General features: G+C 42.7%; 3 protein-coding genes across 6 annotated transcripts; 2 read left to right on the top strand and 1 right to left on the bottom strand.

The window, feature by feature from the left end:
* The first annotated feature begins 1,539 nt into the window (after positions 1 to 1,539).
* LOC118771374 (NFX1-type zinc finger-containing protein 1-like) lies at positions 1,540 to 18,004 on the top strand. The gene is made up of 20 exons (XM_036519350.1): positions 1,540 to 1,825; positions 2,180 to 2,249; positions 3,313 to 3,375; positions 3,536 to 3,784; positions 4,308 to 4,472; positions 5,043 to 6,710; positions 6,984 to 7,112; positions 7,642 to 7,796; positions 8,536 to 8,679; positions 8,800 to 8,899; positions 9,534 to 9,641; positions 9,900 to 9,965; positions 10,610 to 10,732; positions 11,283 to 11,518; positions 11,613 to 11,752; positions 12,089 to 12,243; positions 13,316 to 13,461; positions 13,996 to 14,106; positions 14,964 to 15,059; positions 15,546 to 18,004. The coding sequence occupies exons 2-20, from the start codon at positions 2,225 to 2,227 to the stop codon at positions 17,853 to 17,855; spliced, it is 6,189 nt and encodes a 2,062-aa protein (XP_036375243.1). The 5' UTR covers positions 1,540 to 1,825; positions 2,180 to 2,224; the 3' UTR covers positions 17,856 to 18,004.
* Positions 18,005 to 18,703: 699 nt separating this feature from the next.
* On the top strand, positions 18,704 to 32,725 carry LOC118771397 (extensin-like). Of its 4 annotated transcripts, none has more exons than XM_036519381.1 (6): positions 18,704 to 18,743; positions 23,818 to 23,970; positions 25,158 to 25,226; positions 26,245 to 26,404; positions 28,434 to 28,563; positions 31,051 to 32,725. In XM_036519381.1, the coding sequence occupies exons 3-6, from the start codon at positions 25,207 to 25,209 to the stop codon at positions 31,224 to 31,226; spliced, it is 486 nt and encodes a 161-aa protein (XP_036375274.1). In that variant the 5' UTR covers positions 18,704 to 18,743; positions 23,818 to 23,970; positions 25,158 to 25,206; the 3' UTR covers positions 31,227 to 32,725. The 4 variants fall into 4 exon arrangements, with proteins under 4 accessions (XP_036375274.1, XP_036375271.1, XP_036375272.1 ...); XM_036519378.1 differs by having other exon boundaries at positions 31,048 to 32,725; XM_036519379.1 differs by lacking the exon at positions 23,818 to 23,970 and having other exon boundaries at positions 18,706 to 18,743; positions 31,048 to 32,725.
* A 9,746-nt stretch (positions 32,726 to 42,471) lies between these two features.
* On the bottom strand, positions 42,472 to 52,691 carry LOC118771589 (V-set and transmembrane domain-containing protein 2A-like). The gene is made up of 5 exons (XM_036519596.1): positions 52,613 to 52,691; positions 51,488 to 51,654; positions 46,455 to 46,505; positions 45,750 to 46,089; positions 42,472 to 42,599 (listed from the first exon to the last, which is right to left on the bottom strand). The coding sequence occupies exons 1-5, from the start codon at positions 52,689 to 52,691 to the stop codon at positions 42,472 to 42,474; spliced, it is 765 nt and encodes a 254-aa protein (XP_036375489.1).
* Positions 52,692 to 58,440: the final 5,749 nt, after the last annotated feature.

Genomic DNA, 58,440 nt, shown 5'->3' with positions numbered 1-58,440 from the left:
GCTAAGACAAATCCTGTCAGGACTGTATGTAAATAAAAATGTCATTGAACTGGATGGTCCAAAATGTAATGGTTGTATTTGCATTGTATTTTCCCTTGGCAGACATTTCCTTTGGGACAAGACAAAGGGCTGCCCCAGGTTACCCGTGGGAAGACAGCACACTAGCACAAAGATGATATACAACAATTAATCTTACAGTAATCTTGCTGCATGGCACCTACAGTAGCACTAGAATTAGTAGTAGCCTGCTGTATAATATTAATCTTAACTTGCACAATCTGAGTTTGTGGTTGATCTGAACAAACCTGGGAAAGAATATACATTTGAAAACGAATCAGTCAAAGATGTTCAGCTGGACATGAGTACACACCAAGTCACACACCAAATCAATGCAGTCTCCAGGGTTGAGTCATGAACATGTTGCGCATCCAGCTGAGCAATTTCCCTGAGTACCACTGGAGTGCCTTCCAACTTCCCACACTGGTAATGGCAACCTCAGCTTGTCCAAGTGATTTCCTGGAGGTGACGTGACAGCAGGAGACATGGGGTCAAATTTGAGGCGAAGGAGGTAATAAGTCTTAAAATATCGGATGGACATCCTAATAGTTACCTCATAGATTGAATTAAGAAAAGTAGATAAGGATTAATATTATATAATTAATAACAATGGTGTTAACGACATGATGCTGGGCATGGTTATCAAATGCCAAAAATTCCCAAAGACTGTGTTGTGGGAACTATGATGAGGACCTCCAGAAACCACCTACCTCCTGTAATGCTCACTGTTTTTTCAAATGGGAGTGAAGGCGTTTGGTGCTGATATTTGTTACATTTTTTACAACTATAATACTTCATGGTTATGTTGATTGTGTGTCATTAAAGGGTCTGGTTTATTAAGTTATTAAATGGCTTTCTATGGCATACATACATACATTTTTTTGGTCTCAGTCTCCAGTTGTGATCAGATGTGCTTATTACAACATCTGTCCATCCATCTAAATGGGCTTCTTCATGAAGTGACCGTTGTCAATGTGTATTCCTGTGCACACGTGTCCACCCTACGCATAGGCAGTTATCAGGTTTGCAGTTATGCCATTTTCTATACTTCTACCAGCAGGCGCGCAGTTCACGGTTCTGTATACCTCACAGAATGCTATGAAGCGAGTCGTACATTTGGAGCATCTTGTTCGTCAATTTTCGTTCCTGCAGTTTGTCTTTATAGAACACTATAAAGACATGCATATCTCTCCTTTTTACGTACAGTGTGCACGTCTGGCAATTAACAGACAAACTATTAAATGACCAGGAACTTTATTATTATTGCATGCGATAACAGCTCTACAGCAGGTATTGCATGTTGCATTAGTTCATTGCCGTGTTGTTGGATGTCAAAAGGTTTATCTTCTCCACGTGTGTAATAAATGTGTCTGTTGCTGTGGAGTAATGGGTGGAGCTGTTGTTTGGTAAACCGATACCGTGTTCGCAGCCACAAGGATTAAGCAGCTATTCAACATTTTTATGACGCAAGGATACCAAAATATCACGTCTTGTTGTGATTCACTCTTATTGTGTAAAAAAAATAAAGCATTGAAAGCAAGCGCTAATGCAGGACTTGAACTAACACCGCATCGTAGGCCTATTTTGATTCGCAATGTGGTTACAGATCATAACAGATGTCACCCCACGGAAGCAGTTTTGATTTCCCCGACCAAGCCGGCTGTAAGGCAGTTGCTTTCGCTTTGGCATAATCGAAACTTACGACCCATTGAAAAAGAGACTGCGCTCGCAGCTCTCAGACCTTTGAGAGATAGCTAGAGGAGAGGCGGTGAGTCGAGAAGCCGTTTTTATTATAACTATTTCTTCATTTAGGAAATGAATGCCAATATTTGTCTATATGTTTAAGGTACATGGAGTAAATATATGTATGGCTTTAAATATGCCTTTCCGTTTTAACTTTCCGTTGTAGCCTAATTATTGCAGTTTCCGTGTACTAAATCAAATGACAATCCACTGTGAAGCCCTGCGTGACTTAAACAATTGTCACAAAGTTATTTTTGACTGTCGTGTTGTAATAATATCTAGATACAATGAGTGAGTGGGCAAAAAACACCGTATCACGGTTCGGCACCTGTACGTCAAGTTTATTAACTATGTCGTTATCCCTGTGTATTTCATTAAGGTACGATTTAACGGCGCATGGAAACTGAACTGCGTCTATACTGACATGTCTGGAAGAGGAAGCCAGCACCGTAAGTGTTCCTTAATTTCCAGGCGAATGACATCTGGCAGCGGCCATTTCGAGTCAAATCTGACGCAGGGCGGGTGTTCATTATCTTATGATATGATATGATCTCGTGACACAGAGGAGGCTACTGTGTTTTTTTTTTTTTTTTTCGTGCAAGCGGTGCAAGCTAAGATGATATAGGGATGACGCTGCATAATACTGAGGAGTAAAGTGACTGGTAGCAAACAGGTTTGATGTCCTTGCATACAATAACCTTTCCTTGAGTATCAACGTTTACTGTTGACACATCTGCGTTTCGCCTTTGCGCTTTTGCTTTTCTTGTTTTGGTGATCATGAATTTATGATCGAGGAGGTAACGGGATGAACATAAAAGTGCACTAGTCCTCTTAGTGTGTTGAATAAAATTAAAGTATTAAAAAGTAAAAGTAAATACAGTAATAAGTAAATACAGTAATGCTACAGTAATGATGACACTTTAATTTGAATGTGTGTGCGAGACCTGCTTGATATTGTTGTAAAAGTGGTGAGTCACCACTGAGAGCGCTGTGGAGTAATATTGTCGAGGAAATGGGGGTTGCGGGGAATTAATTTTGCTGAGCTGAGCCTGTAATTTACACGGAATTCTGTTGTTGCGCCATTGCGGTATTTATCGAAACGCACATAGCCTAAATGGATCATTGTTTGAATTTAAAGTACAATTTTACCTGGATAGGGACGACTGGAAAGCAAATATCACCAAATACATTAAACGTGGGGGAGGAATAGATATTGTGTCACTCTACCTAAGTAAATACTTTAATTTGCTTAGGTGGAGTGACACAGTATCTACACCTGCTACGAGTAGATTGCGACAAGCAGCTTACAACTGCTAAGCAGATATCACCAAATGCATTAAAACATGGGAGAGGAGTAGATAGATGTTGTGTCACTCCAACTGTTGGCCATTTACAGTGAGCAATTATGTCACTATCAGCTATGCCAAATGTACAGATACAAAAAGTTACAAAATGATGTAAGCCTTTTGCTTACAGCAGTGAAGGAAACATGTTTTCTTACTTCTGATATAGGGGTCAGGCCACCCCAACAGCAGGGTCGCGGCAGACCAGCAAGGAGAGAGTCGCAAGGGACAGGTGAGTAGCAGCCGAGGGTAACAGTACTGAGGGAATAGCTACAGTACTTATGGAATCGCTGCAGTACTGATGGAAAGACATGTTCACAGACATCCTCCTTTAACCACTGCCTTAAGCTGTGTCAGTGCACTGCTGTTCTCATGCATGCATTTCTTTGCAGGTGAACGTGTGGGGAACAGCGCCCCTGGTGGCCACTCTCACAACAGAAGGGGGGGCGACGGGTCCCAGCCCCACGGCAGGGAGGCGGAGGCCGGCGGGAGGCCGCCGCGGAGACGCGCAGGAAGAGCTCCTTTTCAGTACTGTCCCCCCCTTCTCTCGGTCGCTCCAACAACACTGGATCTGACCAGCTCTTTCAGCCCGGGTGGAGGTCCCCTCCAAAACCGTGAGAGAGGAAGGCAGGATAGACCAGGTAAAGCACTGAACACTTCATAAGTATGTTAAAATATTCGGTAACACTTGAATTACACTTCATAATGCCTGCATAACACTGTAACTAGAATAGCATGACTCAAGACATAGCATGTCGTGACAGATTATATCAGCTGTCATAAAACCTGACAGAAAAAACTTTATGTCATAATAGCTGAAACCAGACAAAAGAACATCTGTCTGACAGAAAGGTGGACATACTTGTCTACTGTCATGGTCCTTAATGCCTGTACTCTGCTTTTTATCCTTGGATTTACTGAACATGGATATGTCCTGTTTACCTGCCATATGAAGGGGTTTATGACAGATTTATGATCTGATATTGCAGCTTATGTTAGGCTTACATCATTGTTATGATGGTGTTATGCAAGGATTACATCTAATTAAAGTGACGCGTTACCAAGTATTCTGTCATCATCAAACATACTGTAAATGCAGAGTACCTGTATTTGCAAACACCATTTCACCATTTGAAATTGAATCTAAATTCTGATCCATTACAGTGAATGCACCCACCCAGAACAGCTGCAGGAGAGGCAACCAGCACAGTTCCCAGGGACGCATCCCAAGGCACTCTCTCCACACAACTGGCGACTCTGCTGCAGGAACACAGAGACCCCCCGTAAATCGCAGACCCCCGAGTCGCACTGGAAACCACAATACGAATGGTGAGAATGCCCTGGGCCTATTTCATTTAGGGATGGAGCCAGGATTGTACTAAAGTAACGTGGCTGTTGTTTTAGCCACTGCCAGAGGTACTATTTGTAACATGTTCCATGTATTAGTAATCTGACCTATTGTATATATAGGTGTTATTGGAAGTATTTAATTAATGTGGCCAGCATTTTAGTTAACTATGTCAGTAATCTAGTCACTGTATATGGTCAGTATTTTGGTGTGGGCATGGTATTTTACATAGATTGTTATTGTTAGTTTTATGTTCTATGCTCAGTTGCACTACCAGTATTTCAGTAAAGTGGACAGTACTTAGCAATGTGCTATGTTACACAGTCACTATTCCAGTAAAGTAACTACAGTAAGCATAATATGATTCATATAGACTAAATGATCGCATTAATATTTTGTTAATGTGTTCAGTGTTTTGGTTATGTGGTCAGTGTTGTAGTTGTATGAGCATTATGTTAGTCACAATGCAAGTAGTTTAGTCATGGAGAAGGATCAGTGTCACATGGATGATACTGCAACTCATGTCTGTGCTTCATTCTGAACGCTTCCAGAACATGGCTCACAGGGAAGTCAGCTGCGTCCCTCACACAGGACGCTAAGTCAGCCGAACCTGTCAGACCTGGGCCGTCATTCCCAGGACCACCACCGGAGGGCCAGGAACAGCCAGGAATCCCAGGACCCCATGTCCAAGGCGAGTCACCGGCTGGACTTCCGCTCGCTGGAGAAGATCCTGCAGATGGAGCCGTCGGAGGTGGTCATGAAGCTGGCAGCGCCGGGCAGTGGCCTGCAGGAGTTCCTGGACAGGAAAGAGATGACGGACAACCTCACCTCCCTCACGCTGGACGTCCTCAGCAAGGCCTGCAGCAGCCGCACCAACAGGCAGAACCTGCAGCACCTCCTGGCGGTGGTCAAAGACTCCCAGTTCCTGAAAGGTACCATCCCCATGTTCCTGATGACGTTGGGCACGAAAGTGGACCGTGAATCGAGGCAGCAGAGCCTGGCGAAACTCGGGCAGATCGTCGACCTGTACGTGTCCTTGATGAGCGTGTTCCCGTCCAGCACCGTCATTGACGTGTCCCTCGCCGTGGTCCTCCTGGAGCGGGAGTTCACCAACCTGCAAGCGGCAGGTGTCGGCGGCCTGGGGGAGGTGCAGGAGAGCCTGGAGAGGCTCCAGAGGATGGTCTCCCACCTGCAGGAGAAGAAACGCGAGGGCACCCTCCGCTCGGACGCCTACTCCTTCCTGCTGGGCGTCCAGGACGAGTCGGACGTGGAGAGCTTCAGGCGCATGTCCGTCTTTCCGACGTACGAGGATATACATGCGACCGAGCGGCCCTTTCTGAGGCCCAACATTATCGGCGAGAGCTTCAGGGACTGCGACACCTACCTGGACACACACTTCCGCCTGCTGCGGGAGGACTTCATCAAGCCCCTTCGTGACGGGATCTCCCACCTCCTCCGTTTTGATGGCAAGGACCTGCGCCGCGGCCGCTTCGATGACATCCGCATCTATTTCGACGCCCACATCGTCGCTCCGCTGTGCACACCCAAAGGGATCCTCTACAGGGTCCAGTTCGACAACAAGAATCTGAAAATGGTAAACTGGGAGAGCTCCAAGCGACTGCTGTATGGGGCTCTGGTGTGCCTGTCCATGGACAACTTCGAGACAATGATCTTTGCCACCGTGGCGAACCGCGACGTGAAGGAGCTCAAGGAGGGCGTCACGACACTATTTTTCACCGAGGAGAACAGGATGAAGCTGGCGGACGTGTCTGAGAGCAACACCTTCCTCATGGTGGAGACCACCGCGTTTTTCGAAGCTTACCGCCACGTCCTGGAAGGCCTGCAGGAGATGAGGGCCAAAGACCTGCCCATGCAGAAGTACATCGTCAGCTGCGATGACAATATCTCACCTCCCGGCTACCTGCTGGCCCACCAGCATGAGTACAGCCTCCAGGCCCTGATGAACGATAAGCCACTGAAGGTTGACGAAACCAGTGGGGAGACGTTGCGTCACAGGCTGCGCAGAATGCAGCTGCACTACATAATGGGCAGGGATTCAGATCCCGAGGGCACCGAGGCCAAGGAGACTGTGGGCGACATTCTAAACTTCAATGACTGGCCAAGCAAAGAACGGCTCAATCTGGATGAGTCACAGATGAAGGCTGTGCAGTTAGCCCTCACCAAGGAGCTAGCTATCATACAAGGCCCGCCAGGAACAGGTGATCGTTCATGAATTAGCTGTTGTTGTTACGAGAAAGACAGACAAAGTCATCATCTTTTCTAAACTAAGCTGTATTTCAGCAAATAAAGCCATAGATGCTAGCAAGTAAACATAAGTAAGGACCAAGGCTACTTTTTGATATGACCTGTGGAGGTGACTGCATGTATACATAGAAATTTACAGTATATTATGTATGAATGATTAAACCAATTTTAGAGAGTTATGTAAGCCTCCAGAATCTGATAGTTATTCCCATACCATGTCCTTCAAGGAAAGACATTTGTTGGTCTGAAAATCGTCAAGGCCCTCCTGGACAATGCCCACATATGGCAGTCAGGAGGAAGCTCTCCCATCCTGGTGGTCTGTTACACAAACCATGCGCTGGATCAGTTCCTGGAAGGTAATACATTTGTTCCTTTTCACTTTTACTCCTAGCTAGTTACATTTAATCATTTTAAGTGTTATAGTCTTTCCCTTTGACTTTGAGGCATTCTATCGGGTTATATGGTGACTCTCCAGTATGGATGAAAGGGAAACTATCCTAACTTGTGGCATCCCTGATTGTTTTGACATGAATTTATTTATCTTTTTCTTTATTTTAAATCAATTAACGTATTGATTTATAAACTGGATGTACACTTGTGAGTGTGGGATGTGAGTTTTTGTATATATAGTCATATATCCATAGGTGGAATGTATATTTTATTTATTAGTTTGAGTCTATTATTTTCAGCATGCCTTATAATAATAACTGTTATTATTTGTTTACTATTTTGTGTATTACTTATTTCAGCATAATGTATTTATTTATGCTTATTTTTATGTTTACAATAGTATTGTTTAAGATTGATGTGGTTTTACAAAACTAGAAATACATTGTCATGCCACTGAAGCCTGCTGAACTTAGCTGCTCTCTTGCTTCTGTGAAGGCATCCTAAAGTTTATGAAGAAGTCCTCCGGTCTGGTTCGAGTCGGGGGGCGGAGCTCCAGCGAGAAACTGAAGGAGCTATCCCTGAGCAGCCGGAGGAGAGCGAGCAACTTCAGGCAGAACCTGGCGGGTTACCTGCGGGCCATGTTCGCCCAGGTAAGCTGTGGGCGACTCACCCCCCCCCCCCCCCCCCCCCCCAGCATGCCGTCTGTCCACGGAGTTCGCCTCACATTGAGCGATTCAGACGCAGTAAAAAATGCACTCCAAAAATTTATCCGCAAAGTCATCACTTGCAGCTTTGCTGTTATCTTGTTTTGTCCAAAGCATCATTTCATTTCGTTGTATCATTTTTTTATGATCTTCTTGCGATCAAGTTTTTATTATATTTTAGACATGACATAACAAAAGGTTACAGAAACAGATATTCATTTTACATGACGTTAATGATTCTGTGTGATGCATGTGAGGTTGTATGCTGTTGTGCCTAAATTAAACCAGAAGATGGGTAGCTAGCCATATCTATCAATTAGTTTCCTGGTTGTTGAAGTGTCAACTGTACTTTTGTTTTGTTGACCACACCTCTGAGAAATTAGAGAGTAAATATCAGGAAAAACAAGAATAGGTGTAGAGCCGACAGCTCAATGTTCTTTAGAATAGTAATAATGATAAATATCTGGGATCCTTTTGGATATTCCCCTGTTGTAAGTGGCATAGAACAGGATTGATATCTACTTTGTGTGAAGAGTTTCAGCAGAGCTCCATGTGTGTTTTAGATCAATCAAGGGTGAACAGCCTAGGCCAGTTCCAGTCTCAATTGTTAAGTCGTATGTAGATTCCTTCATATAACAGGGCCTCACCACATGAGCACTTGCGTGAAACTGTGCTCCGTTCTTAGCTCAATGATGCCAGAAAGGCCATGGAGGAAGGCATCGGGAAGCGGGCGGCCCTGTTTGAAAGCTCCGCTCAGGGTATTCTTCACGAGAATGTGCTGGAACAGTACATCCAGGCTCTCCACGGGACCACGCTGGAAGAAGGACTGGTCAGTGCTACTATGTTTATTTTGAAGCTTATCTTCTCTTGCAGTCTCCTGTAGCTTTTTTTTTACATGTTTACACAACCGGATGCTGATCCTTAATGCGATTTTATCGTTTCCCCTCAGCCCACCGGGTTTGGCGGTTACCACCACAGGAAGAGAGGCCGGTCTGTGATGATGGAGTGGCTCGGGGTTTCCATGCTGAGCCATGCCTCCAGGCAAATGGGTGAGCGAGAATGGACTCTCGTCTGTCACATTCAAAATGGTCCCAGGGATCGCTGACACGTTGTATGAGAATATGCAATGTGGGAATTTGATCTGAACAAATTAGGGACGGTGTGGGAATAACAGCAAACAGAATTCAGACACAATAAAAGGCAGTTTTACTGATACAGGCAGCTGGAGTCAAGCAGAGTCAGATCTTAACCAAAATGGTGGCATTGCAGCAGACATCTTACAGCCCTCTTCGTGTACATAAACACAGTAGGTACACAGTATGCTTTGAACAGTGTTTCTCTTTGTATGAATGCTAAAGATAACAGGGGAACAAGGAAGTCCTTGACTCTTATCACTCTAGTAACTGAAATTATTTATAAATTATTATAAAGAGTTTCATGTCCCTGGGCTTTCTGTGAGTTTACGAAAGTGTTTGTGTGTGTGTGTGTGTGTGTGTGTGTGTGTGTCTATGTCTGTGTCTGTGTGCCTGTGTGCCTGTGTGTGTGTGTGTGTGTGTGTGTGTGTGTGTGTGTGTGTCTGTGTGTGTGTGTGTGTGTGTGTGTATGTGTGTCTGTGTGTGTGTGTGTGTGTCTGTGTGCCTCTGTGTTTGTGTGTGTATGTCTGTTTCCTGCTTTCGGTTGCAGAGATCATTGTTGACACAGAGGAGGACAGGGAGTACTGGATGAGTGTGGCGTCTGATGTAATGAGAGATCCTGAGGAGGACCTGGAGCGGCTCACACCAGATACCACAGGTACCAGCTGGAGAGAGGGCGGGACATACATAAGTCAGGGTAATATTACACCATTTATGACTGGCTCTAAAGAATTTTAATTACCATACCTACCACCTGATAAAGGCCATAGAACACTGGCAAAAGAATAAGCCATTAATGTGTGTGCTGATGTGGCAGTGAAGCCTTGGTAGTGTTGAACCCTGTGAACTTCTTACATGAGAACGTTCTTGTGTTTATCAGTGACTTGATCATTGACGTGAAGAATTTCCATTTCAGGGCATGAAGATTTTGGTGATTTTGATCTGTACCAGTCTGAGGATGAGGAGGTGGAGCATAACAGTGGTGAGTTAGACTGACTGCTAGAACAACAGTGGCCCCTACTGTTTTGAGTCTTTGATTGCATTGTTATATAGTCTTCTGTTTATTTTTGGCTACAGCTAAGCAGGCCTAGAAACATAAGTGTCCCTCCCTCTCCCATTGATGAACTGACAGAGTAAACAGAGTCCCTTTAAGTAATGACGTACCTTTGTTCGACCAGTAGATGGCGATCTTGTACATAAACAGTAAACAGTAATGGGAGAGTGAGGCTTCATGAGCCCCAGAATGAGTGAATTCATATATTATATTATATTATTGTCATTTAGCAGACACTTTTATCCAGAGCAACTTACATCCAGTAGGTGACAATTTTATCCAGTTATACAGATTGTAATATCAGCCAGTTTGAGCCAGTCATAGTGTCATTTTGTTACAGAGGGCAGAGTCTTTTGTGAGGTTCATGTGAGTCAGTGATTGACAGAATATGACAGATCCACCCATGATTATAGGGTTTTCCATTACTACTAAAAAGGGGATCCGCCAAAATGCAGCCTTCACAGAGCACCTATTGTTTCAGTTACGATTTATTGTTTGTCATAATCTGCTTACGTGATAAACAGCAAATGTATAAGTCTACCGTTCCCTAAATGACTTTGTATGAATCTCAGGTGATGTTGCTGAAGATCTTGGTGACCACACCAGCAGTGACGGCGACGATGACTTGACCTCCACCGATGTCCTCGCAAGAGCGACAGAAGTCCTCTCATTGGCTGAGCACCAGCGGGATGAAGGTACACTGCTCACAACATGGGTGGACAGCAAAATTAAGCCTAGAATGATTCCTCACGTTACACAGGAATGTAATGAGGAGTAGGGGGACTCTGGGGAGAAATGGCTGATGGGAAATTGAGTTTGTCATTGTTCCATTGCTCCTTGTTTATGAGCCTTTATATGTTACATATCGTTTCATACAGTAATTTCAAGATTCCTCAGAGCCAAACTTGTTTGATGCAGATGTATTTCATTTAAGAGAGCTGTGTCAATTGCACTGTGGGCAGCAGTGTGGTGTAGTGGTAAGGAGCAGGGCTAGCAACCAAAAGGTTACTGGGTCGATTACGTGCTGGGGCACTGCTGTTGTACCCTTGGGCAAGGTACTTTATCCAGAACTGCCTCAGTAAATATCCAGCTTGTATAACTGTATAAAATTTCAACCTATGTAGGTCTCTCTGGATAAGAGTGTCTGCTGAACGACAATAAGGCACATTGCAGCTGATTGGCTGACTGCCTTGGTGGTCAGCTGGTCAGTTTGAGTGATCGATCTTGTAACGACCCGACTGGCAGACTCCGCGAGCGAGGTGGCCAGCGTGACCACGGACGGGGACGGGGACACGGACGGGGACACGCTGCAGGTGGCGGAGGAGGCGGAGCTGGCGCAGGCCGAGCGGATGATGGAGGGGGACGACGTGCAGAAGCACATCCAGAGCGCCCGCCGGCGGCTGGCGCAGACGCAGAGGGTGGTGCTCGCCTACGTGCCGGAGGAGGAGGAGAGGGAGGACCCCCACGGTGAGGGCTGGGAGGTAAGCCTGCCAGGCAGATCATCTCTGGCGGTCTAGAGACCAAAATCCAAAATCCGACCCCTCCGTACACACAAAATCGTTTTTTCCTTCCCAGATAACAAGAGACATGAAGAAGAAGCTGAAGCATGTGGTGAGGCAGGAGCTTAAGAAAACTGACCACATGCAGGAGGAGGATGCAGAGCAGATTTCCGAGCTCTGGGCTCTGCCATACAAAGAGCGCTGGCGTCTCTACAGGTGAGCGTTCTGCAGCTTTCTGCAGTTCCCTTTTACACACAGTCACTGGTGTGCAGGGCTGAATATCCTGTTCTCTTTGGCGCCATCTGCTGCTCAGTTAATATGTGTTTTGACTGGCTGTTTCTACCCACTGATTCCTGTTTTGGCTGTGTGTCTTGTGAAATCATATGTAACAGTGCAGCTTTTTGTAAAAACTGCTGGTGAAAGCTATAGTTGTAATAAGAAATTAGCTTAAAATAACCTGCTCCTGACGTGGTGCTGACATTTTTTCATCTAAAATAAGTATCGTTGTAAAAGATTGCACAAAGGTGTATGCATGATCTCTCTGTGCCTCAGGCTTTGGCTCTCCAAGTATCGCAGTGATATCAGGACCACAATTTTGGAGTATGAGAACGAGTACCAAGCAATTGTTAACCGCATCGAGGAGCTGAGAAACATTGAGGACCAGACGGTCCTCAAGGAAGCTAGCGTCATTGGGATGACCACCACATGTAAGTCAACACCAGGGGGAACCAAAGTTCAACCTCGGTTCTGTCAAGACAGCGTCTGTAGGGACACTTGATTAGTAAACACTAACATACTGCATATTACCTAGCTGCATGATTTGTCATCTCTATTAAATCTTTTATTACCTATCAATAAGTATGCAACTGCACAAAATGCATAAGTTGTGAATGCATTTCTGCCTCATAATTGACCATTACTACATTAGCCAGGCTAGCTAGCTAGCGATACCCAACAGAATTTTGTTCTCATAAATACTATTACCAAGTTAACTTAAGCAACTGTACATCAAATGACCTGTATTTGCTTAATAACTGAAGCAGTAGTGCTTGTTTCTAACTAGTGTGATATTTTAAAAAGAGTTGCTTGTCTTGTAGCTGCTTACTGTTGTATGACCACAGACAGACTCAAGACTGCCCAGATTCTTAGCTCTACTGAAAAACTCCTGTTCCTCGTTTGCAATGAATTCTGGGATGTAAAATGTGAAACGCTTCCTAAATAGTGTGCAGCCCTCTTATTACAGTGTTGTAGTATGACACCCGGGTGCTTTGAAGCATAATACACTATCCGGATTGTCACGCGTGAATGTACTTGACAGCTGCATACACACCAAGAGTACACCGTGTGCCTGTGCATGGGCTTGAACAAGGCCAGTAATGTGTGGCATTCTCCCGGCTCTAGTTGGCCCCAGCATTGCCCGCACAAAAATGATAACGGAGAGAGTTTTCTTGTCAGAACCTTCTTTAGGTTTTTCTATGTGATTATTATATATCCGGACAATCAGTTCGGTGCATTCCACGTTGTAAATTCTATCTCTGCCATAGTCAAAGCTGCAAGCATTCTGATTTGTTGGCTCGTTGTGCACATTCTTGAAGGAATGTGATCTGAAAACAGAGCATCTGTAGGAATTCACAGGAATGCAGATGGCCCTGATACCTTTTCTTCAACAGGACATGCTGAACATAAGAGGGGATGCTGGAGTTGAATATCTGGTCATAATAGAACTTATTATTATTATTATTATTATTATTATTATTAATAAGTGTGAATGTCCTGCAGGTGCGGCCCGGTATAGGAGGGTTCTGCAGGACATTCGGCCCAGGATAGTGGTGGTGGAAGAGGCAGCAGAGGTTCTGGAGTCCCACATCATCACCACGCTGACCCCTGCCTGCCAGCACCTCATCCTGATTGGGGACCACCAGCAGGTATGCGGCTCTCATTTCTCCTCTCTGTCCAATGCTGCAAAATAGGTCCTTTTTATTTTATTCATTTGAATAATAAGCAAAGCCACCCATTTTTGGAACAGCATAAATCAAAAGTAGCGGTACTGGTAGAAGACAGGGCATTCATGACCCCTGCTGCTGGAGCGACAGAGGTTTCTGTAAGCTTTTTTTTAGCAATAGGAGAGGGAGGCTCCAGGAACCCCATGTTGAGTAGTGCTGCCAGGCACTGCAATTACAGGCTTGTATGAGCCAATGAAAAGTCTCTGCTCTTCATACCAAAAAAGCTATTATTGGTTCAAATCAGGGAGTCGTAGATACCACATGACTCTCCTGTCAGGCCATTACACTAGTTGCCTTCATCCACTCCTGTCTTAGTGGAACCAACTGAGATTCCCTTCCTTGCTCAAAACTTCTTTGGTGGATTAATTAACAGTGTTTGGTTGGTTTTGAATCTTCACAAAAGTTGATTTGGATTCATCCAGAATCCTCTCTGTCCACTCTGTCCGTGTCCCGCAGCTTCGGCCAAGCGCTACGGTGTACGAGCTCGCCAGGAACTTCAACCTGGAGGTGTCCCTGTTTGAGCGGCTGATTCGCATGGACGTCCCGTACGTCAGGCTGGACTACCAGGTACGGCGAGGGGCCAGGTCCGGTTCGTCAGAGTCCGTTCCCCCCAGTACAGAGCTCTCGCCCAGGGCTCCCCCTTCCTGTTTGCATAGCCGAGCCGTTTACACGTGCCCGACAGCTCACAGATGCCCACTGCACCGTGTGAACTCGCAGGACATCCTCACATCCGACGCAGAGCTTAAATACAGGTTTTATGCATTGTAATCAGGGTCTGTGTGTGCACACAGGTCAACCAGTAGTTTTCAAAAGGATGATATAAAAAAAGATGCTCATGTGAAATTTCACAGGTGCACGGTAAAAGCAGAAAATAGCAATAAAGGAAAAATCCTAGCACTCTGATTTATGTCATACACGTACACACATGCGTACATATGTACATACATACATACATACACACATACACAATGATACAGAATGCTTACATACGTGTCCAATTAAATGGTCCCTTGGGTTGTTTACTTAAATAAATAAACAGAAATTTCTTTGAAAAGCTGCACACATGCAAGAGCTATACACAATGTACATATCAATGTCTCATAAGATTTCAACAAATCAGATTTGCATGTCTTTTCCGTCTATCGTAATACTTTTGCTTGGACAGGAAGAGTCAGAGGAGCCTCAGGAAGTTGGGGCAGTCACAAACTTCACCATGGCCACATAAATTCTGCATTTTTCAGATACCATACTAAAACACTACAAAACTGGTGCATATCCTATTTCACTATACAGTACTTCTGTTAGAAGTTACAAGTGAAACAGCAGTATCTTCTTAAAAGTATGAGAAAACCTGGAGTCCTGCCATTGGGGGGTTATGAGAACCATTCTGGGTCTTCTTTAAAATCAGTCTTATTGTTCCTCAGCATCGTATGCGCCCAGAGATTGCCCGCCTGCTAACACCACACATCTACGACAGACTGGAGAACCACGCCTCAGTCACACTGTACGAGAACATTAAGGTAATAATAAGTGCACTGGAACCACATCAATAACAGAACTATATTCTCTTACACAAAACTGACACTGGACAGTAGGTGAGATTTCATTTTTGCACACACCACAGTGGAGAGATCATTTCTAAGAAGGGAGCAAAATGAATACCAAGGAAACAATCCTCATTTGTTGGCATTATAAGCAGCCAGAGCATAAAGTATCCACATTTTGATAAATATATGATTTTTTGTGTTACGAAGTATGTAGTATGTTGTCTGGCCATTAGTCATTAGTCTGTGTATCACTACATTTAACCAATACTCATTTCAAAATGTGAAAAAACAACACACCCTGTAGTTAAATTGCAGGATATCAGAACATATGAATGACATCATCGAACTATTTGCTCCATTCGTTGTAATGTCAGCTACCTTGCATGATACATGCAGTGAAAATGCATAAGGAGAATGTGTTTAAAGTGTATGCAATAACGTATGGAAACACTCTTTCAGGGGGTGACGACTAATGTTTTCTTTGTGGAGCACAAGCACCTGGAAGAAAGCATCCATGAGGGCCGTAGCCACCAGAACATGCACGAGGCCACCTTTGTGAAAGCCCTCTGTTACTACCTAATGTGCCAGGGCTACCAGCCCTCCCAGATCACCGTGCTCACCACCTACACCGGCCAGCTGTTCTGCCTGAAGAAGATCATGCCCAAGAGCATGTTCCAGGGCGTGAACCTGTGCGTGGTGGACAGGTACCAAGGCGAGGAGAACGACATCGTCATCCTCTCCCTGGTCCGGAGCAACATGGAGGGGAAGACGGGCTTCCTGAAAATCCCCAACCGGGTCTGCGTGGCCCTGTCGAGGGCGAAGAAGGCGCTCTTCTGCATCGGGAACATGTCCATGCTGTCCACCGTCCCGCTGTGGAGCAAAATCTCGGGCGTGCTGAGCTACCACGGGCAGCTGGGGGAGGCCCTGACGCTGCGCTGCGAGAATCACCCGGCCACCGTCATCGCGGCAACCGAGGCGGAGGACTTCCTCAAGGCGCCCCTGGGCGGCTGCCTGCTGCCCTGCGACTTCCGGCTGGCGTGCGGCCATGTCTGCACCCGCCTCTGCCACCCCAGCGACGCCGAGCACAAGGAGTTCAAGTGCGCCAAGCCGTGCGCCAAGACCCTGTGTGAGCCTGGCCACCAGTGTCCCAAAAAGTGCTCGGAGGAGTGCGGCGATTGCCAGGTGCTCATCGCCAAGACGATCCCCAAGTGCGGACACGAGCAGGAGGTCCCATGCTCGGTCGACCCGAAGAACTTCCTCTGCCGCGTCCCCTGCAACAAGACGCTGCCCTGCGGGCACATGTGCGTCCGCGCCTGCGGCGAGACCTGCACGCGCAACTGCCCCCAGAAGGTGACGGTGGACCTCGGCTGCAGCCACCAGAGGGTCATGCTGTGCCACGTGAAGCAGGACGCCGACGCGAGGGGGGAGAAGATCAGGTGCTGGAAGAAGTGTGGAGTCGAGCTGGACTGCGGCCACACCTGCGCCGGGACCTGCTATGACTGTGCCGCGGGCGCCACCCACCTCCCCTGCCGCTCGCCCTGCGGTGCCCGGCTGATCTGCTCGCACCTGTGCCGGGGGAGGTGCGGGACGCTGTGCGCGCCCTGCCAGCAGCCCTGCGAGAGCATGTGCTACCATGCCAAGTGCCAGCGGCTCTGCTCCGAGGCCTGCCTCCCCTGTGCCATACCCTGCGGCTGGCGCTGCAAGCACCACAGCTGCTCCCGCCTCTGCCACGAGCCCTGCGACCGGCCGCCCTGCAGCGCCCCCTGCCGCAAGAAGCTGAAGCACTGTGGCCACAGCTGCGTGGGCATGTGCGGCGAGCCGTGCCCGAAGAAGTGCCGCGTCTGCCACGCCGACGAGGTGCAGGAGCTCTTCTTCGGCAACGAGGCTGAGCCCGAGGCCCGCTTCGTCCAGCTGGCGGACTGCGGGCACATGTTCGAGGTGTCCGGCTTCGACGCCTGGATGGCGGAGCCCGAGGCGGATGGGGCTGTCCGGCCCAAGTCCTGCCCCAAGTGCAGCGTGCCCATCCGGAGGAGCGTGCGCTACAACAACATCGTCAAGCGCATACGTGCGGACATGGAGGTGGCGAAGAGCAAGGCGGCGGCCATGTGGACGGAGAGCGTGCAGAGGGCAGTGAAGGAGAGGGAGGAGAAAGGGATACGGTCTTCCGAAATCCCGTCCCTTGTCTCTGAGCTGTCGGGCTCCGACTTCGACGTGAGGAAAGCAATGTTCATCTACAGGCAGATTGAACTCCTCTCCAAGCTGGCAGAGATAAACCACAATGCCAAGCTCACCCTGCCATTGGTACATCAGTTGCAGATCAAACAAGCGGTAGACCTTTGCAGTAAAAAGATAGTGACACCAGAAAGCAAAGGGAGTTCCATGTCCAAGCATAAGAGGGAAGCTGAAAGGCTTTTGTATTTAGCTGAAGCGCTGGTGTTATCTGAGATCTGTAAGAAATATCGAAACGCTGAGAATCTTCCTTTTCTGATCCAGCTTTCAATGCTGCAAGCCATCATTATTAAATTGAAGAACAGTGAGCTGGCCCTGAACGATCAGGAAGTGCAAAACATCCAGAAAAGTCTGCATGACATTGCAAAAGAGGTTAAACCGTCCACCAGGTGGAAGATGGTGGAGGAATCCAATGGTCTTGTAATTGACTGTGATTTTCTGAAACTGAATCACTGGCGCAAGTGCATCGTGGGACATATATACTACAGACTGGGCGCTCACATCGACACCAAAAATGACTGCTGTCCTGAGTGTTCCTGAGTGACCAGTTACATGCAGCAGAGTGATCTCACGGCTGTCAGAAATATGCTTCTCCAACTGCGGATGGAAACTTAAAGAGCGCCATGCCAACACCGCAGAGGGAAAAAATCTTGAGAGGATCAAAAGTGACTAAAAAAAGACATTTATTAGCTAATAGACTGTATATAAAGTAGATCACTGGTTTTATGAGAAAGATTAGTACTGTTGACACATGGTGTCACAAGCAAGAAATACAGTAGCATACTGTAACTTGGGATGTCCATTCTTTCTACTTAAAAGTTTTCTGATTTTCTGATTCGCTGCGCTCACATCAGCCTCACATATTCACTGATCAGCTGTCTGGTGAGGACTGAATGGGTAAGATGTTATTGGTGCATAACATGCCTGTCCTCAACGTGTTTCTGTCACTTGTCCGGCCCGTCATCACCTGACGTTGTGGGAATAGCTGCATGCTAAAAATAAGCAGGCTACGGTAGTAACGCTAGTCAACAAACTGAAACAACAGAATAACATTGCTCTGCTTTTTAAATCGTAATCTCCGTACCAGTAGGAGCAGCGCTCATGTTTTATTCCGTTTATGTTGTGGGTGCGCCTTTTTTAGTTTTATCGGAGATCTCTTATCGCAGAGCTAGATTGTGAGTCTCTTTGCATTTCAACATCCAACGCGTGTTTTTGTAAGCAGATGCGTTTACAGGAACGCTTGAATTCCGGGGTAGGCTGGAGGAAGGAAGGCGAGGAAATGACTTTGTTGGAAGTGATTTGTCAACGTTTGCTCTTGACCGGGAGCGCAGAAAGGGAAACGGTACAACGGGAGCAGTTTACCAGCTGCTAGCTAGTTAGATCGGCTAGTTTCTGTGGGGACTAAATTCACTTGCGGAACAAAATCAGGTAAGTTAGCTACCTAGCTAATTTTCAACATAGATGGTGGACGCTTTAACAGTTACCATCTGGATTACGCTGTTCTGGTTAGTAACCTAACTGTGATTGTCTGCTTTTGCAAATAGCTACTTGGCTAGAACAACTTTAGAGAACTTGGCACTAGGTAGTAACAGCCAGCAATCTATTAAGCGTTAGCTTGTTGTCTTATTAGCTTGTCGTTATGGTATCATTAGCTATCTAGCTAGGAAACAAATCGGCTTACTACTTTGCTGTTACCGTTTTGTTTCATTTCGCTTATGTGTACTAGACGTTAACGACGTTAGCTATTTCGTTACCACAGAAATATGTTAGTCTTCTAGTTAAATAAATGTAAAATCATATTTATTTCTAACTGTAGATAGGGAATTGAATTAAAACGTGAGGATAGGGCAGGGTACGGTGGTGTTAGCTAAGTAAATATAATTAGCTACATTGTCGCAGCGATAATTCTTAAATTGTCATAATCTGAAGGATATGACGTGATAAGTAAGAATGAATTACGGAAACTTTTAATCAGTTTGCCTCTTGTCTCTTGCTGAACCGGCTGGGGTTATGTGTGCTAAGTAGCTAACTAGTAAAATTAACTTTATACATGTAAATAGCTGGGTATGTGAACTTTAATCTTACAGCTCCGATGTCGTGTTGTGTCACACAGTACTTCTGTAAAGTTAAGTCTTTGTATTGTCTTCCTTTTCTACTCTGGAAGCCATGGAGCTTGAAAAATAAATATATGTAAACAAACAGATTTCTTGTAGTACAGACAGAAGGTCAGCTGCCAGTACGGAGAATGGTTAGAAATATTATGGAAGATGGCGATTATGTCTTGCCATGACCGTGGTCTTAACCTTGATTGTATCATTAACCACCTTAGGGGACAGCTGCAAATGGTGTCATAACGATTTGACTTAGATTACAATATATTTCAATATGGTAAAACCGTATCTTGTTTGTTTTAATGGTCTGATTTTGGCTGCAGACCTAGTGTTAGTTCTGTTATGCTGATGCTGTTAATGAACAGCATGTCATGTTGGCCTATGCAGCAATTTCCACTTACACTATAGTGACACCAACAGAAGGCTTGTTATCAGATGTTTATTTTTTCCAAAAAGGTCATTCACTGCTGTTGACATTACGAAGCATACTTATGCATCAAAACTACTTTATAGCAATTTTACATTTCACACATGTCTTTGTAAAATAAGGAGAAGATAGCGAGCCCCAGGGAGCGCCTAAATAGGTCCTGTCGCCAGGTATGACTGCCCTAACACAAGAACACGGCATTGTTTTCATGTTAATCTTAAAGCCAGATCAAAAATCCCCAAATCATTAGGTTTCCTTTATACTTTTTTAATCTTCATGGGACCCATACACGAGTAACCCGGTTATTTACGCGCAATGTATATGGAAGAATCGCAGTAAATTAGTTACGCATTTAAGAATTGTAAATGCTTCTACAAATCATATATTTTTGTCTTGTGATACATCATCCACTTTTGTTTTTTTGCATCTTGAAAGTGAAAATACATTTGGCGCATTAAAGGAAAAAAAGTGACCAGTTACAAAATAATGAAATGTCTGATAGAAAAGCCAAGAAGCAACAAAACCTGAATATGAACACTTGTTTCAGTCTTACTGGCTTTTAGAAAGCAATGTTGTGTTTAGATAACTTTGAATGAAACATACAATGAGTATATACTTAAAAACTGGCATTACAGAACAGATTTTTGTGATTTATGGAGTATACTTCTAGTAACAATATTGTTCATTTTTAAACTAGCTAGTCACAAGGAAGCACTGTGTACTCTGGTCTTCTAGATCTGCTTGGCCATAATATGTAAATACTGGAAGACTTAAGTTTTAAAATGTATAATTTTATTTTTATTATTACAAGGTTGTTTGCAAGAAATGCAATTACATAGGCATTTAATTAACATCAGCCAGTATCATCAGCATTAGCAGGGATGCCATGCAGTGTAACCAGTCGTGGTGAAACAGTGTAACCAATTAAGCAGGTTTTAAATGTGTTCGTTCACAGTGCTGCTGCTGTTTTTCATCACAAGTAAAACAAAAAACTCATCTACATGGACTGACTTTTGTGACTTTTTTCCTTGATATAGAAATTCGTTGTGTATATTATTTTGATTTTTTTAGCTGTGTGCATTTTAACCACTAGACATAAATGTGTTTAGTTTGTGGTAAAGCCATATAAAATTGATTATTTTGGTTGTGGTTACCCCACATGACATTTTGTCACCTTTTTTCAGAATTGCATTCATGTACAATCAAATATGAATACATAGAGAAGACTCAAGAATAGGTTTTAACACAGCTGATTCAAATGATCAACTCGTTATGAACGCCTGAAGCTGCTTAATAACAGACTGATCATTTAAATGAATTGTGGTGGAGCAGGGAGGGATCTAAAACATGCAGGACAAGGGGTCCTCCAGGTGAGGTTTGGGAAACACTGATGTAAGTTTTAAAAAAAAAACCTACATTGCTTCCAAATGGTCTGAGTGTGAACTTGAACTTGTCTGCAACGTGTGATCTGAGGCTGTGATTTGTGTGAGGCTGCTATTGGTTCATCTCAGAGGGAGTTGTTTGGATCCATCTTTATAACCTTGATTGCTTAAACCTCCTTTGTTCAATTACAACAGTTGAAGAGGTCTAATGCCGGTCCTTAACCCCTGTGCACCATGTGAAAAGATTATCTGAGTCATTCTGTGTAACAGAGTCAAGGGTCAGTTCCATTTCAATTCATTCAGTTCGGGAAATGAATTGAAATTCATTTGTAAATTCATTTGAAATTCATGTATTAACTGAAAAATCTTCATATCAAATCATGGGTGATTTTCATTTCATTAACTGAATTTAAAAAAACACCATTGGAAAGCATTTTATTGAACCTGCCACGCGTTTATCTAACTACCGAGCACCACAAGCTGTCTGCATGATGCTTCAAAATAAACACCTTCCCTGTGATTCAGTGGGTGGCCTGTTCCCAGGAATCATTTCCATGGACGCGTTCACAATGTTCCCAGTCAATTTCTAGTGTCATTTAGTTAAAGGCCTACGTGAGTGCCAAGATAAACTAATGACAATATTTCGGAGAACAGCCAAAGGTGGTTTGAGTGGGAGCGTGAGTGTTTTCCCAAACGTGTACAACCTTCAGAATGAATCAAAGACACGTTAACTTAAGAAGGAACCTTGGACCCTCTCGCACACAGTTCCTGTGTGCGGTATACTGAAAGCTAGAGATGCATGATATTGGATTTTTGCTGATATTCTGACGATATGAATATGCCAATATTTTCAGACTCATTTTGGCTGATGGCCGATGCCGATACCGATATAGTGTGTGTGTGTACACACACACACAAACACACACACACACGCCGTAATTTAAAAATGGTCTGTCTTATTTCCCATCGCGTTCTCTCCTTATGGAACCGCGATATTTAAAATTTTCTCACACCCCCTCCAGAAGCAGAGAAAAGCTTAGCAGCACACAGCTAGCATCCTCCCAGGGTGAGAAACTGGGCTAGGGGTCGATCGAAAACATTAGGACCTCCGCTTGAGTCCCAAAGCACGAGGTCGGCGATCGCGGGCTGTCTTGTTTTATTTCCCATTGCATTCTCTACTTACCGAGCTGCAATATTAAAACAATGGTCTCACGCCCTTCCGGAAGCAAATGGAAGCTTAGCAGCATAGCAGCACTTAGCTAGCATCCTCCCTGGGTGAGAAACCTAGCTATGGGGTCAGTCGAAACCATTAGATCATCCATTCGAGTCCCAAAGCATGAGCTTGGTGATCGCGAGCTGTCTTGTTTCATTTCAAATTGCATTTTCTCCTTACGGAGACGCGTTATTTAAAAATGGTCTCACGCCCCTCCAGAAGCAGAGAAAAGCTTAGCAGCACACAGCTAGTATCCTCCCAGGGTGAGAAACTTAGCTGTATATTTTACCCCTCCTTGCATCACTGGTGCTTTTCAAGCATTGCAAATAGCAATTTTGTTATCTGTTTCAGATACTTTGAAATACTTCCATACAGTTGACATGTTGAAGCTTGTTGCTGGTGCTCATAATATTGGCCAGGCACATCGGCAGAAATTTTCATATGTGCCGATGCTGATAATTAACTTCTTGAGTTTTTATCGGCCGATACCGATGTCATGCCAATATCATCATGCACCCCTACTGAAAACATAATGTTCCTGTCCTCCTGTAACAGACTTCTGCCTTTCTGAGATTGTGAATACATTTCCATTGAAGCCCATCATGTTAAAACTCAGAGCTTCCAGTAAGTAAAAAGTGTTTGTGTTTAGAGTACTTGACTTAGTCACCTCATTTCTGACATTATAAATTCAAATGGTATGACTAACATGACTGTTTTTCTAGTGAGTAGCCTTCAGAGGAAGCGGGACTATAGTGGCGATGTTCACTGTTTTCTAGAGAGCATTGTTGTATTTCTTGACAGTGTTGCTGAAAAACAGGATGTTTTTTGTTTGTGGGGCAAGGTGAGCTATATAATGAAGCCTGCTAACGAGTAGTAGCGTAGCATTTCAGGCTAGGAATACACAGCTCTTTTGTCATGCCTCTCCAGTAATTGCAGCATAGCATGAAGTGTCCAGTAATGTGGCCTGTGTGCGCACAAAAGTAAACACACATAGCTGTGAAACAACTCTAAAACGTCTTAACGAGGTCGCCAGTTGGGTTGACGCATTCCAGATTAACAGCAGGTCTTTTGGATGACAGATTTGGCAGGCAAAGCCTACAGCGGCCATCTCAGAGGGGAATGCTTTTTTCATTATGTTAGGTTGTTTAAAATTCTTTGAAAATGCTGAATGTTTACATCTACCAGTCTTTTTTTTTCCATACATTATAACCACAGAGACTGTAATCCCCTGCCACTTCATAATCCTTGTTTGCCACTGTTTGGTGAACTGTTTTGCTTGTTGCTGGTTTTCTAAAAGTGCACATTAGTTTGTCTCTTTGTTTTTTTTGGGTCTGCTAAACTCCGCTCCCACGCACTGTTCCTCCACCAGGTTAGGTGTCTCAACCAGAAGTTCCTCGTGATCGAGCATCACTCTCGTGGTGCCGCACAAGAGGACTGTGTCTTGCCTGTGGTACATAGGGAACCTTATCTCTCCCACCCAGAGAGGCTTCGCGTAATGGAGTAAGCTGCAGTTTCATTTCAGGTAAAGTGCTGTAAAATGTTATTACTGCCTGCTGGGTCTAAGCGTGAATCTGATGGGGCAGTGGCAGTTAGTGCGCTTGCTCTCAGTCTTTGGTTTAGTAACACTGCCTCAGACACCCGAGCCACGTGCGGTGTGGGCAATTAGCTGAAGTTGTGAAGTTGAGATGAAAAAATGTCACTGTCCGCATGGTGTACAGCACAGAATGCATAGCCATCATTCAGACTATGTCTGTTTTTGTATTTACTAACTGTTTGTATACTGTTTGTATGTGCTAGTCTTCTATTTTCCATGGCTTTTGATGTACAACTGTTTAGCTGTATACTATAGCTTTTTATTAATACCGTACTTTATTGAAAGGAGTTATGTCCTTAAGTGAGAACGTTGAATGTCTACAAACATGGTCTTGCTTGTGCTTGTTTGCGCTCCCTCTCTGGGCTTTGACAGCCATTTGGGCCTTGCAGAACGCCTTATCTTTTCCATTTGAAGGTGCCTGTTTCCTTAACAGTGTCGACACACAGACCTTGAATGGCTCCTTAGCTGTCACCGCACCCCCATCTCTTGATTAGTCATTTCCTCACCGCGGCATGCAGATGATAGGCAGATTAAAGCTGGGGATTCCCAGACCTCTTTCATGTCACTTTTGCTTTTGCAACCTGAGCGTGGTCATGGCGCGTCGGCGCAAGTGAGTTTGACCTTTGGAGTTTGTTGGGGGGGAGGTTTTCATCGTAACGCACTGGTAACTTTTTCAGATTTGGGGACGCTATCCCGCACGTTCCAAATCATCTCTTAGATATAGCCTGCTTTGTCTGAGGAAGGAGTTAACACACAGAGGGTAGCGCCAGTGAATTGGTGCTGCCGTTCATGAGAAACAAGTTAATTATATTCAATGTTATATGATGTTATTGGATGTAACAGAATTTAGGGTCTGGTAGGTTGAAGACAGGAGTGTCAGAAACCTCCATGGGCACACAGGACATGTGACTTTGAGGTATAGCATAAATTCGTGTCATGGGAAAATCTCAGGACATACATTTCCTGTCACTATTTATTTGCTCCATTGTGCCTGCTGAAAGTTAAATTTTAGTTTGTTTTTACATATGGCAGGAAATGGTAATCGTTTAGAAACTGAGCTGGATTGAGTTGTGCAGCTCGGCACATGTCGCTCATGGGTATTTTTATTGTTTCAGGTAAAATTTTTATTCTGATCATTTCCTGTTTCAACCATCTGAGACAATCATGGAGCTTTACTGGTACATGTAAGTATAATTTTTGAATTTGATCATTCATGTACACATGTGCAGACAGCTACATACTCATATCACATTTCACAGTTTTGATACTTTTTTTTGATATTCTGTAACTAACTCTCATATACTTTGTGTCCACCTCTCAGTAGCTAATTTTAGCATTAGCTAATTTTTTTTTATTAACAAACCCAACATATTTTTTCATTATATTTTAAGTTGAGGAACTCTGAATGAGTAATGTGTAAGCACAAAACATATTTGTTTAAATTTGTTGATCAGTGTTAAGGTCAGATGGTATGTTGGTTAGACTAAACATAGGCCTGAAATTTGAGATGAGCAGACTGGATTTCCCCTTGTCTGTTCATTCTGAAAGCTGCTCCACTTGCACGTTGCATTAAAGGGTTAATTCACTACGGTTCCAACAAGTCAAAGCATTAGTAGATGTTCTGTTTTTAAAAGGAAAAATGTGATAACGTGTAATCAGTGATGTTTTGCACTTGATTTCATACTGGAATAAATATCTGAATCACAAACAAAAGTTCTCAGGAGCCAAAAATGATATCGAAGAGCACAGTTATAGGGTGAGAGAGGTTTTGTCTATTATCAGAACATTGGATCTGTAATAGGGGATCTGCGGCTGTAATAGGGGATCTGTACTAGGGGATCTGCCCATTTGAACATAAAAACATTTTTTCAGTGGTTAGTTCTGAGACTGAATATTTGATTTTTGTTACCATGTGATCAGTATTCTTGGAACAGTGTTCTAATGTGTGGTTATTAACTAAAACGAGGCAGATTTCTGAGTTAGGCATACTTTTTTTTCACTAATTGCCATTAAGGAGAAAATAAAATCCCTGCATAAAGTAACAATTAAGAGGTACAGAAAGTTTTTTGTGGATAACTCTGCTTACAAGAGTAGGCCATGTGGACCATTTCATTCAAGATGTGTCCCTCAAGATTTCTTTCACTGCTTGTGAAAGTGATGCCAGTGTGCCGTAATGGACTTTTCGTCTTTGTGTCTGTTCAGAGTCGTCATACTCTTCATCATCATAAAGATCTTCTTCTATGTCTGCTGGTACCGTTCACGGCGGCGCCAGCTGACAGCCTTCCTCAGCAACCCGCGCAACACCCAGATCGTTATCGTCGGAGGCCGGGCGTACCTGCAGCAGGTATGCGAAAGGGAGAATGTGAGTATTAACTTTTATTAATTGCATGATACGAACCCAAAGCAGTGGCAGGTCCTGATTTGGTTGTAGAGATCAGTGACTCAGCCCCAATGACTCCTACTCTATGCTGAGTTTATGGGGTGGGGGGATTTTCAGGTCATTTGGATACAATTTGGCAAGGTAGATCTTATGAAATCTGCCCCTACAATGTTAGAAGTGAAAAGATTTTTGCGATAGTAGTATAGCATTGTCATTAAAGAGCTTGTCTTCCACCCAAAAGATTGAAGGTTCGATTCACAGGCATTTCCGCGTCTTTGAACCCTTTCATGAGATACTTAACCTTAGTGGTTACTGTAAAGATAATGGCAATGCAACCCGCAATTATCTAAGTTACTCTCTGTAAGAGCGTCTGCAAAGTACATGAAATAAACGAACATAATCATTCAAGCTTCTAAAGCTGTCAGAAACGAGGAAGCTCCCTGACAACAATTTCACTCTTTGTTTCCTGTTCCTCACGAAAACAGGAAGTGAGTTTTGAACGATAGCCTGACATGTTAAACTAAAGTTAACGTTTTCTGACTAAAAACCATGTCACTGTATCTCTTTCAATGGAAAGCCTGATGCATATTTGGTCACCCGAATCCATTTTCCTCATAACTGAGCTTAAAATGAGCAAAAAAAAAACTCCTTTTACATCCTGGTCTCCCAATAGCTTTTATAACCCATAAAAAATTTGAACTTGACCTTATGTTAGAGTGTTGTGTGTGTTTGTAATGTCAAATTTGTTTCTCAAAGTAAACAAGTGAAATATTTCTGCTTAATCATTGTTATCTAGTCCATTGATGCTTTATGATGGAAGGATCACATGCCTCAAAGTTAAGTCTACACTTAAGTTTGAGGCTACAGTAAGAAATGACCAAAAGGGCATTTAAAGTTGGTGCTGCACATCTTATTTAAAGATCCAGCTCTGTGCTGCAAAAATTCAGGAAGTATGGTATTTTCAATCTTACACTTTGGAACATATTTTTAGGTTGCCATATCATGAATTAACCGATATATTCATTTTAACATCTTCCTACGTGCAGAAGAAAAACACTTGACCTTTTGGGAAGTAAGAAGGCGTTTGAGTGGCTGGTACCATTCTTAGTATGAATGGCCATATTCACCAAAACTGCAATCTAATTATGACAGGAATCTCCAGTCTTTATCAGCTGTATCTATTTACACACACCCTAATTGTTACACCCCAAAGAAGTTCACCTCCTCCTGGTATTTGCCACTTGAAATCTCCCAGCATCCCAATTAGAAAAGCCTTCTTGAGGTTCCAAGAGAGCAGGCAGGAAGGCTCCAAACTTTGGTTTCTTGAAGAAAAGAAGTTGACATCAAACATTAGCAGCAAATGGTGAACTGGATGGTGAAATTGATAAAGCTTTTAAATGACACAAGTTGCTTAGCTCTTCTTTTAAATGTCTCTTTTTCTATGAAAATCGGGGGGAAATCTAATGCGGAAGCAGCAAGTTCTCTCTGTCCACCCTGATAGCTTTCTTGGTCTATATCTTGAAGACAGCATTTTAATTTGCACTGAGAAGCCTGAGGGATGTCTGTATCATATGGACTACAAATCCTGCATAGCACTTACTACATAGTGAAAGCTACTGAAATACAAGACACTATAATCTGTTCACTCTAACCACACGCCATCCTTTATTTTCACTTATGGGTTAAGTTTGTTTTCTGTTTTTATACATTTTTGGATATTTCATCAACTACCAAAGTTGCCAACCTGCAAAAACATTTTAAGGGAAAAGTAGATGTCGAAAACCATTGTGGTTGGATTGTGGTGGGTAATCCTGGGTGTAGTCAAAATTATGAAGCAGTCAGGGCAGTTGTGTGATACAAGACTAAGAATGAAGACGTCCATGTCTATGCGCGACCCCGTGATCTTGCACTTCTTGCTGGTATATGCTGTGCATTTGTTGTGTGCTGCTGTGAACGTGTGTGCTGTGGATGCAGTCTCTGACTCCTCCCCTACTCATGGTCTTCCTCTCAGGCTTCCGTGCGGCCTATCTGGCGTGCCAATCAGGATGACGGCTCACCCAGCGCGCCCCCCGCGCCCGCTCCAACCGCGCCGTCCTATGCTCAGTTCGATGCTCCCCCACCTTACGAAGCCATCTCAGGAAGTAAGCCCTGCTTCACCCCACCCGACCCTTTCTTGCACCTTGCACATGCCCCGCCTTCACCTCTCCACAGCCCCGCCCCTGATTCTCCCCTGCCCCGCCCCCTGCTGCTCTTTACAGCATAATTAGCCACCTCACTCTCTCTATTTGTGCTTTAACAAGGGATATAAGGAGTTATGTAAATGAAAATCATTGTAAAGGAGCACGTATACCACAACCAAAAGAGCTTTTCAAAAATAACTTTTAACACAAACATTGTGTGAAATATACATTCTTTTCTAATAAAACAAAGAATAAAAACAGAATAATAAAGGTATGTTTGAAACAACTTTTCAAAATAAGAAGTAACAGAAAAACCAGTCTCAGCAAATCTTACTATAACTTCTAAAACACACATTTCCCCGGCTTTATTGGAAATAAGATTGAAACTGTTTCTTCTTCTTTGAATGCTGAATGAAAAAAGCAGCTCTGTTTCACCTGTTTGTTAGTAAGAGTCTTAGAAACACAGTTTTAACAATTTTGACTGAGGGACAGCATCTTTAGACAGTACAACTCATTACAGTATCCCTGACCATGGGAGGTAGTTCAACTTGGAGTTCTTTAATCCCTAATTGGGAGAAAGCTCAGAGTTCTTACTCTTTGGTTAGTTAAGATGGTGGGCAAGACGGACACGGTGGCAGATTGGGTTTGGAGTTTGTGTCAGGTGTATCCCCACTCCCCCAGTCTGGAATCAAATGTAGGTTACAGCTAATGCGGCCTGAGGGGTCCTGCGCTTTTTAGTCACATTGTTATAGAGATCAACGGGTAGAAGAGCTGTAGTGTCGTTTTTGCTCTGTCACAATGAGCCAGTGTAAACGGTGACTTCACGGTTCTGCGGAAAGAGGTCTGTGTTTGTTCAAGGGCTCACTAAAAACACCTGGCGCTGCAGAAGGTCCTGCCTTCCTGTAGTATCCTGTAGGCTCGCTCTACTCATATTCTTTTGGCCATGATGATGTTTCTACAGCCATGCGGAACTTTAGCCACACTCCCTGGCCGCTGGGATGTGAAAGGGTAAGCCTTGACACTTGAACAGCTGCAGTTTCCAGTGAAGTTGTCTTTTTTTTTTTTTTTACCTCAGGCTTTACTGAGGAGAGAGTCAATAATGCATTGCGTGATATAAATATCTTATTCTGAGCTGAAATTTTGTAAAAATGAAGACACTGTGGACGGTTGTGGCATTTATGGGTAACCGTGTTAATTTTGCCTTTAATGCGCTCATCCTGTGCTGTCGCATGGCATGCGCACAGTTATCGTCAGACGCATGTAAGCTGCAGCGCAGCTTCTGTCCGCCACAGGAGTGGAGCGGAAGGATGTGGTGGTGTTCTGAGAGGCTGATTCCTCCCTCGCTCCGTGCGCTGCGAGTTTTTCTCACGGGACCCAGGCCTCTCTGTCTCCCCTACGGAACACAGAGAAATGAGCTGGTGTTAGCATCAGGGCTGTCAGGGTCCGCCTCCATTTTATACTGTCTCCTCCACGGCACCTGGGCTGGGTTCTCACGTTAGGGCCGATGACTTGGTGTCCCTCACACTCCTGGATAGGCATTTTTCCTGTGGGCTCCTTTTCAAATACTTACTGATTTTGCCTAGAAAATATCAGAATAGATTTAGGTTCCACATATGTATAGATGTCAGATGAAGACTGTAAGGCTAACTGTTGATTGTTTTTTCGGAGTACTTCCCTTGTCTCCTCTTTGTGCGTGACCTCTGCAGGCCCGTGATGAATGCTCTGAGGGCTTTCTTTGGTGTGAGGTGCTCTGTGCTTGGTGAACAGGAAAATGATAACTGTTAGCTTTCCCCTCAAAGCCACTATCTCTCTCAGATCTTTCGAACACCTGCAAAGGAACGCAGCACTTTTAAGCCATCACCACTGACCTCTTTGAAGTGTGCTTGCTTCCCCCATTCCCTCTGCTTGGTCTCTGTTCTGTCCTTTAATAAAGGGGTCTACTCGCCCCTCTAATCTTTCCCTCTGATGTGTTTTACAGTGCTCCTTACACCTCTACAGTCACACACACGCTCATCCAAGACTCACGTACACACACACAAGCATGTACGTCACCTTTCCAACACGCACAGTCACAAACAGTCTTGCATGAGTGTGCACGCTCATACACACACACACACACACACACACACACACACACACACACACACAGAGTTAAACAGACTGTCATCTACACACATTCTGTACACACACAGCACCCTCATGAACCCCCAACGCATGCACACATGCACCAACTCAAACACATACTGTACAGACTCCCAATCACTCTCAAATACACACACACACCATTTTATTAGCTTGGCAAAACAGGAAACCCCTTGTGAGGCGGTTTCGACTGAGAGTGGCATAATGATTTGAAGCCCCTGTGTGCTCATGTCGTTTCCTGTAAGAATGAAAAAGAGTGCAGCAGATGAAGAAAGTGTAATATTTGTCTCTTCTCTCTCCCAGCAGATGAACTGAAGCCCCCTCCTTACAGCGAGTGCATGCTGGGCGGAGCCAGTGTAGGGTCCTGGCCCGATCAAGCTGCCGCAACACCCAACCCCGGCAGGATCACAGGCGCGCCTCCTCCCTACATACCCTACCCCTGTGCAGGGGAAGGCCCGTCCGGCACAGGGCCAGGGAGTTAGGCCCCACAGCCCGTATCGGGCCGGCACGGTGTGGCCTCGGATCTCCGGCCCCTCCGGTTTTAAAAGCAGGATGACGAGAGGGACGAGGACAATGCCCTCGCTCGCATCCTGGCGAGAAAAAATAAACTGTTAAACACTTTCCCTTGTTTTTGGCTTCACAGAACATTAGAAAAGTAAATGGGAAAGCAGACTCTTTGAAAGAAGAGGGAAGTAACTGGGGACTCTGAATGGTACTCAGCTGATTCATTCATGGAGGTTTTTATTTTTTAACCATTGGCCAAGAACTTCCTTCCGCTTAACTGAACTTTTGTTCAGCTGTGGACTCTATCATTGAGGTTGCTGAGAAGCGGAGGAAAAGCGCTTGTGTTATCATGTCCTCGTCGCTGCGGCAGCCTCTGAATGCAATGACTGACCACAGACGTGACCTCGCCTTTGGCAGGAGGGCCAAAACCGGCCCCATTGACCCTGCTCCCTGCCCTGTGTCTTATTCTAGGGGAACCATCAAAGTAAAACAATAAACCACAAATGGGGTCACAAAATGAACTTTGTTTTACAGTGAGTGTATTTGCGTCAGCATGAGGTGAATTGCTCAAACTGATAGTTCTCAGCACTGATCGGCTTTTACTTTTGATAAGTGGTGGGAGAAAGTGGTCAGTGATTCCCTGATTTTAAGCAATCAGGCTGTATAGATGTGGAGTGCAACATATTTTATTAGTTCAAACAAGCCACTGATTGACAGTACCAGGTGGCTCCACCCATTATGGGCTCCATAAAGCCTCACTTTCCTATCACTCTTTAGCAGGTCTACTGGCTGCGTAGCTGTAATTTACACAAACACTTACATTCCTATGAACAACTTCCGTAATGACCTGTTCTCTTTCCTTTCGCTACATTTGATCTTGGCAGCATCAGTAACACGATCTCCCCCTTTAAGCCAGGCCTTAAAAAGGGACCGCGGAGTAGCCTCAAATTGACTGCAGCCTTTGGATTGCATTGCATCGCACTGCATTATGTACATTGTAGTCCCGCTGACGTAGTTTGCTTCGTTATATGCATATTCTGGTTAAGTGCATAATGTCACAACTGTTCCAAGCCTATGCAGTTACCCGAAATTGACTGTAGTCAATGAGATTATAGCAGACAAATGTCAAGGGTGCAGTTTCAGGTCTAAAGGTTGCAGCCATTGCACAGTGTTCCTCAGGCGGCTTTGTGTGCTATCTAGAAGGTCACAGCCACCAAGGAGGGCGAACTAATTGAGAATGCTCCCTCCTTGTCAGTTCGTTTTGAACACATGCTCTGTTCAGGGCTAGGTCTGTTGCCTTTCAATGCACTTTGCACCTAATTTATGTTCTTAATTTTAAAGATAAAATACAGAAATGAAATATGCGTTTATTTTCCAAATGTCTTTTTCAGTGTTTTTCAGAAAATGTGTCGATATATTTTGGCAGGCTAAATAAGTGTGTATACTGTAAAATGGTAACAGAATTGTTTTGTCTCAAACGCCAATCTACAATCATTTTAATAAACAATCTATGTATATAAACACAGACTGTCTACAATGAATAAAGGTTGGTGCTTTATTTTGAAGCGACTACTGCAGGTGACTTTAAACGTATTTCCCTGGCATGGCCATTGTGCCTGCTGTCCAGTATGGTTACGTTCTGAAATTACATAATTTACAGCGACATATACTGACAAACGCTGACAGTGACTCACTTCCCAAGTTTTGTTTAGTCTAGTGGGCTAGAGCAAAATAACTTTATTCTGCTATATTTAAACACCACAGGATGGCTTTATGGACCTCACCCACAGTAACAAGTCAAGCCTAGGTTTACCTGTCAGCACCAGACAGCTGTAGCCTGTTTATAAGGCACATGACCGGTTGACAGTCCCCGCCCGCCAGTGGTCCCACAGAAACCACAGTGGCCATTCTTGCTTAGTGCAGCTAGGGTTGACCCCCCAGCACTATTTCTGCATCTTTTATGGAAAGAACATACTTTATTTTGGCAATATATTAAAGAAAGATTCCAGTCTTGAAAGAGTTTCAATAGAGAGATCAGGGTCCATTGTGACTCGAAGGTCTTTAACATGGATGTTCAGCATAGCTGGGTGACAGTCAAGGTAAGAGCACAAAATTAGCAACTGTGTTTTTGGGACAGGACTGTTTTTTTTTTCCTGTATTCGGAAGCAGGGGGTTTGATATCATCCAGTTTTGTCTTTAAGACATGCTTCAAGTCTGGAGATCTGGAGATCTTCAGCAAGTATCACTGATACATATATATAGCCCTGTGTCATCAGCATCAAAATTAAAATGAAAAATTATTTATTCAATGTATACACATTGCAAGTTTATTCCACATTCACAGGTGACATGTCCAAGCAAGTAAAGCAAGAAGAGCAACAGCCCTAGAATCCAACATTGGGGGATTTCAGACAAATTTTAATTGTCTTCATTAAGTTGTACAATGACGCGAGTGCTTGAAGTCTTTTGAAAACACTCTGGTGATCTATTGTGTTAAAGGCAGCACTCAGGTCAGGAAGCACAAGAAAAGCAATTACGATCATTGACATTTCATTTGACAGCCTTAATGGGAGCTGTCTCAGTACTTTACCTTTAAGTCTAAAGCTTTACTCAAAGCTCTCAAAGACATTACTGGGAAGGCTACAATCTATACCTTATTAGCAAAAATGAATGAATTTGATTTGACGGGAATTTTCTCATTTAAAGGTGTGCAACAGAGGTGAGAGTTTCATGTAAGATAGAGTTTCATTTTAGGTGTTATATAAAACACCTAAAATGACAACTGGTGAGGCTAGGCCATTGAGCTCTTCTTCCTGGGTTTTGGGTCAAACAAGTAGAATTTCAAACAGGTATGGGAAAATGGTCATAGTACTGTATTAGGAAGCAAAATAGTTCATTTTTTATGTGAATACCAAGGGTGATGATGCCAACAGCTGCTGCTGTGTATCAGGAGTTACGGGTCAGCTGGGTACGTGGAGGTTGAGGAGGACAGGAAGACAAGGTGCACCTAGTACTGCTTTTGAAATTAGAGCAGGGACAAAAAAGCGATGTGAGAGGTAAGGATACAAGAGGTAAGGTGGCAACTGACCCCCATAACCAAATGCAGAATGAAAGAGCAGGCCCTTTTTCCTTTTGGTTACTATCCAAGGCAGTCTCAGACTGCCCTCTAGTGTTAATAATATTGACCTGCAGGGTAAATCCCCAAGGACCTTTTATTGAGTTTTTATATGGGCCATCTTTTTCATGAAAGATTCAAACATCTAGCGTTCACTTCAATCAGCCATCAGAAAAACTGTAAAACTAACCCACATTTTATGGGGCTCACCTCACTCCTCTCAATAGATATACCATGATAACACACCCACCCACTATGTGATAGTTAGCTCAACAGGTAGTGTTTGATTGTTTGATTGGTCACACTCATATTCTGCTATATAGCACTTTATCTGTACCAAGACTTTTGCTTGTATAATCAACATTAGGCTACTGAATCCACATCCAGACAGAATCAAAGCCAGACAGACAGATTGAGATCGCAAAAACGATATGCGTACCAGGCCAATCTAAAAAAAAACACCTTTCTAGTGTCTTCGGTGTTTCCAAAAGATACATAGGCTAAACCACGCTGACTCTCAGTTCTCATCAAATCACTTGGAGGTAACGAAAAAAGTGTGTCAGAGTGAGAAAAGAAAGTGGTTGGTCACTTTTTGGTGACTGGATATGCAGCTAACACCAACGGGGTCATTTTGGAAAACGCCTTTTCAACTGAACTTTGTTAGAAAATGTGTGAGAAGGTAGTCCAGCTTGCTAATGTCAGCAAGGCAACTAATAATGTAGCTAACTAGTGAGCTAGATGGTTGGCTACGCTATATTATCAGGGGGTATTAGGGAGAGGTGTGCCTATACCCTAGCCATAGCCCCGGGTCTTTTTCATTTTAAGTTTGTTACGGTGCACAAGTCAAGGAATTCAACAAAATGTAGTTATGATGTGCTGCATGACCGCTGTTACTATTTGAAGGACTACATTTGCACACATTTACACTTAGTCATTTTGTTTCTTGGTGTCACTGACTGACTTTTTACTAATTAACTAACAGATCTGACAGAACGTAGGAAGGCATGTGTGCATTCTTGAAACTGCAGGAGCAGGTTAAAGAAAAACCAAAGAAGATCAAGAGGAAATGGAAATGGAAGCCGAAATATAGACAAAAGACAACAGGAGAAAAGAGGACCTGAATGGAAAGAGGATCTCCACCACCAGCTGAGAAGGCTGCAGATGGTAGTGTGCCTGACCTGAGTACAGGCACCCCATCCACAGAAAGCCATGCAGGACACACATGAATTCTAAAGTGTGCTGCTTCTCCCAGCTCAAGAGAAGTGCCCCGGGTCCCTGCACCTGACAAGTTCAAAAAAAATTTCAGTTTCTACTTGCATGAATCTGCTGCAGGTAAACGGTCTTATATTATTATTAGTATTAGTTATCTCTTAGCTGTGGGCTGGTTCAGTTGAATGGCCATGTCTCTCTTCTATGGAATAATTGATATGAGGATTTACCTTCAATCCTGTGTAGCAGTAGAGAAGTAAGACAAGGTGAGATGTCATTGTATGAGATAACAGGATCAGTATTTGCTCTTCAGGTGGTAATGCTTCTTTATCTCGGCGTCTCTCCTTCCCTGTGGAAGGTTTGGGGCACAAGTCTGCAGGGCGGAAGTCTATAGTCACCCGTCTGTGGACTTAGTCCCTCAGAGCAACCTACAGGACAGCCTGAGGCAGTATTTTAGGGTCAGTGCCTCCCTCCGTCCCTCACACACACACACACACACACACACACACACACACACACACGCTAGTTCATTTGGCATTCTTTCTGAGCAAAGTGCTGATGCTGTGTTGTGATTTGTGCCCTAAAGGCAGCACAGGTTGTGTGCAGGTGCCAAAAGTGTGCCTCTGTCAAAATGAAGCACCTGTCCCTGCCTCGATAAGTGCCGCCTTACTCCTGCACTTTCAGTATGTCTAAAAGATGCAGCCTCTGCTCGGAGGGGTACCCACAGGAGCATACAAGGGCATCTGTTTAAGTTGGAGACTAAAATGATGGCCGTTTGATAGTAGCAAAATCACCTTTCTATTTCTGTACAGCAAGCTGGCCTTACAGCTCTGTCAATTCAACATGGACTCCAGCTGGAACCTACAGAAGCTGGAAACCAAAGAGGAGATCCCCCAGGAGCACAACATTGCAGAACACTGAGGCGCCCTGTGGGGCGGACAGGACAGCGAGGTGAGCCTGTGCTGAAACACTGACACAAACCATACATGGTGAAATGGACTTCACCTATTACCCACTTTCTTACAAACAGTCACATCCCCGCAGTTGCAGTACTGTCAGCCCTCACTGTCTCGTATAGGACAACACCTGTCCCCTCCACCATGTCAATTACTGTATGCCCCTGTCTACATAGTGACAGCAGTGGATTTGTGGACAGTATGAACAAAGAGGAGCAATTTTAACTGGCCATCAAGCTAAGCCTGGATGACTCCACCCCTTCCCCAGGTACTGACAATTCTTTCAGTTTTAGCACATAAAAAGTAAAAAAAAAACGGATTAGGTGGAAAGCAGCAACTAGTGAGGCAAACAGCATAGCCAGTACAGAAAAGGAAGCACGTCAGGTTCAGAACCTACCACAAGTTGACAGCTCACCTTTGGAAAAGTGTTAAGTGAGTCATAGTGAAGAGACGAGAATCCTGATCATGTTTGTGCTGTCCCCTGAAGCAGTACAAGCCCAAGGCCGGAGATAGAGAAGGAGACAGAGAGAGAGAGAGAAAGGGGGGGGGGGGGCAAAGGAAGGGGGGATCAGAGGGAGAGTGAATGCGAGAAAAGGGGAGAGGACCTGTTGCTCCAGCTTCTGGAGGAAGACATATGATGGGGGTTGGGGGGCTACTGTACCCTTTCTGACTGCAACTCTTTTCCATCTGCTCCCCAGGAATATCATTACAGACATTGCAAGCCTTCTGTCTCATCTCAGAGGGAGCATGACTTGCGGTAAGATATGCACTGACTCACTCACACACAAATACACACTGGTATGCACACTTTCAGTGTAATGACTAAAAAGCGAAGCCAAGGAATCCATAGCAGCAGGATTTTACAGGGTCTCGCTGTGCAGGTCATAGCGACATCGACAGTCTTGACAAAGACAGCTGGATACTCTTCTCCTGACCCCACCCCAGTGTTCTCTTGACTGTATGCTTCGGGTCATTGTCATGCTGAAAGATGAGCCTTCGTCCCAGTTTCTTAAATGACCTCTCTGTATTTGGCTGCATTCATCCTTCCCTCAATTCTGACCCCTCTCCCCATCCCTACTGCTGAGAGGCACACCATATATATAAATTTACCAGAGGAACAAATATTTTTCCCAAATATGTACATCCCTCTGAAATGACAAGGGAACTTGTGACAGGCTGAAGAGATGAACTTTCTATTCAAAGCTTATCCTTGCAGGAAAAAAGTGCCACCGTTATCTCAGTCAGTGTTTGGGAAACATTTACTGGAAGGTGAAGATTTTCCATTTTATGAGATTCATTCACCTTGGGAGGCTTCAAGAATATAGCCCATTCAGTAACACTAGGCCCTTTTGATTCCTAGACACTAATGAAACCTTACACAGTACAGGAAATCTAACGGGAGAATAATGTTGCTCCAGATTGCATCTTAGCTCTTGCCCAACATTTAAATTGCTACACTATATGGACAAAAGTATTTGGCCACACCTGTTTTTCAGGGTTTGGGCTAGGCCTCTTATCTCCAGTGAAGGGCAATCTTAATGCTTCGGCATACCAAGACATTTTGGACAATGCTATGCTTCCAACTTTGTGGCAACAGTTTGGGGAAGGCCCTTTTCTATTCCAACATGACTGTGCCCCAGTGCACAAAGCAAGGACTATAAAGACATGGTTTGATGAGTTTGGTGTGGAAGAACTTGACTAGCCCGCACAGAGCCCTGACCTCAACCCCATCGAGCACCTTTGGGATGAACTGGAACGGAGATTGCGAGCCAGGCCTTCTCGTCCAACATCAGTGCCTGACCTCAGAAATGCTCTACAGAATGAATGGGCACAAATTCCCACAGAAACACTCCAAAATCTTGTGGAAAGCCTTCCAAGAAGAGTGGAAGCTGTTATAGCTGCAAAAGGGGGACCAACTCCATATTAAAGTATATGTATTTGAATACAATGTCATTACAATCCCTGTTGGTGTAATGGTCCGGTGTCCGAATACTTTTGTCCATATAGTGTATCACCTTTTCTTAAGATCTCCAGGTAGGAGGAAATTATGAAGTAGATGAAGATGTATGCAATTACTGTTTGATTCAGTGGCTCCACTGCAGTTGTTCATAGGAGATGGCAGAGTTCATCTTCAAGGATATGAGGCCATTCATAACTGTGGATGGCCCTGGTTTCAGGGCTTTTGCAAATGCCTGAAACCCAAGGTAGCAAGAATAATGCACAGGGGAAGACAGGACCTCACTTGTCAAACAGTTATCTGAAGGTTTAAATGAATTATTAATACACTTAGTGATTAAATATACATGGTCCTGTAATTATACTGGAATATTGAAACAAAGTCATTCCCATTTTCAGGCAATCCCTCACAATGACCACTGACATGGACCTGAGTGAATGCAGAGACCTACCTCTCCGATATGCCACTACGTCACAAATGGACTCTCAGCTAAAAACAGGGATGTTGGTTAATCATTTGAAGGAACTTGACACTGAGTTTCACAACTGGAAGAGGGGCAGGATATGTGAAAATGCAAAACTGACAAATGTTCCTTCATGTTTTTATTGGATGTATGAATATATTTTTGTTTTTATCGGGGCCGTGGATTTACCAGTGATCACAGCCCTTACAATAGCTAAGCTTTGTAGACGTCAGTTTCACCTTCTGAGTTTTGTGTGCACAAGAATGCACGTATGCGTGACTGTCTGATTGGACGATGGGTTAATTGCTTGACTGGCCACACCTACCAGGTGATATGAATGAAAGGAAGAGTGTGGGGAAAAAAGAGAGCAGGGACAGGTAGGGAGGGTTGCTTGTTTCGTTCTTCAGTTTGAATGTTTTTAGTTCTTGTTTTATCCCTTTTTATTTTTATTTATGCCTTTTTACCTCTCTCATTTACTTAAATAAATTGCATTAACAGTAAATTCAAGTAAATTCATTTTTGATGTCTCAAGTCCTGCATTTTTGCAGCACTTAAGAGACACATCGACAAAACCACCTCATGGTCAGAATCGATCAGATCATCCTTACTCATTTTTAAATTCATGTCATTGCCCTTCGACTGTTGTCAGTAGGCTTTAGGACCTGGGCCAGCAACAGCCCTGCTGACAGGCACCTGCACAGCTGATGCTGATTGCTAATCATCCTGTGTGTGGCTTGTTTCCTTTGTCCCATTATAACAAAGGCTCTGCCCTGAAAGCAGTCAGGGGAATGGCAGCCCCATTGGTAAGTTAAACACCTCTGTCCTCCCCAGAATGTAATCACACAGAGGTATAATATCTCAACAGTGCTGAACTATAGTGAACATAATGATAGAATGCAAGATGTTATCTGTGGGTGCTGAGTTTCTCCCACACAATACAGGTCACTTTAATTACTCTTCAGTAATGCTAGTACATTTTAGTGTGAGGGAAAACAGTTTGACTGCACACCAAACTTTGGCCCCACCCTGACCCTCTCAGGAGAACCCATCCACATTGAAAAGGAGTGCATTAATGGTTTGTACACAGTTGGTGTTCAAAAAATGTGGTCATTCTAGAAATCAATGACAACCCTGCATTAAAATCCCTATTTGCCATTTTGAAGCTGGCCCTTGACTCATATTGATGCATTGAAAATCAGCAACAGCAAAGTCCATGTTGTGCCATGCCACTGAAAAAACATTTGACCAGGCAGACATTTCTCCAGTTAGATAACTTACTAAGGGTTTGTGACATGGCAGTAATGTAAAGACCATCCTCTGAACTTTGCATGAAGTAAAACCTTAGAGCGGATGTACGTTTAGGAATGAGAGAATAGAATGTCTGCATTCTGTTGAACATGCACAGTCTGTCAGAGACTTCCTCTGTGCACATCTTCCTCTTGTCACATCTGATTGGATGATTGACCGTTGGATGATTTCCTATGAAAAACCAGTAGCCTTAGGACATACTGGTTAGAACACAGGGTGCCTTTTACACAGACAGGAACTACAGTGTACCATTCATATATTGTCTATTTGATTCAGTGGTCCACCTTACTTGATTTTGTTGATGCTATTGATTTTCAGCATTACTGATGGCCATTTCAGCAAGGAAGACAACAGAAAATCTTTTGCAGCCACATTCTCGGAGATCAAAACGAAAGAGTCTTATTTTAACCTGACTGTAACATGCTTGGTTAATTGAGATGAGAGCACATTTGGGGAAAAAAAAAACAGAATAATTGGAAGGTTGGCTTTGCTGAAAATGGAGCATGATCAGCCACAATAAACCCTTTCATCTGAAATGTGAAAATCAAAATAACTTCAAGGGCTCCTCTCCAAAGATAAAGGTGTTGTTTTTGTCTTGCGACTCCTTGCATTTTAATGAATTCACATTGCAAAGAGTGCAAATTATTTATAGTGTTTACTATTTGAAATTACATTTCTCCCCCGTAGAGGCCAGCCTTTTGATAACTCAGAGTGAGGGGTATTATAACAGCAGGCATATTTTGACCGTGTGGGTCAAATGTATTGTGGGAAAAATAATTTTCAGTTTCTTCTCAGTAAAACCCAACCTCTGCAGCAACCTTTAGCAACAGTAGAAAGTGATGTCAAAGTGGATTATTACGGAATATGGCTGCTCCCAAGTTAAAATAAGAAGGTTGTTTATTTACTTTGTATTTTTAATATAGAGCCTTCCAGATCACGGCAGATTGTGTGTTGTTTGCTTGTTTAAAAGCTCAAGAAAGATATGAAAAGTGTGTGGTTTACGACTGTTGGCACCCTTTAACACTAAGAGGTTGTCACCAAAACAGTAAATTCCAGGGAGTGCCCAATGCCCGACATCCCTGGTGTAGCGCTGTAAGTTTGCCACCTTAATTTCACCTGTCAAAGACAGCAGGGGGACAGGCCTGTGGTGCTGCGTTTATTGTTCAATGATCCCGTCCAAATTCAACACTGTATATCACCCACTCGTTTTTGTTATGTGACAGTTTGTCCTGTTTGAGTGATGAGACTGGCTGGGCTGAGTGGCCTGTTCTCATCATTGAACGTCTTATGTTTTTATGTTTTCCTTGCCAAGGAAATGCATAATTTGTCTTCTCTGAGCCCTTGTAGGTTTGACAATATAACGTCAGCTTTCTGCATGAACTACCTTTCATTCCAGTCCTCTGAAGCCTTCATTTCAGAGTATGTGTTAGAACTCCTTGTACTTTTGGAATATCAATTTAAAATGGTGCAGAATGTCTTCTTTTAAATGTGATTAAAATTCTCTGCAATGCTGTGAATATTTATTATAACTAGGATGATAGATAGATAGGTATGTATAAGTCTTATAGTCTTATATATTTCTTATAATTAGGAAATCAATTTTCCATCATTTTCAATGTTGCAGATTATCAGCACAGGATATCACCTGTTGCCAGTAGTTCTGTATGAAATGTCCAATTATAATTGCAGTAATTTTCTGATTTGTTTGTCCTTTGAACAAAGAGTACTTAACCACTTTACATTTATATTGCATGCTCTTTTTAAAGGTGACAGAATATTACAAATATTACAATAGTTTTACAATTGTTTTATTTCACTTTATTTATTAATAAAGGTAATCACCAAAGCAAAATACATGGGGTTCAAGCAAGGAACACAAAGTACATCTTCAAGAACAAACATTCTGCCATTACTTATTACATTTTAAATATGACAGTACAAATCATCTCACTGTAAAACACTGTTCAGCAATAAAAGCGAGTTATAATACATACCTGTGGTAAAAGAAATCTTTACAAATTATGTTTATTAATGAAAAGGCAGCAGAGTGTCTTGTGTGACGTTAAGTCCAATAAGCAAAATAAATAAATAAATACATAGATCCAAATGTAATATATACAGTGTATTTCGATCTTTAGAGGAATGACACAAAAAAAGTTTGTAGCTTTTCAGAAACGCAGTTTGTGACAGGCTGAGTGAATGTCACTGGAGTGCTCTATTTGTGGTGATTCTCTGTGCTCACTGCATAGCAGGTGTCGTCCTTCTGCTTGTGGTGGGAAATGATGCCTCTAATGAGGGCCGTTAGAATGAATCGGGCACCCAGGGTCACCTGCGCTGTCCTGCCTGTAGAAACGGCAGGTGAGATCTCTCCTCGCCTTGAGGAGAGGAAATTATACTGAGACGAAGTCGACGCTTCAAGCTATAGAAATGCACCCTCCGCCGTGGCACAAACAAGGAGAAGAGAAGAAAGTCCATAACTGGTGGCTATTCTTGTACCTATGGAAGAAAAAAGACAGTATCTTTTTTTTATAAATCCTCCTCTAAGACATAACGTTCTTAACTGCCTTTTTAAACACAAATTCCAATTAGCAACACTTCAGTTATTGTTGTACCTTTTTCTCTTTATGCAACCCAAAGGCCTGTCTTGCTGTTATAATCTCTTCTCTCACACAGGAGGTCTTAAGTGAGATGTATGCTATCCTCCAATGCAATAGCATGCAACCAATGGCTGTTTTGAGTAGTGAAGTAGGTGCGAGTTAGGTGATGGGCACTGCTCCATATGAGCGGCTCACAGCTGCCTGGTGACTTGCGCGGTGCTAGCCACCCTGCCCTATGGACCTTGAGACTTGTGTGTCATCATGACGTGGTTGGTCACTGAAATAAATGAAAAAAAAATTTTTTGCCTACATTCATGTGGTATGGACAAAGGGACTTAGTGGGTGTGCGCTGAATGACTCTCAGTCATTCAAAGGCTCTGTACTGTTGGCTTACTGCAGCGATCAGTCAGGTTTGAGTTGTAAAGATGAAACTTAAAGTTGGCTACAAGTTCTTATGGAGCTAGAATACTGAAAAATGTCTATTTCTATGTCAGTGTAAATGCATTTCTTTAACAACTGCAAATGCATAATTCCTCTCTCTAGATTAAAGGCTGTAATTATCTAAATATATCACTAATGTTTTAAAAATGCTTTCACTAAATGAAAATGAATATGTATATTTTGTATACAGTTCCATCTTCAGCAATCTTATCTGCACTTGATCTCAGCCTCTCTGAGTCTGTGGTATCGACATGAAACCAATTCAACTGGTTAGGTTTCTCGAATGATTGTATCTTTCTTTGTTGTCTTGATTTACCTCATTGAAACATGGCTGAAAGAAAATATCAAGCACCCTTAGCTGAGGCCTGGTCACTGAAATTTTAGCTATGATCCACAAAAATCATTTTCAGTCAGTGCTAGGTTTTAGAGAGTTGTCTTCTTTGGAACTACTAGCCTTTTATGTCTTTCAAACAGGAGCACACAAAACTGAGAACTAATAGGCTCTTGTAAGTCCAGAGCTGAATCAGCTCTTCACTGTGTTGTGCTATTCAAGGCAAAATCTGTCTCCACAAAGGGACAGATTTTGTCTGTCTCTTTGTGGAAAAAACAGAGAAAAAACCCCATGGAGTAAAAAGATTATTCGCTAAATTAAAAGAGATTTGCAGAAAGCAAATAGAAGTCTTCTAAATTAAATATCTATTATGATTTCATTACGGATCTTATGTTGAAATTTAATGGCACAGTAACATCAACTAGAACAAGACATTTTTGTCAACATCTGTTGTCAAAGAACGGTAATAACCACAGCATTTTATTTAGCACCATTAATAGAATTGTTAATCACTCTCATAAAACAAACCTTGAGTCTCTCAATGAACAAAACTGGAAATTGCTGAATTTCTTTTGCACTGAATATGTGTCTCTACATCCTTGAACAAACACTGGAATCTTTTGCTCTGAATGCTCTTGATGAATTCTCTAAAACTATTGTATGTACTAAATGCATCTGAATTCCTCTACATGCTAACTGGGCTTTATTTAAGTAGGCTTTTTAAAGCACTGTTTGAAATGGTAAGTGAAATTCCTGTTGTCATTAATAGTTATTTTGCCATTGAGTTTGTCCCTTCATATTTTAATGATGCTGTGATTCAGCCACTTATCAGGCCAAACCTTGACAGAGAAGATCACTCCTGCTATCATGAAGACCAAGGAACTGCTCATGAAACTTTGTGATGTTAGGAGGAAAAAAAGCTGAAGAAGGTTATAAAAACATCAGCAAAGCTTCAAACCTGCCTAGGAGCACTGCGAAATACACTACAACAAAGTCGAAAAAATATGGCATAACCCAGATGCTACCAAGACCAGGCTATCCTTCCAAACTGAGCGCCCGGACAATTGTCAGCGAGGTGTTCAAGAGACCAGCTACAACACTGAAGGATTTACAGAGCTCATCGGCTGTGCAGACAACAACGATTTCATCAGCTCTTCACAGACCCAGTCTTTATGGGAGAGTGGCCAGAAGAAAGCCGCTTCTGAGAAAGGCCAACATAAAGGCATGCCTGGAGTTGCTAGAAGCCATGTGACAAAACTTGAGAGCTTTTGGAAGAAGATTTGGTGGTCTGATGAGACTAAAGTTGAGACTAAAGCTCTTTGGTCTAAAGGCAAAGCGTTATGTTTGGCGCGACCCAAATACAGCCCAACACCCAGGTAACGCCATCCCTACCATCAAGTATGGTGGTGGCAGCATCATGCTCTGGGATTGCTTTTCAGCAGGAGGAACTGGAAAGCTTCTTACCATCAAGGGCAACATGGATGGAGCCGAATACAAGCAAATTCTTGAGGAGAACCTGTTCCAGTCAGCCAGAGATCTGAGTTTAGGGCAAAGATTTATGTTCCAACAGGACAATGAACCTAAGCACAGGGCAAAAACTACAAAGGAATGGCTAGAAAAAAAGAAGGTTTGTCTTCTGGAATGGTGTCAAAAGCACAGATTTAAATCCAATTGAAAATCTGTGGCATGACCTGAAAACTGCTTTGCTCCAACGTTCTCCATCTAATTTGGCAGAGTAGGCAAAAATTTGCATTGAGGAATGGAAGAAAATTCCAAAATCAAAATGTGCAAAGCTCACGGAGACATACCCAAGACGACTCAAAGCTGTAACTGCTGCTAAAAGAAAATGCACTAAGCATCGACTCGGGGGGTGAATGAGAAACAGACGTCTTTCATTCTTGCAGAATCAGTGTTCTTGATTTCTATTTTGGTTGGTGAGTGTTTTGATTTTATTATGTTTGTCAAGGGAAGAGAGAACATTGCACTCTAGATGTGTAATGGTTGGAAAATGCGAAGGGGGGTGAACACTTTCTGAAGGCATTGTATGTTCAGATTTCCCATAACCTGATTCTAAATAGGAACAGCGCGTACAAAAGAGCACGTTTTCCTCTTGAAGGCTCTCACCTGAAGAGGGCCCATGTTTCGGCTCAGCAGAGGGTGAAGTGTGAGGGCCCGATGCAGGGTGGGCCAGCGGGTTCCCTGAGCTCACTCTTCCGTCACGTGCAGCATCCGAGAGGCCTTTCCGGCGCTTCTTATCCGTCAGGTGCAAAGGGGACGTCTTGGTCAGCACGCCGCTCCATGGCCGAGCGGCGCCAGAGACCCGGAGGTACGCCCCAGCTTTATAATCCAGCAGCTCTGCGTAGTTTGCGTCCGTCACTCGGCACTCATAGAGACCCTCATCACTCCTGACCACTTTGGATATGTGCAGCCTGTGGGAGATGTCGTTTCCTTGTACCCTCACTGTCTGCAATGATGCAAAAAAGGCTTTAATGATGTAAGTTTGTGGACAAGAAAGGCAAAATTTAATGTACTAAAAAATAGTAATGACAGAAGGGTCTCATTAGTAGCTGCAGTTACCATGTACTGTCAATCATGACCAAATCATTGACAGCACATTGTAGCTCCACTGATTTTGGTTTTCATCAAACTCTATCTAAAATCACTACAAAAAATACTGGTAATTGTATAAAAATTAAGGTATCAAAAATATGGAAGGAAAGATGAGAAGATGGGACAATAGTTTATTATAAATTTCACAGATTATAAACAGTATCTGTTTCACATAACACCAAACACAAACACTTACATACTGCATGAATTGTTGCTTACACTTATTTTTGTGCCCTCATCATCTGGATCGCTTTCTGATATTGAGTCCATCTAGAAATAAAAAGCAATATATTAACTATTACCCTTTAGACTTATGTAGGTCTACATAAAACATGAAACACTTGTGAGCACTACATACATATCACAGCCATACAGAGGCTTTTCAAAGCTTTATAATATGTGTGACAGCACTTTTAGGTCTTTTGACACTTTATGAATGCTTTATGATGCGTTCATGAATGAATCAATTAGTGTATGTCACAACAGAGCTATATTACCTGCGCTTTCCCTGTTACAAATGACGTCCGATACAATTGAAATGGAAAAGTGGTTATTTTTGCCAATGTGCAATTTAAGGCATAACGGCCTCAACCACTACCTCTTTACTGAAGTGCAGGATATTTCAATACAAAAACAATACCTCAGCTAATAGCTCTTAATCTAAGCGTCTCAAGTTGATGAGGTAGTCTATCTCCATTTAATGTGTTGAGCGTACAGGTACGTGTTCTTAGCAAACTATCAAAACGCAGGCCATGTACAAGGCACAGCGCAAACAGGTTACCTCTTCAGTCTGTGCAAATGGACTCAGCTGAATGATAACACACTGGATCTCCTTTTCAGTAAAAGAACACTTTAGTCATTGGTTGTGACGAACATTCACTGGCCACTGCATTGTAGTTGGAGTTGAAGGATCTCAAAGATTTGCCATTGATAAAAATGTGTTCGAGTTGTGACGCAACAAACTGGACCTACACACTGAAACAGCCTTGTGGTTCCTATCAGGTCCAGATGATCAATTTTGTCTACTACTTGACTAACCCATACCAATATTTATATTTATATATATGTTTACACAATTTATTTATAGACCAGTGTCAAATGTGTCACAACTGAATTTCAAAACTCAGTTTTGAAAGACTGACCTTTCAGACATATATCTCCACACAATATCTGGGACCATAACCATAGTAAATGATTCTTAAGTTCAGTCTCAAGGTCAGGACATTCCAGCACATACAGAGACTGGGAAGACAGGACAGAATGTTCTTTAAGTATGGACATATTCTTCTTCCTGTTTTGTATTGTGTGTGTGTGTGTGTGTGTGTGTGTGTGTGTATTCAGGGCCCAGTGTTTGAAATATATGCAAACCTTACAGCAACTAAGCTCTTTGTCATCAGTTTCAACATTGTCAGTTTAGATGCATGGGAATGTGTGTGAATAGCAGTTCAGGCATTGGATAATGGGGCATTGATTGGCCACACACACTAATTGAGGATTATGAGAGGTGGGCTGTGACAGGAAATCAAGGACAGAGCTAGGGAGAGTTGTCTGTTTTTACTCCTGGGTTGAAATGATTTAAAGTCTTTGCTTTCAATTTGCTTTAAAGTCTTTGTCTATCCATTTAATCCCTTTAAATCCCTTTTCAACTATCCATTCATGCATTTTTATAAGAAACCTTTATGTATGGGAAGCATTTGGCCAGCTTCATTGCATAGATGTTTATTTTTCCCTTCTATCTAGCACATCAAAATGAGAAATGTACAATCCATTTTGTTAGTAAAAGTCCGGAACACCAAAACGTGTTTCGTTACGTCAAAGAAGCAGATTCGATGTTCGCAGCAAAAGATAGGTAGGTTTATTTGCACAGCCGGCTGTGGGAACATCAGCATTGAGCAGAACTTCGACAGGTATAGCATTTAGTTCATTTTTATACAGTTAATAGCAGGCACATTTGCATGCGAGTTATGATGACCAGCGGAGGTGCTGTTTCTGATTGCTTTTGTGGAGTTGTGCATAGCTAAACAGCTCCCTCTCTAATTGGGTATTTCCTGAGCCCTGTAACCTAATTGGCTCCGTAGGGTTCACAAGAGGCACCGCTTGGCTCCGGTCGGATGTAGGGACATCGCTTTGTATTCGAATACACATCGCTTGTCTCCAGCGTTTGTATTCAAATACACATCACGTGTCTCTGGATCAAACGCCATGCCATTCCACAAAACTGTCTCCTAACAGTTTCATTCCTCAAAAGAAACTAAGGCATATATTCAGCGTACTTGCAATGTGCTTTATCATTGACTTTGGATATTAGATTTGATATGACATGCCAAGCATTCATTGTTTTCTTACACAACATAGTATGTTTTGCAGGTACTTTAACTGGCAAAGTTGAGTAAGAAGCCTAGAAGTATACACTGTTTTGCACTGGTCCTGCAGTCATGCCCTCAGCATATGTAGCACACTGAGTGATTGTGTCTGTTTGCTGATTGTATGAGAGCAGTGCCTCTGGTAATGCATATGTCTATATTTCCATATTGCTTAATGAATCCTGAATTTGACAGGACATTGTCATGTTGCTTGGATGATAAATCAAAACTTCCCAAGTCGCACGCATTAAAATACCTGGCACTAAGGCTTGGTTTGTTGCCAATTTATACATATTCTGCATTCAGACATTTCCATACAACTCAACAAATAGGTTGCGGAATACATAATTTAATAAACAGGTAAACATAAAAATAAATATGGCTGCACACTAAAAATGAGTAATATATATTTTTATGCATCCCTGTTGAACTTCCATTTACAAAGTTCTCAAAAAGTATGCTCCATAGCATCGCAGAATAAGATACATACAGTATTTCTGCTCAGCTTCCTTCACATGTTTACTAAATAGCACCACAGCCTCCATAACTTATGCCATTGCAACAATATCTTCAAACATCCAGTTACACACACCCTTTATTCTAATGTCAAGCTTTTATCAAAGAATATTCCAAATAACCAAATTTACCAAATGTAGAGGCTGGAGATGTAGAGATGGCCAAATGTTCTCAATGTGCAGGTAGCTAAACCAATGTCCAAACAATAGGTCCAGGTTGGGTGGCGTTCCCGTTTATTACAAACTTGCAGACTTACGTAAAATCAAACTTCACTTTATCCGGTGCAGATCAAAGGTGCTGGTGATATTAATAAAAGGAATTGTGCTGTGATGGTTGTAGTTTGGCGACATTTAGTTTGGCTATGGCTACGGCTACGGTAAGAACCGTGTCTCCTCCGCCATCCACACCTTCCCTTAATGTGTGAACACCTGTTCATATACACCTGTGAACCCATGTGACTAACACCCAGTGCATTACACCCCCAAGTGGCTAAAACAAGAAAGACCAATAAACCCACAAATTAAAGGTGACTAAATGGCTCCTACACCAAATTTAACTTAACACGTAAGGACAGAACTAGTACGCTTAATTTAGCTGCTTTTTTTCCCAGCTGAATTATTGTGTGCCCTGATTTTAGGCTCTATACTAAATGAATCTTGCTGCTGTATTTGTTGTGTGAGATCCAGTGAACAGCCATTGTTGCATAACTGTCGAAGCCAAACTCAGCCTTCTCATCTTGAAGTCTTGGAAAAAAGTACTCTCTCATCCAAATAGCACCTCCGCATGAGCACCATCTGACTGCTGTTGCATGCACTGATTAACTCTGATAACATTCGGCCTTTCCTTTCAGAAGACGGAAGAGCTAAAAGTTACGGCCGGGGTAATTTTCTAGTTCACTTCATGGAGTGTGCATGAATGCTAGGAGTTTGAATGTTGGAGCATGCAGTGTCCAGAGATGTGAATGGGTGTTTTTATTGACAGCTAGACCATCAGACTCGCAACAAAATATTTCAGCCTCAACTTATAAGTCAAGATGATTGAATATTAAAACACTGCAACAAATTATCAGCTTCATACCATCCAACCAATCGGAAAGCCTTGTGTACTGCCTGTGTGCCAGGGTCACTGCATTCAGTCAGCATTAAATACACATTGTGGGCTGATCTGAGATCAGTATGCGTTGCTTGTTACCCAGTTTCTTATCACTCTTATATTAACCTAGCCAATCATGACCCACCAATGAATTAAACCCTTAATTTTACTGACAAACAACACTGGCTGACTGAGACAGTGAATTGCTGCAACGGGTGGCTTGCCTTAGTGCATGCAGTATAACAGTTCAGAGTAGCACTGTCGTCAAATGTGTGTCCAGGCTGGGCATATGGCTGGCACTTCTTATGTTGTTCTGTGTAAAAGTGTGAATGATCAAATGTCCGTGCTGACTGGCTGCCAAACTACAAAAAAATCCATTGACAAAACAGAAGACGACGAAGAGGGAGGAGGACAGGGGACAGCGTTATTCAGCCGAGTAACGGCTCACGTTGACTGCCGATAAGGCACGGTGAACTCATGCCAACTTACACAGGCATCATAAGCAAATTAATTAATACTTGAATATTCTATGGAATACTATATGAATTCAAATAATTACCCCTCCTCCCCCAAGCAACTCCAGTTCTCTTTTAACTAATGACTCACTGCAGCAAGATCTATATTTGCACACTTTCAGGCAGGAAAATTAGTCATATCTGTTATTAATACCTGTGAGAAAGAACAAAAGTCTGAATGATTTTTTATTTGGCTTCATCCTTATAACCCACGCTTAAAGTGACTAAGCACACTGGTTCAGGCTGTTGAATAAGCCACAGTGCGTTCAGGTATCTCGGTGCTTTAATTTCACCTCGGCGTAAAGCTTGGTTTAAACACAAATGTAACGACACAATCGATTCAGCGTTTCAGCGTTGATGTATGGGTCTTACTATGCGCAACAGCTCACATAGTCCATTGAACAGTGTTATTCTTACTGTACTGTGTACTGTAAATATTTGCAACCGTGAGAATCTACAGTAATATGAATCAAATCCACAAAAACTGTAACGGGAGCTGAGGCGAAGGTTGAGTTTTGAGAATGCTTCCACATCTTCACATTTGAAACAGGGTTGTCCAATGTTTGAATACTGCTATAAAATATTTAGTTTTTATTTCATGTAACATTTAAAAAAGGGTGGTCACAAAATCATTGGAAAGAACAATCATTTAACTACCTGAGCTGAGCGGTTACGTGTTTCGTTGTGCACGTCAGTAATGATTAAAAAAGAATAAAATAAAACCAGCGTTGTGTTTACCGTGATGTAAATAAAACCAGCCTTGTACCTGCGTGTCAGTGTCCTCCTCGCTGCTGTTGGTGTCCTCAGGAACTCCGAAGAACCACCACTGGATTTCCAGGTAAACGGATGATGCACCACTGTGAAAGGCACACGCCATCTCAATATTTTGACCTTCTTCAGCTGTTATATTCGAGGGCAGCTCAGTAAAACGTCCTGCAATTGAGCCAAAAAGGCAAGTAAGCGACCGAGACAACAGTCACGAAAATAAAATATTACTCGCGCAGCGTTTCTGTGACATCGCTGCTTTAACCGCAGTGAACTGGATGCTAACGCATTTGCACACCTCCCCATACCTGCGTTCTGTGATAACTTTCCCTTTAACACTCGCAAAGACATCTTTTAAAAATACACACTGGTCATCTCTTTCATTCAAAACCTACCCAAGAAAAATGACAATTGGCAGTTTCTCGATCAAAACAGAAACCGCAACAGGTTGCCTTTCAATATGGCCAACAACAGACCATTACAGCACCTACTGACAGTAAGAGTCTCCAGTAAGCGACATCGATAGCTCCCGGACATTGTAAGCATGAGATTTTAAGCTATTACAACGAGATGCAATACTAAATAGGACATACGGCTGGACTTTTTTCTCAAAACATATATCTTCTAAAAGCACTTGCAGGACGGTGACACCGCTTCGAAAAGCGTTGAACTCGCGCCACCAGAGTACTTGTTTCAGGTCCTGAAAAATATCTGTCGTCTTTTAAAGTGATGCCAGTTTCTCCAAGGCTAATATTTCCAATGCGTGTCGCGCTCGTCGTTTCTTCAAAGTTAATGTTTTGCAACAATCAAATATGGGAAAGGCACGCAGGAAATGGGCACAAACAACAGAACGAAATCGTATTATCATTTTCACACACAAAGCATTTCATACAGAATAGTTAGGTTTATTAAATGTCATGACAAACTGCTTTTTTAAAAAATGCATGATCTAAAACATCTGGTTGCCATTGATACTTTTGTTAATATATTAGTTACAGGTTTTGCCAGCAGTTCATGTATTAATAATTCTGCATTATTAGAAACCAGGGGAAATATGTTTCCAGTATACAAGATGCTACTTCTTAAAAGGAAGAATCGACCAAGAATCTGAGCATCAAATATTTACCTTGGAAGGAGAACCCAAGCAGTATGCAGAAACTGGAGCAGATAACAAATCCAATGCAGCCATGAAAAGTCCACATCATTCCAAAGAGAAATATCACATTAGCGCAAAAAATTACCCTTCCAAAACAGTTCTAGAAATGATGCGACGGCAATCGATTTGGGCACACTGTGTCAAATATGCAGAGTAATTCAAACAGTAACCTGGCTCTAAAAGTCTCTTGTGATGGCACGGCTTGTAACAACGCAGCGTTTAAGGTGTTGTGAAGTCTGTGGGAGCAGGTACATGATAGGTTCCCTCGGAGATGAAACGTCAGTATACAGCTCCCTGTCGCACACCCTGTGCTCCCGATCGAACCTGGGACATATTCATGCACAGTGTATTTGAGAACAACGCATATCCAGACGGCTACATTCTACTGCTGGGGAAAAATAAACGTTCTTTCCATTTATTCATTTAAGATAACCCTAACCTTTCAGACTTGATGTTTTAAAGTGCGAGTCTTATCATGGTCGGTTTTCCGTCTTATCGCACAAAGATATAGCACAGTCTTGCGCATCAGCGTTCAATTCTCTGTCGCAGCAAATCGCCACACTGTACATGAAACGTCCAAAAGAGCACAACGCCTTCGGAGTTTTCTAAGATAGCCACTGACGCAAGTCTTACTTCCGTAGCCCGAAGTGGGTTAGCTGTTTTCATCCTGCTGCAAACCACAGTCAAACGCATTTGCTGTACGATGTAAATGAATTCTTTCCGACATCCCACCAGGCAGGAACTTAGAGACGAGATAAGAGGGACAAAAGTTCAGATTAATAAGGATGGCGCTCATCGTTGCAGTTGTACGCATACTCGTTCTGTAATGTAATCATGGTCTATTCCGCATGTAATCTGTTAGAACCCCCCTTCATATAATGCCTTCCATACTTATGTCTGTGAATTCAGTTGCTTTGATTTTACGATTGTAGATTTCACATACAGGAATACTTTAAAAGATGCGTCTTTATTGCAGTAACGAAATCAGATGAAATACCACGATTCTCACGTTGGTTTCTGACAATGCAACAGATGACCTTGTGGTTGTATAACTCTTCTGCCCGAGATGAACAAGTTGTTAGGTTGTTGCTAGGGGTGAAAATTGGAGACTGGCTGGACAAATTGTTGACTGTTAGTGAAGATGAAAAAACACCATAGATTTGTGATGCTGTAAGTCTCTTCATGGCTCCAGATACAATTTCACCAATGCCACAATAGTCAGCAATTGCTGTTTTACAATTTTAAAACAGTGTCATTTGTGGCCTATTGCTAATCATTACATGATTCACTATGATGTGTAATTATGTGTACGATGGTAAATCGAAACTTGCGCCGAACGCAACACGTCTGTTGCCATTGTGAGAATGGGGAAAGGTTGCAAATAAGTAGGGATAGCAAGTGCGATGGGTTATCTAGCCCCTTCAGGGAACGTAGCTCAAGAGAAGCTTTGGAGACCAAGCCAATAATGTAATGTAATAAGATGCACAAAGCAAGGACCAGTGACAACATCACAGGCCCTGAAATATGGGGTGACCACCTGACGGCAGGAAGGTGTTATCAATGATTCTTCAACCACCAGTAGAACCACATATGCAGCTGCAACTCAAAGAAGCAGAGATGGCCTGCAGCAGTAACAGGTATCAACCCTTTAGAATTTCTGGTGGGCTGTGAAATAGATTAGATGTGCGCAGAGACATTGATTCTTTACAGTGATTGTAGTAAAACCACTATACTACAGCACTATATGTATACCGTGTCATCCATCTTTAAACATACCCATGATAAAACAGAAAAAATAGCATATTTTAAAAATATCAGCCTTTAATCTTAATAGCATTGCACAGAGAAATCATGTTGTTCGAATTTTTTTTCTCATTTCAGAAAACATGAGCTACATTATTTGAATCTTTAATCTTTTAAGTAAAATCCAACAAAAACTATCTACACCATCATTCTTTGGAAATCCTTTGGTTTCTGGAACCCTCCGGAGGCTTCTGAAAGGCACTTTTTAGGGTATCAGGTCATTAATTCCACACACCAATCACCTGTAATTGTCAAGCCAGCTAGGTAATTAATAGTCTAGCAAGTTGAGTGAAATGGAAATAAGATGGCTAAGTAGCTAGTAAGAGTATTTTATTGTCAACCTTCTAGCAAAGTTAGAAAAGTAAGTAGTAGTATAAGTATAAGTAGTTAGCAAACTGAACACAGCTTTTGAAGCTTATTAGCACAGCTAGTGTTATCTCTGTTGTTGAATACAGGAATAAACTTGTACTGTGACATGTATTCATTGAATATATACGGTCAAAATTTGGTGTATGAAGAGTATTGACATAAGTCATTACATGGCCCCATCTTATATATTATATACATCCACTATGGAGGCCATGGAGGAATGTACCATAGGCAGACAGCAGAGGTGGCTGACTTTCAGACATCCTACAAGTGGCTGGAGAAGGGCGCACTGAAGAATAGCACTGACGCACTGATCACAGCAGCACAAGAGCAGTCACTGAGCAGGGGTGTACCATACCCAGCAGGACCCAAGGTGCAGACTGTGCAAAGAGGCCCTTCAGAGGATCCAAGCCACATAATGGCTGGGTGCAAAATGTACGCAGGAACAGCATACACCGAACGGCACAACCAAGTTGCTGGGATTGTGTACAGAAACATTTGCACTGAATAAAGTCTGGCTGAGAATGACCGGGTCTAGATCCTGTGGGACTTCCAGATCCGGACGGACAAGCAAGTCTTGGCAAACCAACCAGACAACATCGTGGTGGACAAGGGCCAGAAGACGGCAGTGGTGATAGACTGATAGAATAGAATCTGGAGAAATGTCAGGGATTGAAGGAGGAACCGGAACGGATGTGGAAAGTAAGAGTCAAAGTCGTCCCAGTAGTGGTGGGTGCCCTCGGAGCTGTGACACCTATATGTGAGCATTTACACTGTATTTAAGTCATTATGTCAGGGTTTCACTTCAGGCTTCAGTCTGAGCAGCGAGTTACACAAATTACCAGTTATTTAATCTTGAAAATGAAGAGTTCATTGGTGCAAAACAGAAAGTTGATGCAGTTACAGGTAAGGAAAGAGACAGTGAAACATGCATGCACAAACAGCATCAAGTATTTCATTAAGTGAGTGCCTGCAAACACATCCCCCAGCACCCTGTATGCCGGCGGATGTCATTTATTTTGCAATATATTATTAAGCCACACACAAAAGATAGTAACAGATGTACATAGATGAGGGGAAATCCTCTGTCAAAAATGCAGAGGAAAAAAAGATGTCATTTATGATTTAAAAATTATGCAAATCTTCCCCTTGAAAGAAATAGAACAGCCAAAATGACACACATTCTTAGATAAGCGTGTAATAAATGGCGGAGCAATTCCACCATCTTGCCAGCTTCACAAGGTGCATCTGCCAACCTGCATCTGCATGAAATCAACGTCAAAGAACTAATCAACACTTCTGACAGCATATCTGCGGTCAACGACAAATCAATAGATGCAAAAGATCATGTTTCACAAAAACAGTAAATTGCATCTGATTCTGGCTGATGCGGTGTATCTAAAATCCATTAATTGCTGACAGATGGCACCATGAAAGGTTTATCTTAACTACTCAACACTAGTTATTCACTTATATCTCTAATCTCTAATATGAAGAAATATACAATATACTTTTTTGAAATTGCAAATGTTTGCAATGAGCACATTATTTGGCATCAATATTTGCTATATTAAATTGTCCAATAATGTATGATGTTCTCTTGAATAACCACACTAAAATATACTAAATGCATTAAAAACTATTCAATATAATGTTGAATGCAGGCTTAATGTTCACTTATGTTGGTCCTACAAATTGCTCCTGTATTACAGATTATATAACACAAAGAGGTAATTGCACATTCAAATGAGTCTTTATGCTATAGAAAAACTGTACGTACTAAATAAACCAATACATGGATGTACACAATAAAAGCACTATATATATTTATAAATATGTATAGTGTATATGTTTTTATTGTGAACACCCATCTATAGGTTTATCCATGTATAGGTTTATACAAGCGTATATACTACATTTAGTATGTATGCTTTTTCTATAGACTCATTAAAAGACTCATGTCTATTAATACCTGGTCAATGGCAATAAGGTCTGTCTGACTCTGGCTCTGATGAAAGATCTCATCCAGATATATTGCCTCAAAACTATTGAGCATTTTAATCACGGCTGCCGCCTGGATGCCTCTGGCATGAATAGTCATTACTGATCTCCACTGCATTAAAAACCGCCTGACAAATCGTCATTACTGATATCCACTGCATTAAAACCAGCCTGATGAATGTGCCACGACACTTTACACCACGTCAAACGTCATTCCCGCTGTCCGAGCCGCTGTCTAATAGGGTGAACTAAACATCAGGGCGGTTGTTGGGTCCCACGGGGCAGATTTAGGTGGACAATGACCCAATCTGGAGAATGAAAATGGGTTTTTTAATGTGCGCGGAACATATGTCATTCCGTCGGTTCAAATGGAGGTCCAGATCATTTGGAGAGAGCCGCCAGAGGGGGATCATTTCTTCTTGTCTCAAGGTGACAGCGGAGGTTATTTTGCCTCTTGACCTGATGGATCAGGCCAGTCTAATTCTATGTGTCTGAAAGCTCTGGGGTCTCATTAGACAAGTACCCAGCTTTAATTTGGCCTTATTAAGAAATGTTCCATAGGCTTCAAAACACCCCCTTTTTGATCTCACTGCCTGTTATGTGGTTTTAATGTTTGAGCCCTTTGAAATGGTGTGTTCTCAAGGCCAGAAAGGATTATTAACCAAGAAAAGACAATATTTGTGTGTGAGAAAGCCACCTAAAATGTACGCATGTAGTGTGACAAGAACAGCATAATGTCTCCATATAGTATACAATATTACATTCATTTCCTAGTATCATCAATATTAGAAGCGTTTTGCACAGAAAAGCTCCCAGAATTCTTTGCAGAGAGAGAATACCACTGAGAAATGCTGGCTTTTATTCGGTGCTGGTGGTCTTTCAGACAGCATTCCCCTGTAATCCACCTGTATGTCGCTTTGATTCAAAGTGAACCTGTTTGATCATTTATAACAAGTATTTTCGAGAGACCTGAGACATCAAATATTGTTTATGCTGTTCTTTTAACAAATAGATGAGACCTGGTTTTTAAAAACCACAACGTCAGTTTTTCCACCTCCACAGTTACTTTCGACACCCATCACTCAAACGGTTTAATGCTTAATTCCACAATTCAAACTGGACTAAAATTATTAGGCATATACTAACAATTTGTTTCACTGAGATTATGGGCCTTATGGGCCTTTCACAGCCGTGCTCTCAATAAATGGCATTTCCTTCCAATTATTTTAAAAACGCAATAGTTAAAACGTAATACCTTCTTTGGCCAAAAATATGTTACATGTTCAACACCGTTGACATCTTTGTTGCAGACATCTGCTTTTGTAACAGAAAATGGATATTATTTTGTTAAAACTTAATTTCCCTATACTACACATATTGTTATAAAAGCGTTCATTGAAACCACGAATCATTGATGATAAACCAAGGGAATATATTAAAATATAGTGAGCAGCCAGCGAAAACACATTCTCTCCAAAGGCATGCTTAATATTGCATGGCAGTCTGCAAAATTCATAAACCTGTCGGCACCGAAATAACCGGCTGGTAATACCAACACCTGATTCTTAAATAAAAGCCGAACAATGATAAAAGGCCCACCTGCTGTGTGAGATGAATGGGCAATT

The sequence above is a fragment of the Megalops cyprinoides genome, chromosome 24, assembly GCF_013368585.1.
Source record: "Megalops cyprinoides isolate fMegCyp1 chromosome 24, fMegCyp1.pri, whole genome shotgun sequence".
NCBI classification, from domain to species: Eukaryota; Metazoa; Chordata; class Actinopteri; order Elopiformes; family Megalopidae; genus Megalops; species Megalops cyprinoides.
Note: the sequence above shows the minus strand (reverse complement) of the source record. Positions and strands in the feature narration are given on the sequence as shown.

What these genes read in the sequence shown, in the direction of transcription:
- LOC118771374 (XM_036519350.1), top strand. Translation starts at nt 2,225, where the DNA reads ATGTCTGGAAGAGGAAGCCAGCACC. An exon ending in GGAGGTGGAGCATAACAGTG is followed by an intron (nt 9,966 to 10,609) that starts GTGAGTTAGACT and finishes TATGAATCTCAG; the next exon opens with GTGATGTTGCTGAAGATCTT. An exon ending in GAGCGCTGGCGTCTCTACAG is followed by an intron (nt 11,753 to 12,088) that starts GTGAGCGTTCTG and finishes TCTGTGCCTCAG; the next exon opens with GCTTTGGCTCTCCAAGTATC.
- LOC118771397 (XM_036519378.1), top strand. Translation starts at nt 25,207, where the DNA reads ATGGAGCTTTACTGGTACAT. An exon ending in AGGTATGCGAAAGGGAGAAT is followed by an intron (nt 26,405 to 28,433) that starts GTGAGTATTAAC and finishes TCTTCCTCTCAG; the next exon opens with GCTTCCGTGCGGCCTATCTG. An exon ending in TTACGAAGCCATCTCAGGAA is followed by an intron (nt 28,564 to 31,047) that starts GTAAGCCCTGCT and finishes TCTCTCTCCCAG; the next exon opens with CAGATGAACTGAAGCCCCCT.
- LOC118771589 (XM_036519596.1), bottom strand. Translation starts at nt 52,691, where the DNA reads ATGATGTGGACTTTTCATGGCTGCATTGGATTTGTTATCTGCTCCAGT. An exon ending in GCTTGGGTTCTCCTTCCAAG is followed by an intron (nt 51,655 to 52,612) that starts GTAAATATTTGA and finishes GCTCAATTGCAG; the next exon opens with GACGTTTTACTGAGCTGCCC. An exon ending in AGGAGGACACTGACACGCAG is followed by an intron (nt 46,506 to 51,487) that starts GTACAAGGCTGG and finishes TTTTATTTCTAG; the next exon opens with ATGGACTCAATATCAGAAAG.